Here is a 72,089-nt window from a genome sequence, read left to right as displayed (position 1 = left end):
TGAAATGTATTTCCTTGTCCACTATGTAGAGCAGGGGTATATCACACCCAAAAATTGGTGAATTTTAACCAAAAATGTAACAGACAAATTAGTGAAATTTGTTTACCTGTCTACTAGTTATAGCAGGAGTATATTACAGCAAAAAATTGGTGAATTTCACCTGAAAATGTAACAGACAAATTAGTGAAATGTTTTTACCTTCTTCTAGGTAGAGCAGGGGTATATCACACCCAAAAATTGGTGAATTTCACCCGAATATGTAACAGAAAATTTGTGAAATTTTTTAACCTGTCTACTATGTAGAGCAGGGGTATATCACAGCCAAAAATTGGTGAATTTCACCCAAAAATGTAACGTACAAATTAAAAATAATAATCTTGATTTATGAGGTGGAGGTCCATATGGAGTAGGAGACCCAGAAGGTGAAGGGGGCAGACCCGTCATTCAGTACGTGTAGGTGTGTGCACACATACTGCTCCACCATGTTGTTGCTGGTGGTGCTGTTTATTGTGGCGTGCTGACAAAGCTTTTCCACATTTCTAACCCTGCCTTCTGAGGTGCTGGTGGTGCCCCAGCTGCGTTGGCGACCTCTTCCTCCTCCTCTGCCTTCGACTTGTGCTTCCACTGTGCCCCCGCTGTCAGGTGAGAATGCCACCAGCAGCGTGTCTACCAGCGTGCGCTTGTACTCGCGCATCTTACGATCATGCTCCAGTGAGGGAATTAGGGATGGTATGTTGTCCTTCTAATGGGGATCTAGCAGCGTGGCCACCCAGTAATCAGCACAAGTTAGAATGTGGGCAACTCGGCGGTCATTGCGGAGACACTGCAGCATGTAATTGCTCATGTGTGCCAGGCTGCCCAGAGGCAACAAAAAGCTGTCCTCTGTGGAAGGTGTATCGTCTGTGTCCTCTGTATCCCCCCAGCCACGCACCAGTGATGGCCATGAGCTGGTTTGGATGCCACCCTGCTGTGAACACGGTTCCTCCTCCTCCATCTCCTCCTCCTCATCCTCCACCTCATCATCCTCCAGAACTTTTCCTTGGCTAGACAATTGTGTACCTGGCGTTTGTGGGTGCAGGAACCCACCTTAAGAGCCATTTGTGAATGACTGGCCGGAAACCCTATGAAATGATCCCTCTTCCTCCTCCTGTGCCACATCCTCTTCCATCATCACCAGAAGGAGGCATAGAAGTGGGATAGTAACGCTTATTGGCACTGGCCATGTTGGTGGAGCACTCGAAACAACACAACAGGGAACACAGGTCTCGCATGGAAGCCCAGTCATTGGTGGTGAAGTGGTGCTGTTCCGCAGAGCGACTCACCCGTGCGTGCTGCAGCTGAAACTTCACTATCGCCTGTTGCTGCTCGCACAGTCTGGCCAGCATGTGCAAGGTGGAGTTCGACCCTGTGGGCACGTCGCATATGAGGCGGTGAGCTGGAAGGCCAAAATTACGCTGCAGCGCTGGCAGGCGAGCAGCAGCAGAGTGAGAACGCCGAAAGCGCGCACAAACGGCCCAGACTTTATGCAGCAGCTCTGATATATTGGGATAATTTTTTAGGACCCTCTGCACCACCAATTTCCACACATGCGCCAGGCAAGGGATGTGCGTCAAACTGGCTAGTCCCAGAGCTGCTACGAGATTTCGCCCATTATCGCACACCACCAGTTCAGGCTTGAGGCTCACTGGCACCAACCCCTCATCGGTCTGTTGTTCAATGCCCGTCCACAGCTCCTGCGCGATGTGGGGTTTGTCCCCCAAACAGATACTGTTAGTTTTAAAACTGCCTGCTGTCGTTTACCCCTGGCTGTGCTGAAGTTGGTGGTGAAGGTGTTACGCTGACCGGATGAGGAGTTGGTAGAGGAGGAGGAAGCTGAGTAGGAGGAGGAAGCAACAGGAGGCAAACTGAAGCGCCCTGCAATCCTCGGTGGTGGAAGGACATGCACCAAACTGCTATCCGCCTCAGGCCCAGCAGCCACTGCATTTACCCAGTGTGCTGTTAGGGAGATATAACGTCCCTGACCGTGCTTACTGGTCCACATATCCGTAGTTATCTGGACCTTGCCACAGATGGCGTTGCGCAGTGCACACCTGATTTTTCCCCCCACTTGGTTCTGCAGGGAAGGGATGGCTCGCCTGGAAAAGTAGTGGTGGCTGGGCACGACGTACTGTGGGACAGACACCGCCATAAGGCTTTTAAAACTCTCCGTCTCCACCAGAGGGAATGACAGCATTTCAAAGGCCAGTAATTTTGAAATGCTGGCATTCAGGGCAAGGGATCACGGGTGGGTAGGGGGGTACTTCATCTTTCGCTCCAGTGTTTGGGAGATGGAGTCTAAAATTCACCAGCTGCATCAGCAATGAAGCAGTTAATTTCTTGGACCTCACGGTCTTTTTTGAGGGATGAATTGTGAAAACAAAAACCTCCTTTAAGGAGATAGATGTGAACGGCTATATTGATATTCATAGCTGTCACTATAGCCCCTGGTTGAGGAACATCCCGAAGGGACAAATGAAAAGGATCCACCGCAACTGTACAGATCTTGAAACGTATAGGGAACAGAGCCAGGTTATATTAGAGAGATTTGTTGAAAAGGGTTATGAAAGAGAGGAACTAATTAGGTGTAGTAAGAATATTAAAGAAGGTTGAATTCCAAAAAGAAAAGAAGAGGAAAATAGGATAAAAAACTACTTCCGTTTCACATTCCTTACACAATATAACACGCAGGCCAGTATTATTAGAAAAGCCTTTCGAAAAAATTGGGCGGTGTTAAAAAATGACCTAATAATAGGTAAAGAAATTCCTGACTGCCCGGATATTGTTTTTAAAAAAGCCCCCAACCTTGGAAATCATCTGGTGCGCAGTGCGATTCCCACTGAAAATGTCAGAAAAGGAGGAGATAAATTCTCCTGGTGCGGGTTTTGCCTCCCATGCAGAAATATAGAGAAAAGTAAAAGACAGTGTAGAGTGACTACTGTTCATTCTATGAAAAGGGACAAGGACTTTAAGATCAAGGGGAATATCACATGTGAAAATGCAGGAGTAGTCTACATGCTGGAGTGTCCGTGTGGTCTCCAGTATGTGGGCTGCACCATGCGAAAATTGAAGACACGCATACAAGAGCACATTAGGAACATCAAAAAGGGATTAGAGACGCATGGAGTATCGCTGCACTTTAAAACCGCTCATCAAAAAAATCTGAGGGGACTTACCTTTATGGGGATCGAATTGGTGAAGAAGAATTGGCCGGGGGAGACGTTGTGGCCAAGATTGATTGTAAGGGGTTGAAGTGGATTTATGATCTTGATACGATTCAGCCTCATGGATTAAATGTGGAATTTGACTTAAAACCTTGTCTGACTGGCTAGAAGAGTGTGTCCTTACATTTGAAAATAGAATATACTACTCTTAGTGTACATGATCGGTGGATTAAAACTGGGATTGGCTGGTGCAAAACCATGTGACCAACTACGTGTTGGATCACGTGGTGGAATAGATTTATTAATGGGTCTATAGTAGTAACATGGAACGAGCAGGAATCGTGAACATATGAATACGTATCAGGTTTAGAAGTAGGATGTGCGAGTCTATCTTTGAGGTATGAAAACTCCTCGATGATCTTTCAGTTATGTATAAAAAAAAAGGGGTCTAAGATATATCGATAGTTTTGAATCATCATTGGTGGAGAAATAGTCACGTGACATGTTGTGTGGTGGAGTGATTTTATGAATGGAGCCACATCCGATGCAGATAAAGAAAGGAATATATCCAGTGAGAGTTTATATTATTATAGGTTAACCCTTTTTGGATTTATTTGATTGTTTTTAAAAAAAAAGAAAATGTATGTTTTAATGTGAATTTGAGCAGCATTGTGACGGAGTGTAACTAAGGAGGAGTTTAGGGGTGGATACTTAGTGTTGATGATTGAGGTCAATGCCCCTGACGAAGCTTGAGGCGAAACCCGGGTCGGGCGTGCAAAAGGCTGTTGCTTTTTATCTTTGAAATGCTTATACTTTTTATGGAATTTGTGAGTATAATAAATACTTATTTTATACACATTGGAGACGGTGCTTCACTATTGTAGCGAACTACTTATAGGCTTATCATCGGGAAGGAGGACCTTGATGTACTTGCTTCTATAGCGCTTGTTTGAAGTGCCTGCATACTACTGTGCGCCTGTGAGTATAATATCAGGTGTGCTTGCAATCAATAGCAGCAGTACTTCACTAACAGTGTGATTTTGGTATTCCATAGGAATCAGTGGAGGAAGAAAGATTCCTGTGGAGACTAATGTTTTACCCATACGTGCAGAAGTGGATACTCCGATTTGGAGTAGTTACCTTGAAATACGCGCTGTCACCTAAAATGCATTGAACTGAGTGTGAATTGTACCCACAACACTTTTGGACCTACTGCGGCTATCTATCCAGGCAACGTATCAGAAGAGCTTGTTTTTTGCTTTTACCATTTGGGAGATGGAGAGCTGAACGCTTCCGTGGGACATTGTGGAGATGTTTAGTGACCCAGGTGGTGGTGTTGCTGGCAAATCCTCTGTTTGGGGGGTGGCAGGTGCCACTGTAACTCCAGAGGTGGATGAAGAGGCCGAGACTGCAGCAGAAGAGGAAGCAGGAGGAGCTAGAGCCCTTTCTTGGTTTTTGAGGTGTCTACTCCACTGCAGCTCGTGCTTTGCACTTAGATGCCTGGTCATACAGGTTGTGCTCAGGTTGAGAACGTTTATGCCTCGCTTCAGGCTCTGATTGCACAGCGTGCAAACCACTCGTGTCTTGTCCTCAGCACATTGTCTGAAGAACTGCCACGCCAGGGAACTCCTTGGAGCTGGCTTTGGTGTCCTCGGTCCCTTACTGCGGGTAGCAGTAGCAGGCGCACTGTCTAGGGGACGGCCGCTCCGCTTTTGCACCCTGCTCCTTCTTCTGCTGTGCTGGTGGCTCTGTGCGACCACCGCCTCTTCCTCCGAACTACACAGGTCACTCGCATGACCTTGATTCCATGTGGGGTCGAGGACCTCATCGTCCTCTACATCATCTTCCACCCAGTCTTCACCCTTGCCCTCCTTGTTGGTCTGCACACTTTCGAAAGCCACAGCAGTTGGCACCTGTGTTTCATCATCATCCTAGACGTGCTGCGGTGGTCCTCCCATGTACTTATCTTAAAACATAAGTGGTTGGGCATCGGTGCACTCAATCTCTTCCACTTCTGGGGTGGGGCTAGGTGGATGGCCCTGAGAAACCCTGCTAGCAGAGTCATCAAAAAGCAGAAGAGACTGCTGCATGACTTGGGGCACAGGCTGCTTGGCTGATTTGCAAGGGGGTGAGGTGAAAGACTGATGGATGTCAGCAGTAGGTGCCGACTCTGATCTTTCAGCAGGAGACTGGGTGGGAGACAATGTGAAGGAACTGGATCCACTGTCAGCAACCCAATCTACTATCGCCTGTACTTGTTCTGGGCTCACCATTCGTAGAGCCGCATTAGGCCCGACCAAATACCGCTGAAGGTTCTGACGCCTACTCGCAGGAAGGTTTTTCACTTGTCCGTGTAGCTGGCACAGATTGACCACATCCTCTCCCTGCAACAGGAGCTCCACCAGCAGCACCACGACCGGGGCCACGTCCCTTATTTGACGCTCTCCTCATATTTCTCAAATTTAGGATCTTGCCCAAAATGGGTGTTTTTTTTAATAACAGAATAGAACACCAGTATCTAACCCGTGTATCTCACACTGACAAATGCAGCAAAGGCTGCAATATTAAGTACTTTGCCCAAAATGGGTGTTTTTTTTATGAAGGAATAGAACAGCAGTATCTATCGCGTGCATCTCACACTGACAGATGCAGCAAAGGCTGCAATATAAAGTACTTTGCCCAAAATGGGTGTTTTATTAAACCCAGAATATTATTTCAGTATTTCAAGCTTGTATGTCACACTAACAAATGCAGCATAGGCCCCAGATGTAGGCGATTGACAAAAAATTGGTGTTTTTTTAAACCCAGAATATTATTGCAGTATTTCAAGCTTGTATCTCACACTGACAGATGCAGCATAGCCTGAAAAATTAAGTAATTTGCCCAAAATGGGTGTTTTTTTGATGACAGAATAGAACACCAGTATCTATTGTGTGTATCTCACACTGACAGATGCAGCAAAAGCTGCAAATTTAGTTTTTAGCCCAAAATGGGTGTTTTTTTTTAATAACAGAATAGAACACCAGTATCTAATGCGTGTATAGGCCCCAAATGTAGGGGATTGCCAAAAATGGGTGTTTTATTAAACCCAGAATATTATTGTAGTATTTCAAACTTGTATGTCACACTAACAAATGCAGCATAGGCCCCAGATGTAGGGGATTGCCAAAAATGGGTGTTTTTTTAACCCCAGAATGTTATTTCAGTATTTCAAGCTTGTATCTCACACTGACAGATGCAGCATAGGCTGCAAATTAAGTATTTTGCCCAAAATGGGTGTTTTTTTCATAACAGAATAGAACAGAAGTATCTAATGAGTGTTTCTCACACTGACAGATGCAGCAAAGGCTACAATATTAAGTACTTTGCCCAAAATGGGTGTTTTTTTTAATAACAGAATAGAACACCAGTATCTAACCCGTGTATCTCACACTGACAGATGCAGCAAAGGCCGCAAATTTAGTTTTTTCCCAAAATGGGTGTTTTTTTAATAACAGAATAGAACACCAGTATCTAATGCGTGTATTTCACACTGACAGATGCAGCAAAGGCTGCAAATTTATTTTTTTGCCCAAAATGGGTGTTTTTTTTTAATAACAGAATAGAACACCAGTATCTAATGCGTGTATCTCACACTGACAGATGCAGCATAGGCCCCTGATATAGAGTATTGCCAAAAATAGGTGTTTTATTAAACCCAGAATATTATTGCAGTATTTCAAGCTTTTATTTGACACAAAAAATGCAGCATAGGCCCCAGATGTATTTTTTCTTTTTCCGCTAAAACACCCCACAAAAGCCTTTACTACAGATAACTGCCCCGCTGAGCGGCAAATTTATTTTTTCTTTTTGTGCTAACACACGTCACAAAAAGCTTTAAAAGAAATAACTGCACCGCAGAGCTGCAAATGTATTTTTTCCTTTTCTGCTAATACATGTCAAAAAAGGCTTAACAAGAAATAACTGCACTGCAGAGCGGCAAATGTATTTTTTTCTTTTTGCATTAATACACTTCACAAAAGGCTTAACAAGAAATAACTGCACCGCAGAGCAGCAAATATATTTTTTCTTTTTGCATTAATACACGTCACAAAAGCCTTTACTACAGATGACTGCACCGCAGAGCAGCAAATGTATTTTTCCTTTTTGTGCTAAAACACGTCACAAAAGGCTTAACAAGAAATAACTGCACCGCAAAGCGGCAAATTTATTTTTACTTTTTGCGCTAATACGTGTAACAAAAGGCCTGACAAGAAATAACTGCACCGCTGAGCAGCAAATATATTTTTTTCTTTTTGCGCTAACACACATCACAAAAGCCTTTACTACAAATAAATGCACCACCGAGCGGCAAAAATATATTTTCTTTCCTTTTGCGCTAATACACGTCACAAAAGGCTTTAAAAGAAATAACTGCACAGCCGAGTGGCAAATATATATATTTTTTCTGCTAAAACACCCCACAAAAGCCTTTACTACAGATAACTGCACTGCACAAGGGAAAATAAGACGTAGAAATATTGCCTTTGTAAGAAGGTACCTGGAATCATCGTGGATGAAAGGTATGTATCACCGAGATTCCTGGCCTCGGTGAAGTAAGAGCCGGTATTTTATGTGTTAGCAGCAGCTATTGCTAATTGACACCTTGAGAGTTAGCATGGCTGTCGTAGCTGATCCGGGGCGGCTCTTACTGGGAATAGTCAAAGTGCTGGGTGGGTGACTACTCCCCATGTTCCAAGCCGGGTTTTGCCAGGCATAAAAACCAGCCAGCACTGCCAGGTGTGTGGATTTACCTCCCTCTGACAGTGGAGCTCAGGAGTCTGTGTGCTGTGATTTGTGGTTTGAGCCGGGCTGGAGGACTCAGGCCCCTCTAAAGGCGAACAGGCCGCCTATGGACTTGATGAGGCTGAACGGCTAACAGGTTGTGAATTAACACCCAGGAGAAAAGGTGACTTTTATTGTTTATGGACTTGCCTTGTGTTTTTGATACACTTTATCTGCATTCTCTTATACACCAATGTGTGAATAAACACCACTGTTTGATTCAAGAACTGTATACTTTGCCTCTATACTGCATCCGCTAGTTCTAACTACCAGAACGAATCCCCTCACCTTATAATAAACCCTGTTAATGCCTGTATCAAAAAGCACTTGCACCCTAATAAGAACGGTTTGCTGGAATTGCAGAGCTGTATAATGGCAATTTGGGTGCCCACTCAGTGCAGCAAGGTGTAATAGGAATGTTCCTATTACCCATGCTGTCCCCTCCCCAAATGAACCCTGTTCAACATAAATGCTGTGGATTGATTACTCCCTATCCTTTCCCTACACCTTGAATAATCTTTCAGTGCACTTGTAAATCGTATTTTTTAGCACCATGATGTTTTTTCTGTCCCTAGCGCCTGCAGACATCTCTCCCTGCACAAAGTACACTGGTAAATGGCAGAATCTAAGATGGCTACGCTATTTATAGGGCTGTTACATCACAGGGCTGGCTGGCTGCTGATTGGCTGCATGCATGCCAGTATGGGTGATCCCGCCTTCCTTTCTCCATGTCCTCACACGTGCAGCCGCCATTTTAGGAAAATATTTGATTCGCTACCATGAAGCGCGAGGAAATTCACCTTCGGTGCGAATCAAATTTTTCCTGAAATTCGGAACACATTCCACTTCATCAGCTTCGATTTGCTCATCCCTAACTGCGTCTTTACCCCGCTCATGCCAGGTCTAAATAAGTGGGTGTGGGCAGGGAAGGGGACGGGTGGGCATCCCCATCTCATTAACCATTTTCTATGCCTGTTTTAGGCATACAAAAATGTCTAAATGTAAGACAGCTCAGAAGCGGGCTTATATTTAGAACTAGCTCTGGATCTGCCAAAATTATGTAGAGGTAGGCACTAGTGATGAGCGGCAGGGCCAATATTCGAATTCGTGATATTTCGTGAATATTTGGGTGAATATTCTCCATATATTCGAGAATTCGCGATCTCCGGGCATTATTTTCTTGATAGCGAAAAATTTGCATAAAGTTCGCATAAAATTTTCACATAAAAATTTGCATGAACTGGTATTTAAAAAAAAAATCTAATATTCGCGATTACGAATATATTTTGCGATATTCTAAATATTCGCGAATTCTCGAAGTGCCGATATTCGATCAACACTAGTAGGCACCTCTACATAACTTTGGCGGATCCACCACCAGCTATGGGGCTTTATTAAGCACCCTTCTTAATAAATGTGCCCCAAAGAGTGCAACAAAAATTGTCTGTTGGAATTAACCCCTATAACCAGTTTTTCTGTTTGTTTTGCATCGCCTAATAGATAAAATGGGGGGATTTTCTTGCCCTCCCGACCAGTTCAGGATCGGATGCAATGTGATTCCAATGTTTTCTAATGGCCCTTTTAATATTATCTGCCATAGGGCTATATTGAAATGACAAGATAAACCAAGTTTTTTCTTTTATAGTTTTTTTGTTTTTAGTTATTTTACTCAATAATACCTCCTCTCTATTTTGATTAAGGGCTCTAGGAAAGGCTTCAGATATGATCATTTTTGGGTATCCTCGATCCCAAAGACGACCAGAAAGATCCAGTGCCTGTTCTAGGAATATATCATATTCACCATTATTGTGTCGTAACCTAAGAAATTGACTGTATGGCAAAGATTTTTAAATATGATCAGGGTGATAACGATGATTGTGTAAAAGAGAATTGTGGCCGTGGATTTCCTGAACCCATTCGTCAATAATTCACCTTCTTTAGAATAAATAACAGTATCCAAAAACCTCACATTGTTCCCCCCAAATGTGCTGTAAATCCCATATTTAGTTCATTAACATTTACAAATGAATGGAATTCTTTCTCCATGCCTGACCAAATGACTAACACATTGTCTATGAATCTAGTCCAATATTGGATATGTTTAATAAACAGATTCCTCACATTATAAATATATTTTTCCTGCCATATTGACAATAACAGGTTTGTAAAGGTTGGCGTCACGGGCCTGCCCATCCCCGTACCAGTACGCTAACATACCAGTGGTCGACAATTGAGATGAGCGAATCGAATCCAATGAAGTAAAATCGATCCAAATTTTAGGATAAATTTGATTCGCCGCAAAGCCGAATTTCCTCGTGCTTATGGGTAGTAAATCGATGTAACCTGAAATAGTGTAAACAAATAAATAAAAAATCATACTTACCTCCTACATTTGCTCCTACGCCGAAATCCTGTGTGTGGTGATGTATGGCGTTACCACGCTGGCCAGCCAGCGCTCTTCAAGCAAGATGGCCGCGGCAGGCCCGTTGCAAGCAAATGGAGGCGTTAAGTATGATTTATTTTTTTCTGTTCATTTTAAACTGTATTATTACTCTCAGATGCCGCGATCATGTATGAACGAGGAATCTGTGGGGTACAATGACAGGGAGCGGCGCTATCGCAGCTCCCTGTCATGGCACTTGCTACTTGCAAAAAAATGTGCTTCGTGACAAAGTAATTCGTCACAAAGCCAATTTTGTTTGTAAAAGTCGGCGAAGCAGCCGAATCAAATTTTCCAAAAGTTTGCTCATCTCTAGTTGCCAAACCTGAAAACATTGGACAACACAAAATCCAAAAATTTACTAAGTCAATACATTGTTCATTTTTACCAGACCTCTCTAATAGAGTTTTTACGGACTCAATGCCATCATTGAGCGTATGCGAGTATACAGACCGGCAACATCAATTGCCAGGACACATTATTCAATTGTTGTAACAATGTTTTGGTGTCTAACAAACAAGACGGGACCACTTTAAGAAGAGATCGGAAAAGCCAGTCTACAGACCCCTGCCAGACACAATGGGCCTGCCAGGGAGTCTCTCAGTGTTCTTATGTACAGTCGTGGCCAAAAGTTTTGAGAATGACACAAATATTAGTTTTCACAAAGTTTGCTGCTAAACTGCTTTTAGATCTTTGTTTCAGTTGTTTCTGTGATGTAGTGAAATATAATTACACGCACTTCATACGTTTCAAAGGCTTTTATCGACAATTACATGACATTTATGCAAAGAGTCAGTATTTGCAGTGTTGGCCCTTCTTTTTCAGGACCTCTGCAATTCGACTGGGCATGCTCTCAATCAACTTCTGGGCCAATTCCTGACTGATAGCAACCCATTCTTTCATAATCACTTCTTGGAGTTTGTCAGAATTAGTGGGTTTTTGTTTGTCCACCCGCCTCTTGAGGATTAACCACAAGTTCTCAATGGGATTAAGATCTGGGGAGTTTCCAGGCCATGGACCCAAAATGTCAAAGTTTTGGTCCCCGAGCCACTTAGTTATCACTTTTGCCTTATGGCACGGTGCTCCATCGTGCTGGAAAATGCATTGTTCTTCACCAAACTGTTGTTGGATTGTTGGAAGAAGTTGCTGTTGGAGGGTGTTTTGGTACCATTCTTTATTCATGGCTGTGTTTTTGGGCAAAATTGTGAGTGAGCCCACTCCCTTGGATGAGAAGCAACCCCACACATGAATGGTCTCAGGATGCTTTACTGTTGGCATGACACAGGACTGATGGTAGCGCTCACCTTTTCTTCTCTGGACCAGGGCCGAACTGGCCTACCGGGATACCGGGAAATTTCCTGGTAGGCCGCCGGCCCTGGGGCCGCTTTAAGATATGCCTGCACCTTTTCGGCGGCCGGCGGGCCGAATCCGAAAGCTCTGATGTAGTGGTGGCCGGTGGGTGCAGCTGAGCAGGCCGTCCGGCCTCCATGGGAGCGGCACTGCTCCCTCCGACCACCTGGTGTCGCTGTGAGCGGCACCCCGTGATCCTCCTGGCTGGCTGTCCTGTGTGTGGCCGCCCCTCTCTTCCTGCAAGTGGCCTCAGGCTCCCGTCGCCTCACCTCCAGATTCAATATGCCGGGCCCAGGCCGCAGACCGGAAGCAGAGCCCGACCCGATGTAAACAGCCCTGAGAGGACTTGAGAAGCCGCAAATACTGGGGGTAAGAAGGGGCCAGGCTGTGCCCACATGTGACAGTGCAGGCTGTCAGGGTTATGTAGTGTATATTATTTACATACAGTCTTATAAATTATAAGACTGTATGTACACTAATATACACTACATAACCCTTACAGCCTGCACAGTCACATGTGGGCACAGCCCTGGCATCCAATACATATCACAGAGAGCTATACTGTGCATTATAAGCTATACTGCACAGTATAGTTCTCTGTGATATGTATTGGATGCCAGGGCTGTGCCCACATGTGACTGTGCAGGCTGTCAGGGTTATGTAGTGTATACTATTAGTTTACATACAGTCTCCAGTTTACAGGAATCTCCAGGAGTGACATCAGCTGGGCAGATCAGCTTCTAGGATCTGGGCTCCATGGGCACTCTGTGGCCCTCACATGCTTCTTTATGCATCACAGCAAGGAGATTGGGGCAGTTGACAGCAGGGCTCTGGCTGGAGGTAGCACTTTGTGAAAGGTTGTCACACAGGTTGTCAGGGGCTGGGAGTGGAGAACATCTTGGTGTGTAACCTGGTGTCACTGTGCTGTACCAAGGATCTGCTGGGCATGGTGCCTCCACAGAGGGCAGGGAATCAGATTGACTGAGGAGGGCTTGTACTTTGGAGAAGAATATGTGGCTTCATGTGACAGAGCAGATGAATCGCACAGAAGAGTGTGTGGATGAGGATACATCGTGTCTCCAGGAGCTCTGCCCCTGACATCTCCAAGTGACTGACACTGCTGGACCCCCCTGGCACCCTGCACACAGTGAAGCCTGTGAAGCCATTTTTATGCAATGCAATGATGGCTGCACGCGTTTCTTTGCAGGTCACCATGGTTAACATCCTGGAGTATGTCACTAAACTCTTTCTCCCTTCTACAACATGTCAGGTGCATATGTATTGTCATCTTGTGTAGTCTAACATTGCATTTTCCATTATATATATTTTCTATGCCTGTTTCATATATTATGCTGTAATTTCCATGTGCACCAGCAGGTGGCAGCAATGTGTTTAGTTCAGTTTAGCATAGCTAGACTGGAATAGTTCATTCCAGTGTTTAGCTCCCCCTCTTCTAGGAGCAGAAGTGGGCTGGTCCCACGCCCTGCAGCAAGGGAGGGAAGAAACCAGTTAGATCCAGTGTGTACCAGCCCCCCTCTTGGGGAAGGCCGTGTTAGTAGGAGCTCCCAGAAACAGGGATCCCAAGACAGGATCGAGTCTCGGTTGAGGCCAAGATCACTCTTCCCAGCCTGAGCCATAAGCCTCAGCTGGTTGACAAGAAAAGCAGCCATCACCAGCCTCCAGGAAGAAGCATTCCCTGCTAGCAGAACTGTGAGTGTTTAATCCAAAGTCCAGGAGAAGCCAAATACCTCCTTCAGCTAGTCAGACCCAAACCAAGCAGATTACAGACAGAGCAGAAGATAGATACCTGCCAGATCTACTAGGCATATGACAAGAAGCAGAATAGATATTGATTCCTGCCACATATTGCCAATACCTGCTGGGACCTAAAGGACTATTGCTGTAACTTGTATGGATTTATGCTGTACCCATTAAGTAAAGACGAGTTGGATTATATCTCCTGTCTGGATTGCATTCATTCCTCAATTACTCCTACTGACCACACTCAAATTTATTGCATGTGAGCCAGGATCCAGGAGTCCAGCCGCACCAAGGTAGGAGACACCGTTCCACTACCATACCTACTACACAGAGACATTATCCCCCTCTGGCATTCCTCACCTGGTACGTGAGCTATAACATCTTAAAGGGCCCTGTTACAGTACCTGCGCAAGCTGCAATTGTCGTCACGAACTTTAAACTATTAATATTGCGCCAGTGTACATCTGTCCCAATCCGGCTTACTGCACAAGCATCACCCTCCTTTTAACATGTCAAGTCTGCCAGTTTAACCCAATCAGCCTGACATAATGATCTCCAGCCTTGTGCTCGTCAACATTCTCACCTGAGTTAACAAGACGATTACTGAAATGATCTCAGCAGGTCCTTTAATGACAGCAATGAAATGCAGTGGAAAGGTTTTTTTGGGATTAAGTTAATTTTCATGGCAAAGAAGGACTATGCAATTCATCTGATCACTCTTCATAACATTCTGGAGTATATGCAAATTGCTATTATAAAAACTTAAGCAGCAACTTTTCCAATTTCCAATATTTATGTAATTCTCAAAACTTTTGGCCACGACTGTATCTTGGGAAGAAAATACCAATTCGATTTGGAAGGACTGGGTGGGAATAGACGATTGGCCAATTTCACATATATTGTTTTCCTTTCCACTTTTTTGCATAACAGGGAGCACAATTTTTGTTGTATTTTCATAATGGGGTAATCAGATAATCCTCCTGTCCTTGCTGTAGGTGCACTTTGGAGTGTTAGAGATGAGCAAATCTTCCAAGAGTTTGTTTTGGATACGATGAATTTTTCAAAAAGTTTGATTCGGGCCCACATCTATTCGTTCTGAACCAAAGTTGCTCCAATTGCACTGGAAATTGGTATATAACCCCCTCTAGTACTCTAAAACAGATTTTTTTTTTCCTGAAAAGCTGCTACTGTATGTAATTTCATTCATTTTTTACGAATTTTTTTAATTTCCCCTCGCCTGTCCCCTCGGTCTGATACAGAGTCAGGTGTAACTGTATCTATTTTTATCTTTGCCTCCGCAAATTGCAGTCATTGTTTGGCCGCACCTGACTGCAATTTTTGATTGCTTATGCACTGGGCGCCATTTTACAAGATTCGTCCATATCGAACCTAAATAGATTCGGGTTCAATTCGGTGGCTAAAAAATCAGAGATTCATAACAAATCTCAAAATTTGCAAATAGATTCACTTATCTCTAGTGAGTGCATCTCTAGTGAGTGCCATGCTTTGGATTGAATTAAAACATAGCTCACTTCTGTCTGTACAGTGGCATTGGGTTTTCTGGGCAGCTGGCACCTGAAGATAATGTCAGGAGCTGGTGGTCTATCTAAAGTTAGCTTAAAGGGGTTGTCTGCTTTTTTACTATTGATGACGTATCCTGATGAGGACGGGAGCGCTCATACGAGTGCTGTCTTCTCTGCTTTGTTTACCTGCTCTTCCCAGCAATTGCAGTGGTGAGCAGATTCAGTTACAAGCATGGTCTCCCCATTCACTTCTATGGGATGGTTCCGTATGTTCAAGTGAATCCGCCGATTGCGTACAGTTAACCCGTCAGATGCCATGGTCAAATGTCCAGAATCTGTCACGGTGCGGTCTAGGAGGCGGGCACGTCTCCCGCGCGTCTATGCGCATTCATGCAAATGGTTTTAAGGCTGAGCGCCGAGCTGATCACTCGGCGCTCGGCTGTGTAGTCTGTGTGGAGTCATGTGATGCTGGCCACGTCACATGACCCCTCTGGCTCCCTATTTAAACAGGCAGCCTGCTGGCCACTAGTTTTTTACGTTCCACCTGCGATTTTGTCTATCCTGGTGTACTTACCTCTTGCTGAATTCCTGACGATCCTCTGCCTACTCCTTGTGTACTTTGCTGCTTTCCTGGTATTCTGACCCCGGCCTCCTCCTGACGATCCTCTGCTGACTCCTTTGGTACTTCACGACTCTCCTGGTATTTATGACCCCGGCTTCTCCTGACTATTCTCTGCTTGCTCCATTTGTACTTCGTAGCTCTCCTGGTATAGACTCAGTCCGTTCACGTTCTGTTGTTTGTCTGGTCTGTCCTCCCTGCACTTATTCCAAGCTAGGGATTGCCATCCAGTTGTCCCCTGCCATTAGGACTTGCAAGGCAAGTAGGCAGGGCCAGGGGTGAGGGTGGAGCGCCAGTGGTCACTTCCGTCCCCCCTTGTGTGTGTGTGTGTACGCGACCGTTACAGAATCTTTCCAGGGCAACTGGAACACTTTTAATTTGGGTTGAATTTATGCTGTATTGAATTGCCCCACCATTTCGGTCAAATTAAATTTCAAGAAATTTGGTCATCCCTAGGCCTAAACATTTTCTCTCCTGTTATGATCCACTTCTGATTTGGGATTTAAAAACTGCATAAAATCTACACATGGCCATACCCTAACAGTTTAAAACACTAGCTACACCATGCCATAGCTACGCACCTAGGTTTTTGAGGAGGAAAATAAGAAAAAAAAAATTGAACCAAAAGGTGTGCTTTTGGTGGGTTTTGAACTAATGGTGGTCTTTGGATGACACTAATATGGGGGATCTGTGGATGACACTGTTATGTAGGGGATCTGTGGATGAGGCACTGTTAATGGGGGCATCTGTGGATGATGCATTGTTATGGGGGATCTGTTGATAACACACTGATATGGGGGGAGCTGTGGATGATACTGTTATGGGTTATCTGTGGATGACACGCTGTTATGGGGGATCTGTGGATGACACACTGATATGGGGGGATCTGTGGATGACACACTGATATGGGGGGATCTGTGGATGACACTGTTACGGGACATCTGTGGATGACACATATATAGCATCTTATGCTGGTCCCCTCTGTGTCTTCTCATGTCCCTGTGTGAATAGTGACCCCATTAGACCAGGCCCCGCTCATAACAGTCTTTACATGTAAAGTCTGTTTATTTAATGCTCAAGCAGTGGTTCTGGTTTGTTAAACTAGCGTAATTGTCTGTAGTAGTACTCACTATCAAAGCGGCGGGCAGGCCGGCAGCGTAGCGTCACTCACTCATTCACGCTCCTGGTCCGCCAGCTTCATTAATGAAGTGGGAGGAGCATGACGGAGTGAGTGACGTTACACTGCCGGCCTGCTCTCCGCTTTGATAGTAAGTACTATTACAGACGATTACGCTAGTTTAACAAACCATAGCCACTGCTCAAGCATTAAATCAACAGACTTTACATGTAAAGACTGCTGGGAGCGGGGCGTAATGGAGGTGCTTACACTTACCGTAGCACAACAACAAATTAATTTAAAATGAATAGAGCAAAAAAGAATTATTAGCTTAAATTGTAAATCAATAATAAAATGCTACAGAGCTACATCTATAACCTGAAAATCAATCAGTATAATAAAACAGCATGGCGGAGGAAAATTACCCGAAGTTAAATGGGGTAAATCAGCATTCCAGAGAAGATCATGGTGAAGGGAATGGTTACCAAGGTCTAGCCCCAACTGACAGCTGCTCTATTTAGTAAGAAATCATAAAACATGATGGACTTTATTATTACTCACGGTTCGATTTTGCATTTTATATGTTTTTTTATGGGTTCTTTTTAGTCATTCATTTTCAATAGTAAATCGTTTCTGGGTCCACCAGCCTTTCAGGTCGTAGTGCTGCCATTCTGCCATAAAACCATTGGACTTGTCACACAGTAACTAGAAGGAGCTTCGACCTCTCAAGCCTCTCAAGAGGTGGGAAATTATTGACTAAAAGAAACATGAATCCACACATGAATTGGATTTTATAAGCATCGTGCTTTTTCAGCTCAATTGGAAAGTGGATTTGCTTAGTTGGAGATTAGGTTGCTGGTTTGAGCTGGGACAACATGATGATTGTGATTAGAAATGAGAGAATTTCAAAAAATTTATTTGTGGCGAATCGCGTAAAAAAACAGCTATTTCCTGGCTGTAGAGAGCCTTTATAGTGTGGTGTAGAACATTGTGCCTTTCAGTAACACATATAGGGAGTCTGCTGTGGTAGTGAAATAATACTGTGAGTCAGTATGACCTGCAGATGACAGGCGTCGCTCTTAGAATCACTGCACACTTCACATATTTGGCCAGTCACGGGGCCAAAACTGACCAAATAACTCAAGTATGAACTCAGCCTTACAGGTCAATGTTAGCGCCAAGAAGAAGCACACTCCTTTTACACCGTTGTCAGCTGATTCCAGATAGATGTCTACAGAACCTGTTCTGTTAAACGCTTATACAAGTAGAGCCCCCCGACAAAGTGGAGTTTGTGTCGACGTCCCTGATTATTTTGTCCTTCCTCTGATTCGTCAGAACAATAACCCCAAAAAAACTGACCCTGTCTGTGGAGCATCCGCCTTCACTCTTGTCAGACCCAGTATTACGGTTTGGGTCCCTCTCTTATGTTCGAACCTAGCTTAGTGTGTCGCCGACTTATTGTTGTGTGGCACAATTCTTTAGGTCCTGCACTTGTTCGTCTGTTTATGTTTGTAAGGGGTCCTTTCTCCTGGTCTATGGAAGTTCTTACCTAGTAAAGTTAAGTTTTATAATGTTACTGCTCCCCCTTTTTTTATTTCTTGTAGACCACAGAGTGGCCCAATGACAGAGTCTGGAGGTGGCATCAGCATCAGGAGGAGGCCACAGAGTGGCACAATGACAGTGTGGAGGTTGCAGCAGCATCAGGAGGAGGCCACAGGGTGGCACAATGACAGTGTCGAGGTGGCAGCAGCAGCATCAGGGAGAGGCCACAGGGTGGCACAATGACAGAGTGTGTAGGTGGCATCAGCATCATCAGGAGGCCACAGAGTGGCAAGGTGACATAGTGTTGAGGTAGCAGCAGCATCAGGAGACCACAGAGTAACCCGGTAACAGTGTCGGGAAGTGGGTGGCAATACCAGTACCAGCTGAAGATGGTGGGTGAAAGAAGTAGCACTTGGTATCAGATGTGTGGCATCAGGCGGGTGGCAGCATCAGAATAGTAGCTGATGCAGGTAGCCAGAACAAACCGGTCTCTTTTGTCAAAGTGTTGGTGTGGCACAATGGATTATCTAGTTTGATGCATCAGGCATTGGTGGGTGGAAATCCTGGCTGATCCACTCCTGATTCATCTTGACAAAGGTCAGTCTCCCCACATTTTGGGGTGGCAGTGTGCTGTCCAAGTATGCCACCACCTGCTTGTTCAGGTCCTGCTCCAGGTCTAGCTGCTGCTGCTGCTGCTGGTTAGTAGTTTTTTCAGTAGGTGGGTGAAGAAAGCTGCTCATCAGCTCTTGACTCTAGACTCAAGTTGCTGCTGATGGAGCTGGAACTGCTCCTACCCCCGCACCCTGCCACAGCAGTCATGGCAGAAGAACGTGAGCACAGAGGGCCCCCCCGGTAAGACCTGCCAGAGGATGGACAATGGCACAGATAGTCAGCGGCCAACTGACTACATAGGATGTCTCCATAGTAGTTCAGTTTGTCCTCCCTCTCAGCAGGTGTAAAAAAAAAAAAAGGCCCACATTTTGGACCGGTAGCGAAGGTCCAACAAGGTGGAGAGCCAGAAGTCATCTCTCTGCCGAATGGTGACAATTCGGCTGTCACTACTCAAGCAAGTGAGCATGCATCGGGCAATTTGTGCAAGTGGGGAGGGACTCCCTGCCTCCATCTCCACTGCATACTGCCACGATGTGTCTGGGTCCTCTGCCTCATCTTCCTCATTGCCCTGTAGCTCCTCTCGCTGCTCCTGCTCCTTCTCTCCTGTGTCCTGTGTATAAAAAACACCCATTTCTCTACACATTGCTTGTGCTCCATTGTCCTCCTCCTCCTCCTCCTCCAGTTCAGCCCCCACAGGGCTCATGTGTCCGTGAGATCTAGGCACCATGCCTCCAGTCCCCTGACCAGCATCTGTTCCAGGACATGAAGCAGTGGAATGACATTGTTCATCCCTTTGTCCTGGCGACTGACAAATAACGTGGCCTCCTCAAAGGGCCTGAGCAGACAGCAGGTGTCACACATGAGCTGCCACTGGCTGATAGTGTTGAGCGCGAATATTCGAATTACGAATTTTTATCGCGAATATCGGCACTTCGAGAAGTCGCGAATATTTAGAATATAGTGATATATATTCGTAAAAACTATTATTTGTCTTTATTTATCTGAACCCATTACCTACCTGCTTCTTGCTTGGGGGCCATTGTGAGAAGGCTGCAATATTGTAGTCTGTAGTAAATTAGAATATTCTTCATTATTTCATTTATTTTATCTTATGCAAAAAATCGGCAATGTAATATGCACGTTAATCGAGTAAGGGCGGGTTATAGGCAACTTTCCTATTGGGTTGGCTTGCTAGAATTCTCGAATATGTAGAATATAGTGTGATATCTATTCGTAAAAAACAATATTCCTTATGTTTTTTTTCATCTGAACCCATTACTAAATGTAATTGTAATTGTATTGAATATAGTGCTGTATATAACTTTTTTAGAATATTTGTCATTTTTATCCATCTGAAGTCATGATTGATTCCTCCCTGTTTAAGTTGCTTGTGGGCCAATGACTGTTGACTTCAGATGGAAAAAAACTACGAATGTTCCAAAAAAAAAGAATATATAGCACTATATTGAATATAGTGCTATACATTAGTTTTTTAGAATATTCGTCATTTTTTCCATCTGAAGTCATGATTCCGCCCTGCTTAAGTTGCTTGTGGGCCAAAGACTCATTGGCCCATAAGCAAGAAGCAGGGAGGAATCATGTGTTCTTACGAATTCGCTTTACGCAATTTTTACATTGCCGATTTTTTGTAATGACTAAAATAATCTCGAATACGAATATTTGCGAATATATGACGAATATTCTACCACATATTCGCGAAATATCGCAAATTCGAATATTGCCCCTGCCGCTCATCACTATTGGGTGACATCGAAGTTACACAGGGGAGTACTCTTGTTCGGTCCAACATATGGAGGGTGTAATTCCAACGGGTGGAAACGTTGCATATCAGCCTATGTTGGGGGATGCCGTTCTGCCGCTGCACACCAAGGAGGATGTCCTTTGCGGTGTACGAGTTGCTGAAGTGCATGCAAACTTGGGTGGAAGCCAATTTTTTTTTGTAATTGTTAAAAATTTGTAATTATAAAATATATATATATATATATATATATATATATATATATATATATGCACAGGTTTTTATATATATATATATATATATAAAAGAGAGAAAAGTGGCAGCACCGTCCTGAATGCAAACGGATGAAGGGTGCACCAGCCCAATGTGGATATAAGCCAATCCAGATGAATACAAAAATGTAAAAATGGGCAGCACTCCAACGGATAAAAATAGAAAATAACTTTATTTACCCATAAGGATCATGCAACGTTTCGGCTCTACACAGGAGCCTTCCTCAAGCAGTGTGTACAAACCAAATACTGAGCATATATAGTGTTGTGCCAAATCATAACAATTTACATGTCAGGTGAACACAATTCATTACAATTAATAAATAATCAAAATAAAAGGTGCATTACAAATGTATAAAAAAATCTGACCCAAACAATCAGTGCTGCATAATCGTGATACACATAATTTTATATAAAATACATCCGTGATTATAAAATATAGCAAAATATATGCACAACCATATAATTGATATTATTAACAGTGCCAGCTGTGATCAATTTCATAAAGTGTCAGGTGCTTACTGCGTAGGTGATGCGAACAGAGAATGAAGGAGGGAGACCGGCTGTCATCCATGTTGACATGTGCGGTCCGGCGTGTCTGAATCACCACTGCGCATGTCTATGTGACGTGTAATTCCTGCTTCTGACTTTCGTTTACCTCGTCATCTGGCGCTTGCGCCTTCAAGCCATACAGTCAAGTCGGCCATCTTAGATAAGGGTGAAATCAACTCGTTGCTCGGCGCAGGCGCACAAAATGACAGCCAAGTCTGGTACATTACAGGATCAAGGTGGTAGTGGCATATGAACATGCCCTATAATTACAGGAGCGGCTAAGTGGGCTCGGGTGAAGGTTACCACAACAGAATCGAAGTGGAGCCTCCAGCCGTGACCAAAGAGCGACTGCGCATCTGCATGTGAGTGCAGGGTCGCACCGCTTCAGCGATCAAAACCCACCCATCACCACCCTGTCGAGAGGGTTCTCCTCATAACCACCCGCCATGTATATAACAGACCATAACAGGAGACACAAAATGAAAAAATATTTTGGTGAACCAACAATTTCAGTACATCGTAATCGCACACCCCACGTGAATGCAATGCCAGTTCTCCTCTCCTCAGACTCCGTGGCGTACCATCTACAAAGAAGAAAAATTAGTTTAGAAAAGGAAAAAGAAAGAATGATATAAAAAGAAAATCGGTGGTGTCCCGAATTCGGGACACCACCGATTTCTTGCTTAAATTGCAGGAGATTGACTTGGTGGATGTACAGGGGGTGATACTGGCATCGTTTGATGTCACCTCACTCTACACCTCAATAGACCACCAGAAAGGACTAGCTGCAGTCTCCTCGATGTTGGAGAAATCTTCACTCACTCACTATTCCCAACAGTTTATTGTATCCCTGTTGGAAATTGTGCTTAGGTATAATTATTTCTTATTTCAAGATTCTTACTACATTCAGGAACAGGGCGTGGTGATGGGGTCCAATGTGGCTCCAACCTACGCCAATATCTTCATGCGTCGATTTGAGGAGGATGTCGTCTATGGAAGCCACCACTTCCGATATGTCAGGCCGTGGTGGCGGTACATAGACGACATCTTCCTCATCTGGACTGGCGATGTTGAACAGCGTTTTGATTTCCATAGATTCCTTAATGGAATCGATAATGCACTGCAATTCACCTTGGTGCACTCTTATGCAGAAATGCAGTTTCTGGATACCCGCGTGATCCTGTCGGATGGCAGGTTACAGACGGAACTGTTTACTAAGCCGACCGACAGGAACACGCTATTGACATATAGCAGCAACCACCCTAGGTCTATGGTGAGATCTCTTCCATACTCTCAGTTCCTAAGGGCCAGACATATTGTCTTAGACCCTGTGGTAGCTGATAGTACGTTAGATACATTGATGCACAAATTTGAAAAACGGGGTTATCCAATTAACCTATTACAAGAGAAAAAGGAATTGGTTAAGCAACTCAATAGGGATAGTATCCTAAAAAGAAAAACACAACAAACAAAAATGGTCAGGATCCCCTTTATTTCAACTCATTGTGAACAAAGTACAGATATAGGCAACATTATTCGACGCCACTGGAATATACTGGGCGGTTGCCATAGTGCTATCAAGGAATTTCACTCTCCTCCCATCATGTCCTGCAGCAGGTCTAGGAGCCTCAAAGACCAACTGGTGAGGGTCGATGTGGGGACTTTGAAAACAACAAGGCAGTTGACACTGACAGGCAACAGTGTCGGCTGTTTTCCCTGTTTGTCTTGCGTGAATTGCAAATATATCCTTAAGGGTAGGACCTTCACACACCCTCAGACTGGGGTTATACATCAGATACGGCATTATCTGACTTGTGACTCCAGTTACGTTATTTATGTAATTGTGTGCCCTTGCAATCTGGTGTATGTCGGTGAGACGACCACTGATTTTAAGACACGGTTTAATAACCACCGACTTAGCATTAGGAAAAAACGACTGGATTTACCAGTGTCAAAACATTTTGTCAACTTTAAGCATACAGAGAAAGACTTGAAATGCTGCATCTGTTATATACATGGCGGGTGGTTATGAGGAGAACCCTCTCGACAGGGTGGTGATGGGTGGGTTTTGATTGCTGAAGCGGTGCGACCCTGCACTCACATGCAGATGCGCAGTCGCTCTTTGGTCACGGCTGGAGGCTCCACTTCGATTCTGTTGTAACCTTCACCCGAGCCCACTTAGCCGCTCCTGTAATTATAGGGCATGTTCATATGCCACTACCACCTTGATCCTGTAATGTACCGGACTTGGCTGTCATTTTGTGCGCCTGCGCCGAGCAACGAGTTGATTTCACCCTTATCTAAGATGGCCGACTTGACTGTATGGCTTGAAGGCGCATGCGCCAGATGACGAGGTTAACGAAAGTCAGAAGCATGAATTACACGTCACAAAGACATGCGCAGTGGTGATTCAGGAACGCCGGACCGCACATGTCAACATGGATGACAGCCGGTCTCCCTCCTTCATTCTCCGTTCGCATCACCTACGCAGTAAGCACCTGACACTTTATGAAATTGATCACAGCTGGCACTGTTAATAATATCAATTATATGGTTGTGTATATATTTTGCTATATTTTATAAGCACGAATGTATTTTATATAAAATTATGTGTATCATGATTATGCAGCACTGATTGTTTGGGTCGGATTTTTTTATACATTTGTAATGCACCTTTTATTTTGATTATTTATTAATTGTAATGAATTGTGTTCACCTGACATGTAAATTGTTATGATTTGGCACAACACTATATATGCTCAGTATTTGGTTTGTACACACTGCTTGAGGAAGGCTCCTGTGTAGAGCCGAAACGTCGCATGATCCTTATGGGTAAATAAAGTTATTTTCTATTTTTATCCGTTGGAGTGCTGCCCGTTTTTACATTTTTTTATATATATATATATATATATATATATATATATATATATATATAAAAATAATCATACTTCTGATATATATGAATGCATAATATGTGGGAAACTACTACTGATGTTTTAGCCATAATATATTTACATATATTATAATATATTATATATTGTAAATATATAATAATATATGTAAATATATTATGGCTAAAAACTTATATATGTTTAAATTAAATGTATCCTCTATTTCTGCTGACAGTATTCAAACTCACAACCTTCTACATTTCAGCCCAGAATGTTAACCACTACACTATAGAGCTGCATGGCCAGTTACAAAAAAACAAACAAATATGAGTATTCTGCTGTATACAGCAGAACTTATATATATATATATATATATATATATATATATATAATATATTATATATATATTTTTTTAAAGTAACTGGCCATGCAGCTCTATAGTCTATAGTGTAGTGGTTAAGATTCTTGGCTGTAATGTAGAAGGTTGTGAGTTCAAATCCCAGCAGAAACTTTTCAGTAATAGAGGCTAAATTAGATTAAAATACACTGGGTGGACATATGGACATAGTTATATATGCAGTCAGAGCAGGGACTACTAATCTGAACTAGAGTCCCAAAACCCTCACCACTTCAGAGCAGGGGGTGCCTGGTTTAATGCTCGGGTTCTCCTATTGATTTCTATTGTGCTCTGTAGAGCACCCGAGCATCGGTAAGTATTCAACTCGAGCACCACAGCACACAAGCACTTTGGTGCTCGACCAACACTACTAATAAGCCCTTTTTCTTTTTCCCCACTAATACACGCTAAAAAGGGCTTTAGAACATATAACTGCGGCCATGAACAGCAAATAATGCATTTTTTTTTATATACGCCAATAAAGGGCTGTAATTTTCCCACTTCACCACACAACGGCAAATACCTTTTTTTTGTGCCACTAATGCACGCCAAAAAGGGCTTTAGAACATATAACTGTGCTGCTGAATGGCAAATATATATTTTTTTGCCACTAATACACGCCAAAAAGGGCTGTAATTTTCTGTTGTCACCACACAACAACAAATACAATTTTTTGTGCCACTAATACACGCCAAAATGGGCTTTGGAACATATAACTGCACCTACACTTTATAAGATGCAGGGAGGGAGGGAAAAAGTTAAAAAAAGTGGAGGGAAAAAGTCAGTGCATCTTATAAATTAAAGGTAACCCCAAATGTGCAGGCTGCAGCAGCTCAGGAGCTCTCACTAACGGCTCCTGAGCTGCCATGAAACTGTGGGCGGGCGGGAGTAAGCGCAGACTGGCAGCAGAAGTTAGCCTTCAGTGAAGCCTCCAGCCCACGCATACATCGCGGCACTAAGCAGCACCTGACAGTTGGGCGGGCTGGCGGCTTCACCAAGTGCTAAATGATGCCGGTAGCCCATGCTTCCATTATGCACTACAATATCGTTGGGCGGGCTGGAGGATTCTCTGTATGTGCTAAACTGCCGTCAGCCTGCATGTCCTTCACTCACCACAGCTGGAGCAGCAGGAGGATCCCCTACTCCTCTGTGCTGCCTGGTCATCCAGCTGATTGGTGGTGAGCGCGTCCTGCTCTCCCCCCCCCCCCACCACCTCCACCAAATAGCTCCCTACATGTCTATATTAAATATGACTATAACCCCCCTCATCCATAGGAATGCACCCATGTACTGCAGTATGTGGATGAATTCCTATGGATGAGGGGGGTTATAGTCATATTTAATATAGACACATGCCAATTACAGAACAGTCCCTGGACAGTGTTTATTTTAAATATGACTATAACCCCACTCATCTGTAGGAATCCACCCATATACCACCCAAAACCTAGGTGCGTCTTACCATCAGATGCGTCTTATAAAGCAAAAAATATGGTATATATTTTTTTGCCACTAATACATGCCAAAAAGGGCTGTAATTTTCTCACTTCACCACACAACGGCAAATACTTTTTCTTGTGCCACTAATACACGCCAAAAAGGGCTTTAGATCATATAACTGCACCGCTGAACGGCAAATGGGCCCTTACTTTTTCCACTTATACACTCCACAAAAGGGTTTTAGAACATATAATTGCACCGCTGAACGGCAAATATATATATTTTTTGCCACTAATACACACCATAAAGGGCTGTAATTTTCTCACGTCACCACACAACGGCAAATACTTTTTCTTGTGCCACTAATACACGCCAAAAAGGGCTTTAGATCATATAACTGCACAGTTAAGATCTGTGGAGTTTTGAGCGCTGAGACCTCCACCCATCTCTGGAGCTGCACGAGACAGGCCCATAGACTTTCTATTGAGTCCGCCTCGCTTTCTGTCCTGCAGTGAGGAGAGAAAACATGCTAAGCACACGCATCTTTCCCCTCGTTCTAGAGATTCGTGGAGATCTAAAAACTCAGACCCCCACAGTTCTAAAATGTTAAAATGTCCCTATATGAAAAGATTAAAGAATGTCCAGTGCCACTTTATTGGTTTGTATTACCCTAGCCTATAACATCCAGTGGGAAGTTGTATTCATGTATAATTACTTCCAAATTATACTTACCAGAAGCCTTAAATGGGTTTTCCAGGATTTTAACACTGATGGCCTATCCTCCTGTCTCAAAGCAGCTTTGGCACTAGAACTAGACAGGTTCATCTGTTGTGTAGTAGACAAAGCTGTTAACTGCAACCCTGCTTCCATTCACATCAATAGGAGCGGAGTAGCAGTAACCAGCTTAGTCCACTACATAATGGATGGAGCAGTGTACTGTGGTTCCAGTTACGAAGCTACAAGGTAACATCTGATTGGCAGGGGGGGGGTATTTGACCCTAATGATCAGATATTGATGGTCTATCCTCAGCATAGACCAAGGGTCAGCAACCTCTGGCATTCCAGGTGTTGTGAAACTACATCTCCTATCATGCACACTTACTTGGCTGTTCTCTGAACTCCCACAGAAGTGAAAAGAGCATGCTGGGAGTTGTAGTTTCACAACAGCTGGAGTGCCAAAGGTTGTTGATCCCTGGCATATGCCATAGAAACATAGAAACATAGAATGCGTCGGCAGATAAGAATCATTTGGCCCATCTAGTCTGCCCAATATACTGAATACTATGGATAGCCCCCGGCCCTATCTTATATGAAGGATGGCCTTATGCCTATCCCATGCATGCTTAAACCCCTTCACTGTATTTGCAGCTACCACTTCTGCAGGAAGGCTATTCCATGCATCCACTACTCTCTCAGTAAAGTAATACTTCCTTATATTACTTTTAAACCTTTGCCCCTCTAATTTAAAACTGTGTCCTCTTGTGGTAGTTTTTCTTCTTTTAAATATGCTCTCTTCCTTTACCGAGTTGATTCCCTTTATGTATATTAAAATCCCAGAAAACAAAAAAAAAAAGAAGAAAAAAGGGGTTGTCCTCAGGATAGTTCATCCATATCAGATTTGGCAGGGTCAGACTCCAGCATACCTGCCGATCAGCTGTTTGAAGGACGCCTTGGCCCCTTCCTAAGCCAGTCACGTTCATCTGTCACATGGACTAGGTGCATCTCAGTCCCACTCAAATGAATGAAGCTGGGCTGTGATACCAAGTACAACCACTATCCAGTGGAGGATGTTGTGCTTGGTAAGCTGCAAGAAGTGTCGCAGCCTCCTCAAATAGCTGATCGGTGGTGGTCCAGGGTGTCAGATGATCTGATATTGATGACCTATTCTGAGGATAGGCCATCAATATTAAAATCTCTGAAAACTTCTTTAACTTTAAGTTAACACCCAAAATGAAAATTCATGTTTTCCTTTAAGAAGTTATCCAGAGAGGATGTTTTTTTTAAAGTATTAGAATGGCATAAAAAGTGATTGATACCTCACCGATCAGAATGCTTCCCGAGTCCACGCTAGTCACTACTCACAACATACAAGAAATGACTTCTCAGCCAACCACTGGCCGCACTGGTGACCTACCTCAGCAACTGATTGGCTAACAAGCTATTTCCTGTGTACCTAGAGGGACCAAGAATTACAAACATCGGAACGGGAGCAGCAAGGGATTGGTGAGAAGAGTATGACTTCTATTATTTTCTATGCCATTTTTAACCCTTTTTAATAGTACCAGTAAGACGACCTCTATAATAATTATTCTTCCAAAATTCATGGACCATTGTTATAAAGAGCAAAGATCATAGGAGCATCTCTATTTCTTGGAATCCCCCTCCAAAAAGACACTTTGTCAAACAGAAATGATGGGATATATTCTCCGTCAATGTCATTCAGTTCTTTACAAAATAATGATGCACCCTTCGGCTGCTGATATTTTTAGGCATGAAGTTTTTCGGGAGCAGCAGCATGACAATCCTGTCACTTCTAGTCAGTGGCGTTGCAAGGTTAAAACATTCGGGGCCTGGGCCCCTGATGTTTTGTCCCAGGCCCCGAATGTCCTGCCTGCCAGCTAGATACAACTGTATTGCTGTCCTCAGGATGGCAATACAATTGAATCTAATGCACTGGAAGAGCTGAAGGACCTGTGGTGTAATCACACGTCATGTGACCAGTAAAACAAGCAGTGGTTGAGAAGGACCTGCGATGATGTCACCATCATGTGACCAGTGCAGGAGAGGACGGCAGTGAAGAGGAGAAGTCCTGGGGGCAACTAAAAATCTGGCAACTAAAATTTAATGTTGATAAGTGCAAGATAATGCACCTGGGGCGTAAAAACCCAAGAGCAGAATATAAAATCAGTGATACAGTCCTAACCTCAGTATCTGAGGAAAGGGATTTAGGGATCATTATTTCAGAAGACTTAAAGGTAGGCAGACAATGTCATAGAGCAGCAGGAAATGCTAGCAGAATGCTTGGGTGTATAGCAAGAGGAATTACCAGTAGAAAGAGGGAGGTGCTCATGCCGCTCTACAGAGCACTAGTGAGACCTCATTTGGAGTATTGTGCTCAGTACTGGAGACCATATCTCCAGAAGGATATTGATACTTTGGAGAGAGTTCAGAGAAGAGCTACTAAACTAGTACATGGATTGCAGGATAAAACTTACCAGGAAAGATTAAAGGACCTTAACATGTATAGCTTGGAAGAAAGACGAGACAGAGGGGATATGATAGAAACTTTTAAATACATAAAGGGAATCAACAAGGTAAAAGATGAAAGAATATTTAAAAGAAGAAAAACTGCTACAAGAGGACATAGTTTTAAATTAGAGGGGCAAAGGTTTAAAAGTAATATCAGGAAGTATTACTTTACTGAGAGAGTAGTGGATGCATGGAATAGCCTTCCTGCAGAAGTGGCAGCTGCAAATACAGTGGAGGAGTTTAAGCATGCATGGGATAGGCATAAGGCCATCCTTCATATAAGATAAAGCCAGGGGCTATCCATAGTATTTAGTATATTGGGCAGACTAGATGGGCCAAATGGTTCTTCTGCCGACACATTCTATGTTTCTATGGAAGAAGCTGTGGTGAGGTCTGCTACATGAGGAGAGGTAAGTGAAGGGGGAGGCAGAGGAATGCTGGGAGTTGTGGCTATTTAACTGGGACTGTATGATAGGGCTGAAGTGAGGGATGTTATTTACATGAAATTGAGTGTTGGAGGTGGCTGGGGAGGGGGTGATATTTACATGGGACTGTATGTTGGAGGGGGCTGGGAAGGGAGTGATGTTACATAGGACTGAATGTTGGAAGGGTCTGGGGCAGGGTGATGTTATTTACATGGGACTGTATGTTGAAGGCGGCTCGGGGAGGGAATTATGTTATTTACAAGAAACTGTATGTTGGAGGCAGCTGTGGGTGGGAGTGATGTTATTTACATGGAACTGTATATTGAAGGTGGCTGGTGGGGGGAATGAAGTTATTTACATGGGACTGGATGTTGAGGGGGTGATGCATGGGATTGCATGTTGGAGGCAGCTGGGGAGGGGGCGATATTATTTACTTGGGACTGTATGTTGAAGGCAGCTGGGGAGGAGGTGATGTTATTTACATCGGACTGTATTTTGGAGGAGGCTGTAGATAGAGAGGGATGTTATTTACATAGGACTGTATATTGGAGGGGGCTGGAGAGATGGTGTGATGTTATTTACATGGGACTCTATGGCGGAGGGAGGGAAATAGCGTTATTTAAATGGGACTGTATGTTGGAGGGGCTGAAGGGAGGGGAGTGATGTTATTTACATAGGACTGTATTTTGGAGGGGGCAGGAGAGATGGTGTGATATTATTTACATAGGACTGTATGGTGGAGGGAGGAATATAACTGCAGGGGGCATTATAAATACTGGGGGCACTTCAGGGTGAGCATTATAACAGTAGGGGGCAATATAAATACTGGGGGCACTGTAGGGGTATTATAAATCCAGGGGACATTATAGGCATTCTTATTTGTACTGGGGGCTCTGTAGGAGGGACTTATAAACCTGTCTTATTGCTACTAAGAACACTATGGGGGGCCTGTAGAGAGCTTTATTACCACTAGGGGAAGAATAGGGGGCCTTATTTCTACTGGAAGGCTCTTCTACTAATGGGGGCACTCTTGGGAAGCTTTATCACGGTTGGAGGCACTGTAGGCGGCAGTATTACTAATGGAGGCACTATTGGGGAGCATTATCACTGTTGGGTCCAGTAGGGGGCAGTATTACTAATGAGGGCATTCTAGAAGGGAATTACTGTTGGTGGGACTATTATGAGCACTATACTATACTATATTTTCCTTCAGGATAGTATTTGGGGGTATTGGGGAGCACAGTGAGCACCAGGATAACACTGTGGGGACTCCAGGTTGGGGGATGATACTAGAAATGTGAGGAACTTAAGATGTCTGTGTGTCACACTCTGCAGAGACGAGGAGCAGCTGAAAGAAGTCTGGAACAAATGGAGAAGATGATGACAGAGAAGATCTACAGTACATCGGAGGAGACATCACCTGGGAGGCACTGGATGTGACAGGTATGTGCTGCTGTATAGCAAGTACAGCAAAATTATATGAGGTGTTTGAGGGAGGGGGGGTCGACTTAGAGAACTGGGCCATATGTATTGGGGCTTGGGCCCCTGATATTTTGAGACCCTAGCAACGTCCCTGCTTCTAGTTGATTAAAATGAGTACTGAGTAGAGTTTCGGCACCATCAATTTGTTCAGTCGGAAACGTCTCACAAAGCTTTTGGAGGTGACAGATCACTGATAAATCCTGGCAAGACGTACCGTTCAGTTTTGATTGGAGTCTTCTTTTTTATTAAGGCTCATGCACAAGGTGTGCTGCCATATGGTGCCTCAATGAGGCGGTTATTCCCTAGAAGTAATCTGCAATATGGCATGCAATTAAACATTGTACACATTTTTCTTTTCATAGAGAATCTACGGTAGAACAAAAATACTTCTGTGCCCCTGTACATAAAATGCAAAGCAAATAGAGGTATTGTATGAGCAATGGGCACTATATTAGATATCTGTACAACACATGTACATACTGTATAATAGTCTTATATTTCAGCTCTACGGCCATAAGATAAAATAATTTGCAAATTTTCATGTTTTTGTAACATTGCTATTTTTCACCATCCACATATGGTCTGTTCCCACCATGCAGTTGTATAATGTCACTGGCATGTTCATTGAAAAGGATAAGACACATAAAATTTATTAAAAAATAAATTAAAAAATATAGATTTTACATCAATAATTTACAGTAGCTATACAATAGGGGTATAAAGCTCAATAAACTTATCAAAAGATGTACAATTTTTTTCTAGTCTCTAAGAAACTGATCTTAAAGGGGTTGTTCTTTTGGGCAGACCTCTCAGCTGCATGGCCGGATCTGCAGTAATCATACTTAGGCTACTTTCACACCTGCGTTCAGGTGTCCGCTCGTGAGCTCCGTTTGAAGGGGCTCACAAGCGGTCCTGAACGCAGCCGTTCAGCTCTAATGCATTCTCAGTGGAGGCGGATCCACTGAGAATGCATCCGTCTGGCGGCGTTCAGCCTCCGCTTGCAGCGTTCGGGTGTCCGCCTGGCCGTGCGGAGGCGAGCGGATCCGTCCAGACTTACAATGGAAGTCAATGGGGACGGATCCGCTTGAAGATGACACCATATGGCTCAATCTTCAAGCGGATCCGTACCCCATTGACTTTCAATGTAAAGTCTGAACGGATCCGCTCAGGCTACTTTCAGACTTAGAAAATTTTCTAAGTTATAATGCAGACGGATCCGTTCTGAACGGATGCGAACGTCTGCATTATAGGAGCGGATCCGTCTGATGAAACATCAGACGGACCCGCTCCGAACGCTAGTGTGAAAGTAGCCTTACCTGTTCCCCGCCACTGGGTTCTGGCTCCTTCATTCCCCCTGCACTGCTGCAGCTCTCAGGTCTTCCCGGCTCAACATCCGGTTTGACGCAGGTCACATTGCCACTGCAGCCAATGACTGTTCACAGTGGTGATGTGTCTCACAGGTGTCATGTCACTGGGATACGTGACACATTGGAGACACATCACTTGTGCAGACAGTCAATGGCTGCAGGGACCATGTGACCCAAGTCAAACCTGATATTGACGCAAGGAGATCTGAGAGCTACAGAGGAACGGGAGGGGGAGGGGGGTTGTGAAGCAGCCAGAACCCAATGTCGGGGATCAAGTAAGTATGATTACCTCTGCAGGCCTAGCCATGCTGTGAGGTCTGCCCAAAAGTCCCCCAGAGGTGAACAACCACTTTAGGCATACATGTACTTTGGGAAAACTTTTGATAGAGTCATATCAGAAGTTTTGATCAGTAGGGGTCCAAGTGCTGAGACCCATGCCAATCACTAAAACTCGGAGAGACAAGCGCTCACCTTCTCTCTCCTCGCTGCAGGAGATGGATTCAGGACAGGCCTATAGACTTCATATAAGTAGTTGTCTAAGCTTCTGACTAGTTCAAGTATTAAAGCCTTTTCCATCCAACATCATCTAACTCTTGGATTCCAGTACTTCTCAAGTTGTTTCATCCTCCGCTAGTCAAAAGCCAAATACATTTCCTACTTGTATAATGCATTGCCATATGATAGGAATAACCGGAACAGATGATCTTATTTAGATCTTGTTCACATTGTAACAATGTGTGTGGAATTGTGCTGGAAGGGGTGTATATTTCACCTAGAGAGCTCAACTGGAAGATTAAAAGAATCCAGAAAGCTGCATGTATTTCAGCAAAGTGTAGTTTGCTAGAGCTGTTTGTTCAGACTTTACTGTGGGCTAGATTTTTTTTGGACTGGTAGGAAGGTTTTGAAGTGGAACCCTTAGGGCTCATGCACATGAGTGTCCTTGCTCAGTGCCTGTGCTGCGGACTGTAAATTGTGGTCCATAATGTACAAGCGCTGGCCTTTTGCACTCCGCTTGCGGATGCAGACAGATTAACTTGAATGGGCAATCTGCAACATACAGCCAAAGATAGAACATATTCTTGCAGTTCGGGGCAGGGATCAGAAGCCCACAGAAGCACTTCGTAGTGCTTCTGTGGGCTTCCGATCCATGCCTCTTCATCGCAAAAAGATAGTAACGCTGGTGTTCATTCTTATATGCCATAGATAATAATTAGTATCCTCTTGTTGCCTCTTGTTAATCTTAAAATGTCCTTCCAACCCCTTCTAAGAACATAGAATACGGGGCAGGATAGGGAAGAACAGCGAGACACTAAATATACGAAAATTTTTAATATACTAACAAAATTTTCAGAATAAAAAAGCAATGCCCGACCCAGGTTTCGCGTTAAGCTTCCTCAAGGGCTTCAATATCTTCGGACCCATTCAAGTCAATAGCCATTTACAGTCTGCAATGCGGGCACTGAGCAAGTACTCTCGTGTACATGAGCCTTTACTCCAGGACAGCTATTCCTTCTAGCCTGAGGAGATCCCAGGGGAATGCATAAAGGCCTCAGAGCCTCAGTGTCAGAGCATGGTGGCTGTTTGACTATGTGGCTGTGAAAAGTCAAATCCCCCAACCTGCTTAAAGCATAGGTGAGAGAGCAATGGTCACTGTATAGTTAGCGCCCAGATGGGCAGGTGTTTATTTGATGTTTTCTTGTTATACTTTATGTGCTGTGGGTTCAACCAAGTGATGGTTAACTTGGATGCCCTGTATTGTGTTGTGCTGGATGAAAAATAAAGCACCATTTGGACTTCCCTGAAGTATGAGAGTCTGTCATTGCCGACCCCACCACAAGTACACAAACCAGCAACAACATCCATGATCTGGCTTCTATTTATGACAGAAGCTACAATCCTCTTTTGGATTCATCATATGAAGGACTATACTGACATAATAGGGTCCATTCAGTTTCACCAAAGTGTCCATTGTTTCGACTTAAAGTGGAGCCTCTGACATAGATATGGACATAAAGAAGTGACCTTTGGCTTCCCTTGGCTCGATAGATAAGTGGTATAAGATGACAAACTTTGAAAAAAACTAACATGATTTTGAGATACTTTGTTGTTAGATGTTTATACTATAGGTGTCTATATGTGGATATGTGACCACTCAGTGGTTGTAATTTGAATTTCAGCCTGTTGGGATATTGCTAGCATGTTGCAATAATGTATTACTGTCATCAAGTTACAATATTAATTGGTCCCAGGAAAACCATTGTATGTTGAAACCACTGTAAGTTGAGTAATCGGTACCAAAGCCCCAAAATGTCATCCAAGATAAGAGAAAATGAAGATTTAAGAAAAATAAGCAGATAACTAAGACAGATAAAACAAGTCCTTACATATCACTGTCAGGAATAGCTGCTAACTAGCAACTAATTCAGCTATTTTACCAGAAAAGTGGCCTTGATTGGTTGGATCTGAGTCTGAGACATTGTATGGTCTGGTTTCAACTTACAGTACGATGGGTCAGAAAAGACCATTGTATGTTGAACATATTATTGTATCCTTATCCTGAGGGATCAATGTATTGTCAGAAATTGGAATTTTTTATAAATTCCCTGAAAGGTGGAAAAATCTGTAGCTAACATCTTGGATATTGCATTTATATGTCTAAATATGGATGTGTCTTCTTTCATAGGCAAGAGCAAATCATGGAAAAGAAGAAAAAAATAGCAATATGCCAATGTAACCTAATATGTCCATCACAAGGACTGTTTGAAATATTTATATCATATGGATCCATGAAAATTGAAAATCAAACAAGGATAGAAAATCTGCTTAACATGTCATTATTAACGGAAAGTTATGCAGAACTACTAGGCAGCTTGTGCTTTATTGCGCTATTGCTGCTGGGCTACTCAGCATTGTTATGGCTGAGAAAGCTTGATATTTTTATCGCTTATTGTATGAAGATTTGGCTGCTGTCCCTTAGGAGCATATGGATGTTCCGGTTTTTCTTTCCAAACAGCAGTTGTATTTCCATCTTACTAAGAGGAAGATATTTCCCTTTGCACATAATCGACCTGGATATTGTCTTAAATCTAACCTGAGAGAAATGAAGTTTAATAGCAGGGTAAAATAATCAGTGAGGAAGAGATGGCCAAAAGACAGTTATGAGGAGATATGAGCCAACATAACCCGGCTGACATCTCGGCTGCCAGTTAACGAACACAAAAGAAGTGAAGCTACCAAGGAAATCAATGAGCAATTTTTTTTTTCTAACATAATAGTAGAGTTCATGTAAGTTTACAAACATAAGCTCAGACAACATTTCAGCATGTCTGCATTACATAGGCACCAAGTCCAGACCGAGATTCAACATGGTGGCTTAAAGGGGTTGCCCTTAGGGAAAAAAAATTTTCTAGGAGGGGCAAAATGGGTTAAAAAAATAAGCATTACTCATTTGAACGATAATCATCTCTGCCCTTAATGAGTCCTCACCAGTCTCCATTTCATGGAAATGGGTGGAGATATTTGCTAAACCATCACCAATCTTGTGAAACGTTTCTTATATATTTTTTTTACCAACAGGTTTTCGGTGCTCCGTGGGTGAGGCTCCTCCAATTTGTCTGCACCATTGTTGTGCCATAATGGCACCCAGTCCGATAGTGAGGACACAGGGGAAGTCAGGGGGAACTGAATGGAGCATTAATGCCCATGGGGCACAGAAATACTTATTTGCATTAAAATAAAAAGCACTTCTCAGGATCAGAGGACCAGATTTTCACAAGAAAGGTATGGTTATCTTTTCAGGCATCTACCCTACATGGCAGTATTCTTACTTTGAAACTGATTTTGAAGGTGACAGACTCCCTTTATAGGCTATAGACACCTAGGACATGGCAAATATATGTTTACCTATGTTAGTGGTTATCTTCTATGTAAAAAGGTGCCCTAAGTTTCTGTCTGTAATCTTCTTTCCTTCATTTATTTTCGGATGCCTCTGATATTAAGCTTGCAACCTATTCCTAGTTTTAGACTTTTCTCAAGCAGACATAATCAACCTAGAAATACAAGCTGGATCTGTGTATCTAGGATGCTGCTGTCTTCTCCCTGAAAACTGCTTTGCGTGTCCTTTCCTCTCTATCTACAGCCTGTGTGAGCTGCGTCCCTTGGATGCTTCCCCAACCCCGTCCACACACATCTTCTTGTACAACTGTTTGCTGTTATCTCTGACACTGAGAGGAAAGACGGAGGAACATTAGAAACAGTAACAGAGTAACACCATACTAACACCATAATATTAAAATGGGGTGAATGAGCCAACACCTTAAGTAGAACAGCACAAACAGATGAAAAGGTGTGCCTGTATATTCTTCAAAGAGTAATTACATATTTCATCATTCTGGGTGATTGCAAATCCAGATCTGTGCTGGGTACTTGGTATGCAAATGAGTTCTTACCAAGTTCTGCCTTTGACGCCAGGCAAAGCTTGTTAAGGTTGCTATCCTGTAATTCAGTGTTCAACCATTTAAGAGGCCGTGAGACATGACTTGGATAATAACTAAGCCAGCATCTCACCTGCAGACAGCAGTTTTGAGGTGATTGCCCCTCACCGGCACAGAGCAGAGAGTACTGGCTTAACTGGATGAGAGGCCTAGGTCAGGAATTGGGGAATAAAATATCTCCTTTGGAAATATCGGAATAAGTTATGCAAATAAGCTCTTAAAAAGCTCTGCCTGTAAGGGCCCATTCAAAAGAGCGTATGTTGTTTGCGGTCCACAAAATGTGGATCTGTTGTTCCACAAAAATCTCTAAAGTCTATTCCGTGATACTTCCGTTCCGCATGTCCACAAAGTACAGAAGGTATGGCTCTGGCTCTGTAGAGTGACATCACTACCAGTGGACCAGTTTTGCTGGACCATCTTCCGCGTGAGTAAAGCTGCTGAATGGGGCTTCTTCACTCATTCACCCACGAATTTAGCAGAACATTACATCTGTATCAGCTCATGTCAAGTACCCAACACAAACCAGGACTTGCAATCACCCAGAACTGTGAAATATATCTCCCTGAAGGACCTTTGTGACTACTCTTGAAAGAATACACAGGTACACTTTTTCATCTAGGTGTGCTATTCTACATTCAAGGTGTGGGCTCATTCATCTCATTAGATTAGCGCAAGAGGAAATGTGCTCTATTAGCTGTATATTTAGGTGCCGTGGGTGGTAGGCACCTCGCACTCAACTGCGTTTCTCCTACTTTTATAGTGTAATGGCCAGTAGAGTTTTATCTAAGGAACAGAGTTCTGACAGATTTATGCTAGATTCAGCAACTCCAGCAGCTAAGGGAAGGACTTACACACACTTTTTAGTGAAGACTATATAGAAAGTTGCTTAATTTTACATTTAGAAAGCAAAGAAAAAATAAAAAGCAATTCAGTGCAAAGGTGTGTAAAGTACAGAAAGCATACATGTTAGGCTACTTTTACACTTGCGTTTTTGCCTGATCCGGCAGGGATCAGCAAAAAGGCGTCAGTTTCTGATAATACAACCGGCTGCATCCATTATGAACGGATCTGGTTGTATTATCTTTAAAATAGCAATGACGGATCCAGCATTAACACCATTGTAAGTCAATAAGATGCCGGATCCGTTTTCTATAGTGTCCGCGAAAACGGATCCGGCATCATTGACTTGCATTGTGTGTCTTGCCGGATCTGTTTTGCTCCGCATCCCATGCTCTCCGGGATGGGAACGCAACCAAACATAATGGAATGTATTTTGGAGTATTCCGTTCTGTTCAGTTTTGTTCCCATTGAGAAAATCCTCTGCCAGATCTCAATACCAGAAAAGGTGAATGCAAGTGTGAAAGTAGCCCTAGCGTTCATACACACTGCTTATTACAGGTCCGTGCTGTACAGTGTCAGCCAGAACCTGCCCTTGTAAACAGTGCCTGCCACCATTATAAAGTGTCTACCAGAGAGAGTCCCCATAAATACAGTGCCTATCAGAGAGAGCGACAGAGTTAACTAGAGTGCCCCCATATATGTACAGTGCCTAACACAAAGGCTCCCATGTACAGTGCCACAGACAGAGGGTCCTCTTATAGCAACCAGAGAGTAGACCTGTGAACAGGGCCAAGTGATCCCCTCATGATCCTTACTTTGACGTTACTTGTAATTTCTTCATCATGCAAGACTAGTCTGTGCTGTCATACAACCTCAGGCAGCATTCAAAAAAAATATTGTCCCCAGAAACCTAAGGAAGGGAGAAGAAACCCAGTCCCCAGTGCTTTCAACTTTATTCCACGTTTCTCTGATCTGCTATTTTTCTCTCATTGGTGTGCTTTTATATGATACATATCTATTATATGATTATGTATTTAATAATCTTATTTTATTTCTTTAGGAGGCAGCAAGACATTTTGCAGCCGCCACGGCCAGAGGATTTTTCTTCATTGAACATTCAAACCCAATTCCCACAGTTTCTACTGTGAGATTACTCTGTACTGTACACAGTGATCGGCACACTATAATAAGAGATACAAACACAGCTCATCTTTTCAAGGGTTTGTGCCATGTTTTCAAGTTATTTTCTATGCACAGGATAGGGGATAACTTATCGGTGAGGGTCTCAGCACTCGGCGAGCATGCAGCTTGTTGCTCGATTCATTTTCCATGGGACCGCCCGCCGGAGATGGTGGAACACAGGGCTCGACTATTTCCGGCTGTCCAACAGAGAATGAGTGGAGTGGCAGGGCATATTCTCAACCTGCCATTCTATTAGGAAGGAGGAACTCCTTTAATGTTTCTGCTTGAGTCATGGGATGAACTACCAGGCATATCAGCTACTAAAAAGCACAATTAGAAGGGTTTATTTCCACTCAGACATACAATACATTCAGAAAGTCTTCAGACCCTTTCACTTTTTTCACATTTTATGTAGTGGCCTTGTGCTTAAAATAAAATAAAAGTTTTTCCCGATCATTCTGCACTTAATACCCCATAATGAGAATCCCTGGGAATTAGGAACACCAAAATAATCATAAACTCATGTTCTGGTGAAGGCAGTGGGGTGCCACTCCATTCCAAGTTTTGCTATGGGATACTATTTTTGCTAGTTATCCCTTGGTTGTGGGTCCTAATTAGGTGCGTAGATAAAGGGTCATGGGCCCTGGTGGAAGAGTTCAGCTTGGGCCCCCCTTCCCTAAATGCTTTGTAGCCAGGGGGCAGGGAAGAACATAGCCTTCGTGGTGTCTGAGGCAAAAATTGAAAAGGCACCCCCCACACCACCCCACCCGCCATGCCAAATTCTTGACCTAACCCCTTCCCTCCAGCCAGAGGTGTAACTTGACCAGAATGCACTTTCTTTTTTTTTTTTCTTTTTTTTTTGTTTAATTGTCTTTTTATTGAAGAAAGGTACAATAATAGAAGTATACATGTACAATTTCTCATGTGATCATTTGACAATCAGACATTTTAAATGAAAAAGGTAACAGGATTGACAGTACAAATACAGCATCCAATTGCGGCTCATATCAAACCCGATCATTTGACATCTTATCTTAATAAATCCCGAAAGCCGGGAAAATGATTCACATACTCTATTGTGATATTTTATTCTACAAGGAAACAAATAGGAGACAAGACAAGACACAAGAGGATAGACATAGGAAAAGGGGAAGGGGGTTCTAATCGCTCTCATCAAAGAAAGTATCCCAAGGTTGCCAAACCTTATTAAATTTATCTACCGTATTATTAACTGCTGTCAGGTACTCCATCCTTCTGACCTCCGCGATACTAGTAAACAACTCTAATTTAGTAGGTATGTCTCGCCTCTTCCAAAACTGAGCAATAAGGCGTTTTGCCGCCGACAGGACATGAAGTATTAAGCAAAGCACTGGCTTCTTTAGTATTATTGGAGGCGTGTTCAATAGAAACATGTAGGGGTCCAATGAAAACGCAGAATGCACTTTCTATAATACACGTGTCTTCTTATGCGGCACAAAGGTCTTTGGGCCCCCTCAGGCTCCTGGGCCCAGTAGCGCTGCTACCTCTGCACCCCCTATAGATAGACCCCTGTTCCTATTTAACAAACACTATATAGAGAAAAGCATTGGGACAAAGCTCTTAGTCATTGAATTCTGGTGTTTTATTTAGTCCCCTTGCCCCGGTATATAAACACTAGCCCCTAGCTAAACATTTGAGAAAAAATGGCTCATTCTAAGGAGCTCAGTGAATTCCAGCGTGGTTCTGTCATAGAATGCCCCATCACAAGAAGTCAATTCCTGAAATGTCTTCCTTCCTAGAGATTCCACCAAATGTGAGTTGTATTATTGTAAAGTGGAAGAATTTAGAAAAGGAATCACGGCAACTCAGCCACGAAGTGGAGAGCACATACAGTCAGGGGTGGTCTGGGAACTTAAACTGGCCCTAGAAAAAAAACTAAAAGTGGCCCCATGTTGTAGGCAGGTCAAAATTGACAGAAGGGACAACAGATGTAGACAAGGCCAGTAATGCCATACAGCAGCCCCAGAAGAGCCAAATATCACAGTGCAGCACAAAATACTGCCACACATGCCACAATATGAAACATATCATTGCCCTGAGGAAGGCAATACAGTTGAATACAGAAGGGCACCTGTGGACGCTGGGCAAGTGCCTGATGCTTCGAAATTAATTGATGCTGAGACCATTAGATCTTTATGTACCTGGCTAACGGCTAAGAGTAGGGCTTGAGTGACCCCCTGGGTATCGGCAGACCAGGACATTTCTCTGTGGGTTCTATGTACTGAGGCACACAATGCAAAAAAGTCATCAGTGCCCGGCTCCTTAACTGCAGAGTTACAAACCTCCTCCCGCATTAACATCAGAAAAAAACTGTGCTGTACCGGGAGCTTCATGGCATGGGTTTCCAAGGCCAAGCAGCTGCATGAAACCTTACATCACCAAGCATTGGATGGAGTGGTGTAAAGCACACCGCCAGTGTGGAACAGTGGAAACATGTTCTGTGGAGTGATGAACTGTGATTCTCTACCTGGTAGTCGAATGGACTAGTATGGGTTTGGTGATTGCCAGGAGAATGTTACCTGCCTGACTGCATTGTGCCAATTGTACAGGTTGGGGAGGAGGGATAGCGCAATGGGGTTGTATTTCAGGGTTTGGCCTAGGTCCCTTAGTTCTAAAGAAGGGAAATCTAAATGCAACAGCATACCAAGATATTGTGGATGATTTTATGCTTCCAACTTTGTGGGAATAGTTTAGGAAAGGCATTTTCTGTTCCAGCATGACTGTGTCCCAATGCACAAATCAAGGTCCATAAAGGCATAGTTGGGTGAGTTTAGTCTGGAAGAACTGATCTCACAAAGGCTCTTCTGGATGTGTGGCCAAAAATTCTCACAGATTCTAACAGACACTCTCTCAAATCTTCCTAGAAAAGGGGGAGTTGTCTTCGCTGGAAAGTCAAAACCAATTCTATCTTAATGCATGTGGGTTTAGAACATGAGGTCATAAAAGCTCCTATTGGTGGATTGAGTAGGGTGTCCCAATAATTTTGTCCATGTTAGATATTACTTACAGTGGAATAAAAATAAATAAAACATGGGACACTCACCATTACTGATTCTTCTTCCATTCTGGCTCACACCAGGTCTTTGCTGGTATCTACTTCATAGTTGTTCCACTCTCAACATGCATTATATTCCTGGAAATACCTGCTCAACCAAACACTGGTTAAAGCAAATCACCACTGTGGCCAGTGACTGTCACCGCTGGCCCTGGGAGAGATCTTAGAAGTTCAGATAGATGGAAGACTCAGGAGTCTATCTGACAGATCTCTCTTGTTTTCATTGTTGCTGACAGGTTTCCACCCCTTCGCAGATGCTGCTCATTATCAGTCAGGTGGTTCTTTATATATTCTGCCTCTCACTTGTTTCCCTGCGGCTGATAGTTCTTCTGTGGAGTGCTCTGCTTGTGTGGTGGTTCTCCTATTCCAGTTGCTTCTCAAGCTAAGTACTTTTCCCTTTCCTGTTGTGTCTGCTCTGACTTGGCCTCAGGGAGACACTAGATCCTTCAGTTTTGAAGGAGCCGGTTGCCTCTTTCCCTGTTCCCTACTCTGAGGGTTTGGTGCAGTGTTTCAGCAGTCTCAGGTTTCTGTGCAAGTGCATTTCTACCTTGATATTTTCACATGTTGTTAGTAGCTTAGGGAGAGTATCAGGGATTGCTAGGAGGTGACCTCTTTGTTCCCTAGGTTGGGGCCTTGTCTGCTGTTTTGTTGTGGTTCCCCTTGCTTGTCTTTCTTTCCCCTTACAACCCATGACAGTGACTGGCATTGCTGGCATCTCCAGGCATTTCCTGCATGTTGAGAGTGAACTATTAATTGACCAGTGGGGACCTGGTAAGCACCCCTCATAAATCCCCTTAAAGGGGTTATGGAGGGGTCCAAGTCACAGCAATTCCGCTAATAAGCTGTTTCAGGGAGCTGCGGCACTCACTGTAGCTCTGGTGAGCGCAGCCAGCTCCTAGCAGCACTCCAAGAACAGGGCCGTATATAGTATAATAGCTGTACTTACTATGGCAGTTCAGGCCCATTCACTTCAATGGGGAAGAGCTGTAACTAGGCCATGTGACCAATGTACAGTGACATCACATGACCTAGGAAGAGTACGGGGTGTCAGACCCCCATCGATCTGATAATAATGACCTACCCAGAGGATAGGTCATCAATATTAATTACTGGACAATCCCTTGAAGGAAGAATGAATAAATCAATAACTTTTAGGGAGTTTGTCACCAGGAAATTCATTGATAAACCAGGTACAATGCATTGTAGGGCTAGCTCAGATGAAGGTAATAATACCTTTCAATTAGCGATCCATTGCTTGGTTCTGAAGATGGCAAGGATACTTTTGTATTTATTAATGAAAAATTATTTAACATCACTCCATTCTGGAGAAAAAGTACTTTAAATCTATATGTAAAAGAGTAGATAAGTGCATCGAAGTTGGGCCCAAACCACTCTGTGCACCTTTCCTTCTCCTGCTTCCTCTGCCAGCACCTTCCAATTTTTTTTTCAAATTGATCATTGGAGTGTCCAGAGTTCACTACCCCCTCCAATCTTGAGGGAGAGGAGTCGCTACTTTAAATAGCGAGAGCTGAACATTCCTAAAGGAGATAAAGCCTTTTATTTGCTGATAAAGTCTCGATCAGAAACGACACTGTAACTAAAGACGTGCATATTTCCTTCAAATTACATGAGAGCAGATGGAGAACCCTGGAGCATAAAGAAATTCTTATGTGCAATAATACAATATCAGCTAATTTCATTACAAATATCATCTTTACATTTTTTTCATAATGAGAACTAATGATGTCATGCATTCAAACAGGGAATAGAGCGACAGATAATAATGCAGATGCTACGAGATACGCTAAGCCTCCGTATAATGAAGTCATATTGTTTCTCCACCACTGATTATTCATTGCCCTCCATCTTTCAATTTCTCAGCAATTTTCGGCGTTGTCACTATGTTTGCGACTAGGTGTCTGAGCTCTCGTAGGCAATCAACACAATAAGCTGTAGCAAGCAGACACTGGTCATCGCCAATCAGACTGAAGGACGTTTATTTGAAGATATTTCCCCACGGGCAAACTCTATTATGTGATTAAGGCAGTTATTCATGCTTTATATGGCACTTGCTGAGTGATGTGAAACTGGCCTGGCCTGGTACAGTATCATCTGAGAGGTACTTAAAGGTGTGGAAATAAAACCTTTCTAATTGACTGAAAATTCTGTGTAGTATGGATTTGTTGTGACTGGCCTTCTGTTTAAACTATCATCCTTGTGCTGAAACACATTTGGCAACCTGATGCCTTTTCTCAGCGTGATAATAATCTTCCTTTGCTTATTTTCCAACCGCCACAATCGGGACTGATTTAATTAACTAGAATGGAAGATATGTTTCAATATTAGCTAAACAGTACATCCTATGTTATTGTAGAAGGTAAACAAACGCAAAAAAACAAAAGCACAAAGCTACAGGCGGCATGTACTGTATCTGAGATACATATCAAGCGATGGATGTCCAGTGCACACAATGTTCAGAAGGGTCTTTGTATACTAGGACTGTCTATCCTAGGATGAATCGGTCAAAGGATGCTACTAGACATATTATGAAAGATTTACTAACGGGTCATAGCTAAAGGCTCATGGGCCCTGGTGCAAGAGTTCAGCTTTGCCCTTCCATCAGTGCTTTGTGGCCAGGGGCAGGGAAGCACATAGCCTTCGTGCTGCCTTAGGCAAAAATTGAAACGGCACGCCCTTCCATGCCAAATCCTTGACCTAACCCCTTCCCTCAAGCCAGAGGTGTAACATGATCTGCATGCACTTTCTATAATACCAGTGTTTTCTTATGTGGCACAAGGGTCTTTGGGCCCCCTTAGGCTCCTGGGCCCTTTAGTGACTGCTATCTCTGCATCCCCTATAGCTACGCCCCAGCTGTCTAATATTTACACAGGATTTGCATGGGCTGAGAAACAGGACAATTATTGGGGACAAGTGTTTGTACGAATGCTTATTGCCAGTAATTACCCCATGTAAACTAGCGTTCATCCGGTGATCGCATCTTGACTCAATATACATACAGGAGAATACAGAACCACATATACAGCACCACATAACTATTATATCCAATGACATCTTCTCTGATGTAGACATTCTCTTTCCTCATCGTCTTCATTTGGAGCAGCCAAAACATAATGACTTCTTTCAGCTATGTCTCGTCTCTGCAGAGTTTGTCACCCAGACAATTAGATACCTCACTTATCTATCATCCGCCTCCTCCTGAATGTTATTCTGCTGCTACCCACATTACTGTGTCTGCTGTGCTTACCAACACAATATTTTTCTTCTTCTTAGAGTAGATTAAGAATCCTCTATGTCCACTTATAGTTCTCTACTTTTTTCCTGTGGCCGATGTGTATTTGTCTCCCTGGATAAGTACACCTGGAGACGTAAGTTCCTAAGAACCTAGTAGGTCAAGTTCAAGCAGGAACATGTCAAAGTCATATGACAGACAACACCTGTATCTGGGCTGGGCTATGGATCTGGGAGGAAATATGTGATCATGTGATCTTCCTCAGGATTAAATCTCTAGTGGGTCTTCCTGCCTCTTATTGTCTTTTTCTTGGGCCTTGGCCTCATCATTGGCCTAAAAAAGAAGTGGTCCTGTTAACTGGAATGTAGAGCTGCTGCTCATTGTACCAGAGTGAGAGACGTCCAAGGAAGAGTATCACCCGCAGTAATTGTGATAGTCCCATGAAGAGTTGCTCCATCATCTGTTGGCCTTATAGTGTTTCTTCTTTCATCTTTTTATTCTCTACCTCCTGACAATGGTTTATCAGAGTATTCAAGAGTTTTTCCTTCAGTTGGGAATATCCTGTAGGTTGTAGAGTGGCCTTTAATTGTTGATCAGCTGAGTCAATCTGTCCCTGAAGTCTGCTGATATTCTTCTGTAGGTATGAAATGGTTAGTGTCATTAAGTCAAAAGAGAATTTGCTCAACATCTGTTCAAACTGATTGCAATACTCTGTGCCATCCTTGAAAATGGCAGGCTCGTGGTCATACGAAGCCCTTTAGGGATATGTTGCACTTTTTGGTTTATTAGGTGGCAGGATTCTCTTTCCATGTCTCTTTAATTTCTGTTTAACATATAAAAAACAAACAAAGGACAAACAAACAAATAACGGCACCACTCTCAGCAAAAATGGGTAATATTAATGGCCCATGAACAAGCCTCAGGGTGAATATATATAACACCCAAGTGAATACCAAAAAGACTAGCGTGCTATTTATGCTATGTATTACCAGTATTTTAAGAGAGGAAATAAGCATAACATTACCCACAAAGACACTGAGGAAATCACCTCTGCTGAGGACTGGACAGGCTTCAGAGGAGATCGCCTCTGCGTGGACTCGGCCGGCAGCGTTGGTCGCAACTTGGACAGAAGCGGCAGCTGAAGATCAGAGGAGTCTGGGGTGAAACACAGCGCAGCTGAAGCAGAAGGTGAGCAAGATAGCGGCGGTGTGAATCGCATCCTGCCTGCAGCCTTAATAGATTGCGTTTGTGCCCCGTAGAACAGCCATAAAAGTGTAAACATCGCATAGGCTACTTGGTCCTCATCACCAAAGGGAGAAGACACAGTCCCCTTTTCCGGAATATAAGCAGTCACTGAGATACAGACTGCTGTGCCTGCACGCCTTATTAATTAACCCTTCAAAGAGAGAAGCAGGGAACATTAAGTCGAGACAAATATTAGGGCTACGGGGGGCGGAGCTAGCTGCAGAGCTGAGTGGAAGCAGCTTGGAAGAACTCCATCAAATCGAGACTGCCTAGCCTAAAAACACCATACCCTGACCCAGGGAACTGCCCGGAACCTAAAGATACCAATTTTATTGGGTTCTGTGGTGGCTGGACGCTGCGGCCTACTAAACAGATTAAAGCACTCAGCCATATACTAGGAACTGACCCCCAAAGGCTCCTCGGATCATCGCCGCTCAGGAGAAGTAACGATCAACCTGATCTGCCATATACTACCTGGAATTTGTCGGCGCACAACAGAGATACATTCAGCTGACCCGCTTCGCACCGGACTGACTTCGGCTTCATATAGACCGTACAGCAAGCGAAGGTCGGTGCTCAAAAGCTGCCGCGCTGGTCGCATATTGCCGGACCGCAAAATAATTACACCGCATACACTGAATTTTGTAATAACCCAACTTTCGTTCAGTCTCCACATCTGGTTGTGAAGGAGACTTAATGATGCTGTAAACCATCATCTCAGCCGATAAGGGTCTTAAGCTGAGGGGTCAACAATTTCACCCTTACTCCCATAACTATAAAAAAAAAAAAAGAAGGGGGGTGCTAGTTAAGCATCATATCTCTCTCGCTATGGTTAAAATTGGCCCTGGCAAGTCAAGACCTCCATCTAGCTCGCGTGTTGCAGGCTCCTTAGATTCTTACATACAGAAGAAGCAATCAGCTGTATCAGCCAAACTAAATCAACCACACAAATCTCCACAGACCGAAGAGATAGAAAGAGAATCCTCACTCCACGACTTACCAGAGATGGAGAGTGATCTAGAGGACGCACAGGAGGAACACAACCTCCAAATCTCAAGGGGCTTCCTAGGTAAGGTCCTCTCCAAAGCGCTCAAACCAGTTATTAAAGAGCTACAAGACATCAAACAAGATGTGAGGAATATTGGAGGCAGAATAGAACAGCTTGAAAATGTGCAGACACAACTCGTCTCCTACACAGAAGGCGCATGCTCTACCTTCGCCTCATGCCAAACCCACAAGAATAAGATGGTCAACTGGATGGAAGACCAGGAGAACCAAGCCAGACGAAATAATCTGCGCCTCAAATTCATTCCAGAATCTTTCACTCCTGAAACCCTCCCCGATACAGCTAAACAAATCTTTTCTGCAATCCTTGGAGAAAACTATGACCTTGAGATATCTATTGAAAGAGCTCACAGATCCCTAAGAGCCAAACCTTCACCAAAAGAGCCACCTAGAGACGTCATATGCCGGCTTTTCCATTCAAGGGAGAGAGATGACATCTTACGTCTCGCACGCACAAATCCTCCTGCCAAACTAGAAGGAGCGACGATATCAATATTCCAGGACCTAGCGAGAGTCACCTTATGCAAGAGAAATATCTTGAGACCTCTGACCGAGGGTTTGAGGATAGAAACATCCCATATAAATGGCTTTTCCCATTTGGACTTTCCTTCTCCATAGAAGGGAAAAGATATGTCTTACGTGATCATTCAGAGCTTCTAGATATTTTGGCGTCACTCCAAATCTCAGACTTAGACATCCCTGATTGGTCCCCAATACAAAATCTGACGGGACTGCCTGCGATCCCTCCGCCTACACCATGGGAAACAGTAGGCTCTGAGAAGCGCAGCCGCAACCGAAGACGTCAAGGGAAGATTACTCCTAGAAGAATTGATATGGACCCCACCTGAAGATTGCAGAAATAGGGTGAAATGTAAATTAGCTGAGTTCACTATGTTTAATTGTCTAGATTTTCTCGAGTTTAGTATTGCTTACTGTTAATAGTGATTCACTTGGATGGATGATGGATTTAGTCATGGCGCATAGAGTGTGATTGTTTTCACAAATAGCAGTTTCACCGCTATTTTATTCCCCCCCCCCCCCCTCGTTCTGAGGGGTGGGGCTATGCGCCCCGGGTCTTCCCGTCTTATCTTTCCCAACTCAACAAGGAGTGATTATATTACTCTCTGTTTGATAAACTGAATGAAGTTTCTTCAGTTCTCCCCTCTACTCATATCTCTCAATTTACTGAAAAATGGCCCTTAAGGCTGTCGGTTTATGCTAGTTACATTGTTTTTTTCTGATGTGTTCATTAACTGATGTTTTTTATCAGCCTCCACAATTGTGTAAGGATATATTGTATACCTATCCCCCAGTCCCAATCTCTTCCACCTCTCTCCCCCACCCAGTTTTCACAGGCTCATTACACTCCTTCACTTCAATAGATACAAGGGTACATATAGATTGGACACTGACCTTTCTCCCTTTGCTATGTCCTCCATAAAGCTTGTCTCGTTTAATGTTAGGGGTCTTAATTCCGCAATCAAACGCAGCCAATCACTACATACATTTAAAAAAAGCGCACTCGGACGTTATTTTCCTACAAGAGACCCATTTCCTTGTAGACAAAACCCCGGCCTTACGTAATCACTTTTACGATAAATGGTACCACTCACACAGTCCCACCAAAAACTCCAGAGGGGTAGCCATTGCATTTTCAAAACATGTCTCGTTCGAACTTAGCCATATACAGAAAGATACAGATGGCAGAATACTGATCCTCACGGGTAAACTGAATGGTACCCTAGTCACGCTAGCCAATTTCTATGGCCCCAATACCCAATAAACCCCCTGGATTCGCGACACATTGTCGTTACTAAACGGTATTACACAGAGTGAGTTAATAGTTGGGGGAGATTTTAACGTGGCTTTAGACCCACTCCTTGACACTTCTACCGGCAAATCCGCTCTCTCCTACAGAGCGCTCAGGCATATTAAGGATTCACTACAACTCCTCTCACGAGAGACACTTCGCGCTTCGCACATCCCTCAGAGAAAGATTATACAGTATTCTCAGCCCCACATAACTCCTACCACAGGATTGATTATTTCTTTCTACAACACTCCTCCCTTCACAAAATTCACTCTGTGACAATTGGCCCTAGCATTAACTCAGATCACTTTCCGCTGGAATTAATCTTGCGAGTATCAGATTTTGCCCCAACTAAGCCACCCTGGAGATTAAATGAGACTCTCTTGTCTATTTCAACCGTATGTAACAAAATTTCCACCCGCTTGAAAGAGTACTTTCAACAAAATGCAAATAATGGCGTCTCCGTCCCAACAGTGTGGGAGGCCCATAAAGCTACAATAAGGGGCGAATTTATATCGGCAGGCACATACCACAAAAAAACAAAGGGACTCACAGACACAGTTGTTCTGTGTACAATCTGAGATTTTAAGACTGGAGAAGCTCCACAAGAAATCACTATTCGCATCTCATCTCCAACAACTTACTGAGGCCCGCCTTCAATTAAAAGACATCTTAAACAAATTCTCCGCTAAGATTTTCATGTCGACCAAACATTCATTTTATGCTCATGGCGACAAAGCTTCAAAATTAATGATGTCCCTCATTAAAAAGAAAAAACCCCGAACACACATCGCCGAGATTAGGTCAAGTTCGGGTTCTACCACATCAGTCCCGGCAGAGATTGAAAAGGAATTTATAAAATTTTACTCCTCCCTATATCAATTACATCACTCTGACCGAAATTCTGATTTACCAGAATTTCTCTCGACAATCTCATTTTCTCACACAAGCGAATCTCCCAAAACTACGCCCTGAATCATATTCTTCCATATTGAAGTCTTTTTCACCAGATGAGCTCCGGTCTGCCCTGCGAAGAAGCCCCAAGAGTAAAGCCCCTGGTCCAGACGGCCTTCCATGCTCATGCTATGAGATCTTTTCATCGATTCTCCTCCCTCATTTGACAGACACATATAACGCCTATTTGACTGGCACTGAACCACCACAACAATCACTAGAGGCATATATCACTCTTATTCATAAAGAAGGTAAAGATCCTGCTCAATGTGGCAGTTATAGACCTATTTCATTACTAAACGTGGATTTGAAAATATACGCTAACCTCCTCGCTGATAGACTTAAGCCCCTAATTACCAGTTTAATCTCTTCAGAACAGGTCGGTTTTGTGCCTGGCAGAGAGGGGAAGGACAACACTATGAGGGTCTTGTCTATGATAGAAATTGCATCACGTAACAAATTACCGTTGGTATTGTTGGGGACTGACGCAGAAAAGACCTTCGACAGGGTAGACTGGACCTACATGAAACAGGTTTTACTTCACTTTGGCTTTCCACAAACCTTTATAAACGCCATTTTTATCATGTACTCACGTCCCACGGCAAGACTGCGTATAAATAGATCCCTATCAGCCCCTTTCCAGATAAAAAATGGCACCCGCCAAGGATGCCCCCTATCGCCTATCCTATTTGTTCTTTCATTCGAACCCCTCTTAGCCTCGATCAGAGCTCACCCGGATATTGGTGGGTTTGAAGATGGTAAATTTGTACACAGCTCAGCTGCTTACGCTGATGATATCTTACTGTTTATTACCAACCCATCCTCAGCGTTCCCCGCACTACAGTCTCTCCTCCGAGATTATGGGTCCATCTCTAATTTCAAAATAAATGCCTCTAAATCGGAAGCCTTAGGCTTCAATATATGTAAAGAAGAATTAGACCTCCTATAGACGCATTACCCATATCACTGGCCGAAATCACACATTACATATCTAGGTCTTAAGCTTAGCCATACTTGGAGTGAACTTTACTCCCTTAACTACGCCCCTATCCCACAATTGTTCAAACGAATAACAGATTCATGGTCTCTCCCCTTCCTATCTTGGATGGGACGAAAGAACCTAATAAAAGCAATTTTACTCCCCAAATTACTTTATCTATTTCAAACTCTCCCAATCCCCCTCCTGGCACATTTCTTTACAAGTGTCAGGAAATTAACAAGCAAATTCCTTTGGCGAGATGGGAGACCCAGACAAAGTCACGACCTCTTGGTCCGGTCCAACACAAGCTTAGAGGCGGTATGTCATTGCCTGACTGGAGACAATATTACGAGGCAGTCCACCTATCCAGAGTAATATATTGGCTACTTAAAGACACTAATAAACTATGGATACCACTAAAGGAACACTTAGCGAAACACCCTCTGGGTTCTCTCCTCTGGCAAAAAGACCAAAAAGATCGCAAACCTCCTACCTTTCTCACACAAAATTCTATCACTCAAACCATGTTGAAGATCTGGCATACATATGCAGACAAAATTAGCCCTATCCTCTCTCCTCTAATTTCTGTAGCTGATATACCAGAGTTACACCAGGGGAAATCACCAGAGGTTGGTCTCAACATCAAAGATATGAAAGCCATCTCACTCTACTCCTTCCTAAGTCCTGACACATTAGACGATCCTCTAACACATTCCTCCTTCCGCTTTTTACAAAAAGCACACATACGCTCACTAGTTAGGCCTTATTTAATTCAAGGAAGTGTCCCTAGGGATCCCTTAGCCTATGAAAAAATGATATATTCAAATAAAGTCCCAAAACACTTACTCTCCTTCAGATAGGTGATATATTGCAGAATGGGGTAGAGACTTCGGTACTACATGGTCACCATCAGAAATTAAGCAAATATAAAGCAGATCCCACGGCATCTCCCGCTGTACTCGCCTCCAAGAAAACGCATTTAAACTAACCTCTAGATGGTACCGCACACCAATCAGGCTAAAGCAGATGAAATGTCTCAGCTCTGATATATGCTGGAAGTGCCACCTCTTACAAGGCTCCTACCTCCACATGTGGTGGTCATGCCCTGTGCTGACACCTTTCTGGTCGGAAGTGACAAAACTAATTAAGAGTATATGTTCCTTGGTCAATGACCCCTCTCCCATTTCCATTTTACTTAACATAAAATTGGATGATATATCGATCACGAAACGGATACTATTCCAACATTTACCGGCTGCTGCAAAATCTTTAGATCCGTTACGTTGGAATAAACAGAGCCCTCCCAGCATATCTCAATGGCTGCAAAAAGTCAATTATATATTCCTCATGGAGGAACTTTCAGTCTGGGAATTACGCACACACACAAAGTTCCAATCAATATGGAAAGACTGGGTCACTTTCCGCTCGACCTCATTCACCCTCCAACACTGCAAAAGAGCCTCAGGATACAAATGACTAACAACTATAGGACTGCCACTCTCGACGAGCCCTCCCTCCCACCCCCCCGTACTTCCCTTCTCCCTTTTCTCCCATCCCCCTTCTTGTATACCATCTACTCCCTCCTTTTCCTGGTACTCTATGTCTATTGTACTTGTTTGTAATGATATTCATATTCAGACGAATGTTCTCTCATGCATTTATGTCATTATGGTTTCTCGACAATATTGTACCACTTGTTCATTGCTCAATTTTTAATTTGCTTTAAAAAATCAATCAAAAGAGAATTGAAAAAAATAAATAAAAAAATGGTCAATTATACACTGAACACGTGTTAAATTAAAATCAAATCAGGGAGACACCCTGATGCACTCACTTCACAGGTGGTGTGCCACCAGGATAAAGCTCAAGACACCTGGAGCACAACCACCCAGCCAGGATCGCCTGTAGTATGTAGAAGATTAGACATCAGCGCTCTGGTCATACCAGGATGGAGATGTACGGCACGTGGGACAGCGACTCTTCATCAATATTTTTTATTAAATTATAAAATGGCTCAACGCGTACTACAGGCGATCCTGGCTGGGGGGTTGTGCTCCAGGTGTCTTGAGCTTTATCCGTGTGGCACACCCCCTGTGAAGTGAGTGCATCAGGGTGTCTCCCTGGTTTGATTTTAATTTAACACGTATGCAGTGTATAATTGACCATTTTATGCTTATTTCCTTTCTTAAAATACCGGTAATACATAGCATAAATAGCACGCTAGTCTTTTTGGTATTCACTTGGGTGTTATATATATTCACCCTGAGGCTTGTTCATGGGCCATTAATATTACCCATTTTTGCTGAGAGTGGTGCTGTTATTTGTTTGTTTGTCCTTTGTTTGTTTTTTATATGTTAAACAGGGTAGTCTTGAGACGTCCTCTTTGACGATTCAGCTGTTCACGGCCCAACTTTTATCTTTCACCTGTTCATTAAGTGTGTAGCTCTGCTAACACTGGTTCCAGCTGCCTTCTCTATTATTTTCTACACAGTCACCATCATCTTCTTTTTCCATCACCTTTGGCGCCTCTGGTTCATTTCTACCTTTTGTGTACCCTGTACCTAGGTAGTTTCTGGTAACCGCATCCTCCTTTTATTTTCCCTTTTATACATATCCACTCTTTAATTTCTGATGGTGCTGTCCATAGAAAATCTCAAGAAACCGTAACCTGGGGCCAGGGCCGGCGTCATAACCCGGCATCCCCGGGCAAGTGCCAGGGCCCAATGCTCCTGGGGGGGCCCACTGAGCTGCTATGAGCACTTCCATCAATACAGATGGAAGCTCTAACTGCTGTCATTTCACTTACGCAGTACCCCTTTGGTGGGCCCTCTGAGTCACATGAGGCCGGCTGCTGCAGAGACTCAGAACACGCCCCTTCTACACAGGATGGTATAGTAAGGACCAGCACTCGCTTCAGTAATAATTTCAAATAGATTTAATGGTCACATACAAATGATAAGTGACGCGTGCGTTTCGGCTACTGTGAGCCTTTGTCAAAACATGGACACGCTGCCTGAGGAGAGAGACCTGCAGGGCTGGAGCAGAGAAGTGTGAAGACAGTCTGTGAGTAAGTCTGCACTATGACTTTCTCTTCTCTGTGGAACAGGAGGGAGGGAACTATTCGTGCTGCTGCTGGATGCTGCTTCATTCTATTTAGTTGTTTTACTGCTTCATTAAGCAGTTTGCCTCCATGACACCTGCCCCCCCATATTCTGTCCTATCTCATGCTCATGGAGCCCATGCTGTCTCCTTTCCTCCCTCATGTATCCAGAGCTCTTGTTCCAACCTCCTATCTCCTATTGCTGCCCTGCACAGACCTCCTGCCACTACTTCTTGTATGAATTCCCCTCAGAGTCCTTTCCACCTACTTGCTGTGTCCACCCCTCCTGTCCATCCAGGGCCCCGGGCCCCGGTCTCACTCCTCTGCCTCTCATTATGGTGGCATCTGAGCCGCATTCACTATAAGGACCTTCTAACATGACAGGGTCATGTGACTGTGCCTCCCACCCTGTACTGTGCCCCCCACCCAGTACTGTGCCCCTTTATACCCTGCATTGTGCCCTCTTACCACACCCTGTGCAGTGCCCCCAGTCATTACCCGTACTGTGCCCTTTTATACCCTTTTATCCGGTCACTGTATGGTGGTTTTATCATTGTAAGGCGGTGTTATCACTATATGGCAGTGGTATCCAATAACTGTATCTCCTTCCCTGCCCACGCCACTTTTTTTAGACCTGGCATGTGCAGGAAAAAAAAATAAGATTGCGGCGCTAAGGACCTTTGCGCCACAATCTGTGTCAGAAATATGCCTAATATAGACGTATTTCTATATAATAAATGACACCCTAATTTTAATATTATTCGGGGGTAGGACTAATATCTTTATATTATATAGATTCTAGTGTATTATACTGTGCCCTGTATTTCGCAGTAGAAAATGATCCTCGGGAAACACAGTCCTCATCCCTGACCACCAGGACCAGTTAGCGCTCTGTCAGTACATGGCAGTCTCCCCTCTCCGCCACGCTGCTCCGATGTGTACTGGTGCTTATTCTGACACTAGAGCTGGTTTCACATCCTATTTTTGCCATTCATTTAATGCATACCAAAAATGATGCCGTACAGTGGCGTCCGTTCACCATACAGTTCCATTGTAAAAAACATATACGTTAACGTATGCATTTTTAACTGGACTCTGCATGATACAAAAACGTGGAGTGCTGCACATTTGTATACATCAAACCGATAGGAAAAATGTGATGTGAACTCACTGGGAAGGGGGGGCATATGGGTCCATTCACACGTCAGTATTTTTCTATATCCCGAATTTCGGTCCGTTTTTTGCGGATCCGTTGTTCCTGAAAATGTTTCCGTATGTCATCCGTATGTCATCCGTTTTTTGCGGATCCATTGACTTTGTATTGTACCAGGATCCGATTTTGCGGATAATAATAGGACAAGTTTTATATTTTTTCGGACATGCGGAACGGAACAACGGAAACGGACACATTGTGCTGTCCGATTTTTTTCAGGACCCATTGAAAATGAATGGGTACGCAACTGGTCCGGATCTGTTCCGCAAAAAACGGAACAGATCCGGAAAGAAACAACGGACGTGTGAATGGACCCTAAAATTGGCTGTGGGGCCCAGTCAGTTCTAGCTACATCACTGCACATCTCCTTCTCTCCTCCAGGCCCGGCCCAGGGGTGACGTCATGACGTGTGTCTCACTGCTGCAGCGGGCCTGAGGAGAGAAGGAGCGCAGGGAGCTGCGGTTAGTGAATGACCGGACCGCGGGCTCCCCTGCTCTCCAGTACTGATAGATAGGTATGTGAGGGGGCCACTGGGGGGTCATTACATTGTGAGGGCCCCTTACACAGTATAATGACCCCCAGTGCCCCCCATTTAGTATAATGATCCCCATTGACAGTCCATTTAGTATAGTGACCACCAGAGCCCCCATTCAATATAATGACCCCCAGTACCCCTCCATACAGTATAATCCCCAGTGTGGGGGCGACTGGGGGTCATTATTCTGAATGTAGGGCCACTGTGGGGTCATTATACTGTGGGGGCCCTATAATGATCCCCAATGACCCTCCATTCAGTATAATGACCCCCAGAGCCCCCTCCATACAGTATTCCCCCAGTGTGGGGGCTACTGGTGGTCATTATTCTGAATGGGGGAGACTGGGGGTTATTATTCTGAATGGAGGGCCACTGGGGATCATTATACAGTGGGGGGGCATTGGGGGGTCATTATACTGTGTGTAGGGCCACTAGTGGTCATTATACAGTATAGGGGCCACTGGGGGTCATTATACCGTGTGGGAGCCACAGGGGGACATGTAAATGTAAAAAAATGCCTCAAGGGGGCCCACTGGGATTTATCGCCCAAGGGCCCACATGAACCTGGAGCCGGTCCTGCCTGGGGCAATATTCCCTCCCTTGTTGAAAAGGTAGAAACCGACATCATGGACGGGTGCTCATAAAAAAGAAAGACAATTTGAAATCTGTTCAAAGGCCCACCATCATCACCGGGTGCAGGAGATGGGTCCCAAACCTGTCAGTAATGTAGTAAGACGACTCTGAACTCCAAAATTAGTTGCAAAAGACACACAGGGTTTATTAAGGCAATTCCTAGCACAGTGAACATTTTTGGTAGCAATGACCTTCATCAGCTACTGGAAAAAAATAATTAAGTGATTCGGGAAGATTGTCCTTATTTACAAAACAATAGAAAATATCAGCATCAGAGAATCATGCAGGGTTACAAAACATCACATATCATAGGTGTATTACTGCTTGGGCACCAAGGATCCTGTCGTGACTATGCTCAAGTCACATCAGTAGAATAAAGAAGTAAACTATGTAAATCCCACTAGAGGGTCATAAAATATACATTGGAGAGCGAAGTGGGTCACCTAAGGAGACAACAATAAACCTTGCATCAAAAGGCTATACATGAAAGGCAATAAGATCTAGGAACAAGGTCTTAAAGTGCAAATAAAAACGTTATGCAAAGTATTGGGGCAGTAGTGTTGACTCATAAACAGTATAAGGGCTAACTTGCCTACTTACTGTAGGTGAAAAATAGCGCAGAATGAAAAGAGACCTGGGCTCCATGGTATAGCATTAATTGCTCTAGGAATTGTCTTAAAGGAGTTTTGTCATGAAAAATATACTACATTTTTCAGACCACCACCTGGATCTGAATATTTTTTGTAATTGCATACAATTAAATTTTTATTACAGCAACTGAGTTATTCAATGGAATCTATCTGTATAGCACCACCTGCTGTTTGCTCTCCTAATTTCTCTGTCCTTCTCACAGAAACAGAAGCACATGCTCAGTTCCATCCTTCAACTGCCCCCTAAGCTTCCAGCTTGATATAAATTGAGCAGAACGATTGGAATAATGAATGTGGAGATCTCTGGATCCATGTAAGGTACAGGGCTGGTTCTAGCTTTGTTACAAAGAGGTTGTACAAGATTATGTCAGATATTCTTTTTTTTTTTACATTATTCACGGGGCAACTCCTTTAATAAACAATATCTTCTTACTACATTACTGATTGGTTTGTGACCCATCTCTTGCAAACAATGATGATGGCAGTGTGCCATTGAACAGATTTCATATTAGAGAATAAACATCAAAAGAACAGTGAACAATGACAGCATTTCTGGTCTCTGACCACAGGATCTGGTTTCAATAATGGACCTAATTTTGATTGTCATAGGCAGTAATTGAACTAGGAGCATTGGAGAGAACTGGGCAAGAAGACTCCACGCATTATTCAGATGTCTCCCGTCCAACCAAATTCTATGGACGCATATTTGAGAGAATTAGAAATGCACAGTTTTCATGGATAAAACAGCACGCAACAAAAAAATAACTTTTCGTCTGCTACTGGGCAAAAACTATTTGTCCTATACTAAATCGAACCTATTACAAATCCGAAGTCAGAATTGTTGTAATACTTCACGAAATGTTGCTATGCATAAGTATGCCTAAATGAATTAAGCACTTGGAAAGCATTGAATAATTTTGAACAGAACACGTTTTACTCCAACAATTTCCTGATCTACATCAAAGTTTGCGTAGTAAACAGTGTATGAAAATGTAATGGAATAACAAAATTTCAAAAAGTCTTCTTTTTCAGTTTAGAAGTCTTACTTGAGCAAGGCCCAGTACTGTTAAAAGTGCTTCAGGCATCTGCTTTTGAATTTGTGAACGGTCATATTTTCCCGTTGCAAAAACCAGCTGTAGTCCCCCATCATGTTGGGATTCCAGCGGCCTTGATACCTGTTCTCCATTGTAGAAATATCTTTATGGAACCGCTCTCCATGTTCGTCACTTACGTGTTCCAAATTGGGTGGGAAAAAGTCAAGATGGGAATGTAAGAAATGCACTTTCAATGACATTCGGCAGCCAAGTTGTTTGTATGCTGTAAGCATGTTGTCTACTAAGGCTACTTTCACACTTGCGTTTGGTGCCGATCCGTCATGGATCTGCACAGACGGATCCGTTCAGATAATACAAACGTCTGCATCCATTCAGAACTGATCCGTTTGTATTATCTTTAACATAACGTCTTGAACACCACTGAAAGTCAATGGAGGACGGATCCGTCCCCTGAGCTCCCGGTGTCATTTAGCGGTCGTGTCTTGACCAGCAACCCAGCGGTTCTTGAATGGTTGACTCTGTAATCCACTTCGTCCCAAGTGACATCAGACACCCCCAGCCAAGAGTCGGGGGTTCGTCAGACACAACCCTTAGTTGGCATGGCCCGGGAGCAGGCCCTGTGCTCTCACCTGTCCTCAACATTCCTCTGTCCTTTTATGTTTCCTCAGCTCCACTATACAGTGAGGACAAGCTACTAGAGGACAGTCAGCAGCTACTGCCCAGCCAAGATCTGGAGGAGACATCCGCTGCTTCCTCCGGGGAGCTGGTGTTGCGAGCGGTCAGGCTCCTGGCTCAGAGACTGTTGAGCAGGGCATCAGTGACGCAATTGGGAGCCGGGTGACAAAGGGGCTTCATCATCATCGGGAAAAGAGGGTGGCAGCTTGCGTGTGAGGCAGTGACAGAGCCAGCAAGTCAGTAGCGTGGCCGGGAGTCAGCAGGGTGGCAGCAGTGGAAGGTTGGGAGCCAAACATGCCCGGGGTAGACCTACCGCTTCACAGGAGCCTACCTGTCCAAAAAGTAGTAGTGCAGGGGTTCATGGAGGCAGCGGCGGTAGCAGTCAATCAGTAAAATCACCTACTTGGCGGTGTGTCAGTTTTTTGTTAAGCCGCCGGAGGAGGTGAATATGGCCATTTGTCGAATCTGTGGGCAGAAGGTGAAGCGTGGCCAGGGTGCCAATGCTGGCACCACGGCTATGCGTCACCATAAAGTGGCCTGGGAGAACCGTGTCTCCAATGTGGTGGTCCAGCCTGCCGCAGCAACCGCTGCATCACCCAGTGGCACGCACCCCATTTCAGGAAGTCACCACCTCAGCCAAAGGGAGCTTCCCATCATCTACTGGTCCTGATGATCCTGCTCCTTGCCCTTCTACTTCTCATCAGTCATTCTGTCAGCAATCGATCACCGAAGTGATTGCCAAGAAACAACAGTATGCGTGCACTCATCCAACGGCGCAGAAGCTGAACGAGTTCCTGACCAAGTTGCTGGTGCTGCAGTCCATCCCTTTGCAAGTGGTGGACTCTGAACTTTTCAGAGAACTGATGGCTTGTGTCGAGCCGAGGTAGGGAGTCCTAATGTCACGGCGGGGAATGAGGGAAACCCCCCACCGTGCGGTGTCAAAGGAAAAAGGGGATGAGCCTGGCCAAAAGGAGTATTAAGGGAGCAGGTCACCTCCTACAACATCCCTAATCCTCTCCCTGACCCCTCACTGTATGAGCCGACCCCGATGGTAGGACGACTCATACTCCGGATACCTAAAGACACTAAGTCGCCCTGGTAATCCCTCACCAAGGAGCAGGGAAGAGACGACCTGTTCATCCCAGTAATGGAGGAACAGGAGTCTCTATCTGAGGCCAGGCTGCAAGGAGAGGGGAACACATACAGCTATAGAGAGATAGCAGGTAAGTGAGACTAGTAACACGCTTACCTGCCACAGACTTACTGACTGGAACCCGTGCACAAGTGCTGGTGTCCACACCAACATAAAAAGGACACAGCACACACCACAACCACACAGGGACCCAGGACAGCCAAAGCTGCAATAAACGTGAGACACCATAAAAACATCTATGACCACAAGGGTGGCCCTCACTGGACAGATGGAATATGAATATCCCTGGACAAATATGTAGAACAGAAGGTGGGTCAGTCCTTGAGTCTGTCGGTGTCTACCAAAGTATACGGCAGCGCCGACGTGTGGAGCTGTAGCTATGGTCAAGGACAATATATATCTTTACGGCCAACTGGGTAAATGTGGTTCCTGCCCAGCCAAAACAGCAACTTGGCCAGGTGACGCCGCTTTTGCCTCCACGTTCTCACACCATTGGTCCTGTGAGAATGTCCACCTCTGCCTCATCCTCCACTGTGTCCTCAGCCTCCACTGCAGGGACAATTCACAGTGCTCCCCCAGCATACCACATGTGAAGGGCAGCGCGGTGTCACGTTGTCCTACACCTCGTTTGCCTGGGCAAACGGAGTCACACAAGGGGGGAACTGCTTTTTTTTCTTCATCAAGAAATCGAATCCTGACTTTCTCCGCGACAACTGAAAATCGGAACCATGGTGACTGACAACAGGAAGAACATGGTGTCAGCGCTGCGTCAAGGAGGGCTAAGCCATGTGCACTGCATGGCGCATGAGTTCAATCTGGTTCTCAAGCGGTTCCTGAAGTCTTCCACCCATCTGCAAGACATCCTTAAAATGGCCAGGAAACTTTGCATGCACTTCAGCCACTTTTACATTCCCAAGCACACCCTCCTTGAGCTCCAGCGGCAGAACGGCATCCCCCAACCTAGGCTGATATGCGACATTTCCAACTATAGGAATTCCACCCTCCAAATGTTGGACCGACTTTACGAACAGAGAAAGGCCATAAACGATTTCTTGATGATCCAAGCGGACAGGAGTACTCCCCTGTGTAACTTAAATGTCAGCCAGTGGCAGCTCATGCGTGACACCTGTTCAGGCCCTTTGAGGATGCCACGTTATTTGTCAGTCGCCAGGACTACAGGATGGACAACGTCATTCCACTGCTTCATATCCTGGAACAGATGCTGTGTGTAGAGAAATGGGTGGTTTTACTACACAGGTGACAGGAGAGGAGGAGCAGGAGCAGTCGGTTGAGCAAGAGCGAGATCAGGAAGATGAGGCAGATGACCCAGGCACACCGTGGCAGAATGCAGTGGAGATGGAAGCAGGGAGTCCCTCCGAGTCACTTGCACAAATGGCCCACTGCATGCTCAGTTGCTTGGGTAGTGATAGCCAAATTGTCACCATTTGGCAGAGGGATGACTTCTGGCTCTCCACCTTGTTGGACCCTCGCTACTGGTCCAAAATAGGGGCCTTTTTTTTACACCCGCTGAGAAGGAGGACAAACTGAACTACTATAGAGACATCCTGTGTAGTCAATTAGCCGCTGCCTGTCTGCACCATTGTCCATACTCTCGCAGGTCTGACTGGGGGGGCCCTCTGTGCACTCGTTCCACTACCATGGATGTCGTAGCGGGGGGGGGGGGTAGGATTAGCACCAGCTCCATCAGCAGCAGCTTAAGTCTAGAGTCAATGATGAGCAGCTTTCTTAACCCGCCTAGTGAAGAAACTACTCACCAGCAGCAGCAGCTAGACCTGGAGTAGGACCTGAACCAGCAGGTGGTGGTATACTTGGACAGCACACTGCCACCCCACATTGAAGATCCGCTGGACTACTGGGCAGCCAAACTGGATTTGTGGCCGCAACTGCCAGAGTTTGCCCTGGAAAAGCTTTCCTGCCCGGCCAATAGTGTGGCATCAGAGCCGGTGGTTTGTGCGGCGGGGGCCATAGTTACCCCAAGGAGAACTCGCCTGTCCACCCAAAATGTGGAGAGACTGACCTTTGTCAACATGAATCAGGCATGGATCAGCCAGGATTTCCACCCACCAATGCTTGATACATCAGATTAGATCATCCATGCTGCCTCACCCAAACCTTGACAAAAGAGACCGGTTTCTTCTGGCTACCTGCCTCAGCTACTATTCTGATGCTGCCACCCGCCTGATGCCACACATCTGATGCCAAGTGCTCCTTCTTAGGGTAATTTGACAGTATCGTTATTAGAATCCGGCAGGCAGTTCTGGCAATGGAACTGCCTGCCAGATCCGGCAAGCCGTATACAAACAGATAGCCTTTTTTTCCGGATCCGTTAGACGGATCCGATGATATACCGGATCCGTCTCATCGGGTATCATCCGGAATAACAAATCCGGTATTTAAATGTTTTCAAAGCTCAAAAGAGAAAGTAACTCCTCCTCTGCATGCGCAGACCAGAAAACCAGATCCGGCGAAGCAGCAATTTTCGGAACACTTGGTACCGGATCCGGCATTAATACATATCGGATCCGGCAAGTGCAGTCTTGTTCTGGGATTTTGTCCTCATGCTGCTACTGCAACCTCCACACTCAGTCATTGTGCCACTCTGTGGTCTCCTTATGCTTCTGCCACCTCTACACTCTGTTATTGTGGCACTCTGTGGCCTCCTAATTCTGCTTCTGCCACCTCCACACTCTGTCACCTTGCCAGTCTGTGGCCTCCTCATGCTGCTGCTGCCACCTCCACACTCTGGCATTGTGCCATTCTGTGGTCTCCTCATGCTGCTGCTACCTCCACACTATGTCACCTTGCCAGTCTGTGGCCCCCTAATGCTGTTGATGCTTCTACCTCCACACTATGTCACTTGGCCACTCTGTGGTCTCCTCATGCTGCCGCTAACTCAACATTATGTTACTGGGCCACTCTGTGACTTCCTCATGCTGCTGCCACCTCAACACTATGTAAATGGGCCACTCTGTGGCCTCCTCATGCTACTGTTAACTCAACACTATGTCACTGGGCCACTCGGTGGCCTCTTCATGCTGCTGCTAACTTAAAACAATGTCACTGGGCCACTCTGTGGCTTCCTCATGCTGCTGCCACCTCAACACTATGAAAATGGGCCATTCTATGGTCTTCTCATGCTGCTGCTGCCACCTCCCCACTATGTCACTGGGCCACTCTGTGGTCTCCTCATGCTGCTGCTACCTCAACAATATGTCATTGGGCCACTCTGTGGACTTTTCAAGCTGTTCTTCCACCATCCCCACTCTATGACTGAGCCACTATCTTTGCCTTTATATTTTGGCCTGGTTGACATCATCATTTATTTGACCCTTCTTCTGATCTGTCAGAAGGAAGGAAAAATGAGACACACAACGGATCCTGTCTGTGTAGCTGCTGTAAGGCCCATCAGAATTGGCTGATGATTTGGTAGACAAAAGCAGGAGTGGGTACAAAACACAGAAGACATGCAAATATTGCATTCACGTGTCATCTCTGATTTGGATTCACTCCTGCTTTCTTTGGCTTTAGCAATACTGATTGATTATTGACCAAATGCTGATCGAATGAAGGCGGATGCTCAACAGACAGGATCCGTTTTTTGGGGGGTTATTGTCCTGACGGATCAGAGGAAGGGCAAAATAATGAGTGATGTCAACACAAACTTACTGCTGACGCCCTCTCCACTCTGTCAGGGGTCTCTACTTGTATAAGCGTTTAATGGAACAGGTTCTGTTGACATCTATGTGGAATCAGCTGGATGACGGTGTAAAAGGAGTGCGCTCTTTCACTCTACAGTAGGATCTTGGGCCTTTGCATGGTTCTTTATACCTGGCGCTAACATCACACTTGAGTTATTTGGTCAGTTTTGGACCCGTAACTGCACAAATAAGTGAAGTGTGCAGTGAATCTAAGAGCGACGCCTGTCATGTGCGTGTCATACTGACTCACATTATTGTTTCACTACCAAAGCAGACTCCCTATGCGTGTTACTGTAAGGCACATTGTTCTACACCACTATAAGGGCTCTCTGCAGCCAGTAAATAGCAGTTTTTTGTAATTTGCTGCAAATAAATTCAGATTGAATCGAATCCTTTTCGGAAAATTCGGTGAACCGGCCGAATCGAATTTTTGAGAAATTTGCTCATCTCTAATTACTATATATTGGATTACCCCCTTAACAGTTTTGCCTGATGGCATTAAGAAAAGCCAGCAAGGGGAGGGGGCGGCCTGCTCTAACCCCTCATATGTCAGGTTTGGTAACAACTAGAGAAATCAGTGGGGAGTAATAGCAACTTAGTGAAAGCAGATTTTAGAAGATTTCTAACAGCTATATCTCCTTACTTAATGAAGATAATGCTGTTGTCTTATTTTAAAGCCTAGACTGTCAGATTTCAAACATGACCACTCCCACATCTCTGGCTGTTACCAAGCACACAATTTGAAGAGTTAAAGCAGCCCATTCCCCTTCAGCTGGCTGTGATCTCAGCCAGCCTGGAGAAGTAGAGTGAAACAGTGGAGGAGCTGATAGGTTGCACGGAGGAGAGAAAAAATATTTAGAAAAATCATAATCATACTGACATACAGAATAAAGTTATCATTTTATTTATACCACACATTAAACACTGTAAAAATAAATCCCATAAAAAAATGTTAAAATTACAGTTTTTTATCTTCCTACTAATAAAAGTAAAATAATAGAATTAATTAATACACTATATCAGTGGTGGCGAACCTATGGCACGGGTGCCAGAGGCGGCACTCAGAGCCCTCTCTGTGGGCACCCGCACCCTGGAAAATGTCTACGGTGTACCAATATGCCTTAGACTTCTCCTGCCATTCATTAGTGCAGGGCGCACTATGAACAGCGCAGGCAGCGCACTTCGAACAGCGCAGGCAGCGCACTGTAGGTAGGCAGCTATTATAGCTAAGTGATAAAGTACATGGAAGATATACTATACTGGACTGTAGTATTCAGGGTAAATTGCTGTGTTGGCACTTTGCGAGAAATAAGTGGGTTTTGGGCTACAGTTTGGGCACTTGGTCTGTAAAAGGTTCACTATCACTGCACTATATGAACCCCCAAATTTTTCCTAAAAAAATGTTATGGACTGGAACACAGAGGGAGAAAATGTTACTTTTCCTTAAGGCTAAAATTAGTCAGGTCACTAAAGGGTTAAAATGTGTACTCCAGTTTTATTTACTTCGGACATAAATTCAAAATCTACAATAAAAGAAGTGGCAGTTTAAGAAAGCTGTTTTCCAATTTTAATGTGACTGTTGAGGGGTTAATTTACATTCAAGATTTTGATTTCTGGATGTTTTATGGTATTGAACGCCAATGCTGTATCTGCATGAAGCAGTAGGTTATTCGTTGCGCTCACACGTCTCTGTATGATATAGTGAGGCATATATATCTCTGACAGACTTTGTTAAGTGTACCTTGGCAAAGGTTCAGGTGAAATGAAGGAGAAAGGCATTATTTGCTTACCCTATAAATATCAGCAAATCCTTTAAAATATGACTGGGTGACATGTATTTTGTTACTTACTGGTGTATCTGCAGCTTCCTTACACCCCACACTGTCAGCTCTGGATAAGTTATTGTCTGCCTGCCATCTTATCCGCATTTCCCAATTATTCCTTCTGCTTTCTCCTTTCCTTCATTTCTTTGGGTGATTTAGGACCATTGTGCTCAGTTGAGCATTGTGAAAAGAGTGGAAAACATAGTCTGAAGAATTAGGATAAAGTGAAAAAGGATCAGAACAGAGGGAACCTTCATATTGTGATTTATATCTTCCCATAATGGCTCGGTAGTGGAGACATCGAGCAGGATGCACATGAATCACAGAATGCAGACGATAAAGCCACAAATTGCAGGCTCCTTCCCCGTCCCTCCTTTTCTTCTAGTTAAATGGGACTGTGCTCTTACACTTTCTTTTATGCTTTCACGCTTTCCTTCGGGTCTGAGGCTGATATAATGGTGGTAATTTATTGGTAGTGTACATTGAGCTGAATGGCCCTTCTGCGTCACCTCTGTTGCTCAGCTACAGATATCGAAATGGATGTCAACTAGGCTAGCCAATCGATTCTACACAAGTCAAATTCGTTATGAATTTCCCAAAATATGTGAACTTCGTCAAATTCAAAACTTTTGCAAATCATCCCACACATTCTTCTCTCTTTAAATTGAAGCCACCTTTGTATAGATGAGAAGACAGAGAAGAATACATCTGCTACCAAAAAGGGGAGATCATTTTTGGAGTCTTTTTAATTTAAAGAGGACATATCACTAGAGATGGCCTTGCGGTTCGCCCGGCGGTCGTTTCGCGGCGAACTTTGCTCGTTCGCGGTTCGCCAAACGGGCGAGCATATGGCGATGTCCACCGGAGCCATATTCTTTTACATTGTGAAGAACTTTGACCCATGACACATCCCTCAGGTGGTACAGGACAGCCAATTGAGACGTTTCAGTACATGGACATACCCCCTGCCTTATAAATAAACCTGATCTGGCCGCCATTTTACATTCAGTCTTTTGCCAGTGTAGGGAGAGGTTGCTGTGTGGAGCAGGGACAGAATGTTAGGGACACTAAACGCTAGCTAATACGGCCACAAAAGTCCTTTTAAGGACTGGTATAGGTGTGCTATCGATAGGTGTGACATACTGAGGGGTGTAATATACTTATAATATACTTTCTAACATAGAAAGTATATTATAGTGCATCTGTATTGTGCAGCAGTTGTGTGCGTTTCTGCAGCCACCCAGAGTGCCAAACGCTATTGGAACAAATAATTTCTACTGGTGTGATAAACCAGTTGACCCCCAAAAAAACTGATTGAAGCAGTGGTGTTATATACCAATAATATACTTTCTATATAGTGCATTTAGGTAGTGCTGCATTTGTTTGCGGTTTTGCTGCATTACCGTAGCTACAGATAGTGACAAACGCCATTGGAACAAATAATTTCTACTGGTGTGATCTACCAGTTGCCCCCCAAAAAAACTGATTGAAGCAGGGGTGCTATATACCAATAATATACTTTCCATATAGTGCATTTAGGTAGTGCAGCATTTGTTTGCGGTTTTGCTGCATTACCTCAGCTACAGATAGTGACAAACGACAATGGAACAAATAATGTCTACTGGTATGATATACCAGTTGCACCCCAAAAAAAGTGATTGAAGCAGGGGTGTGATATACCAATTGTATACTTTCTTTATAGTGCATTTGGATAGTGCAGCATTGGGTTTATTGGAGACCTGAGAGGGTATAAATACAGTTGCAAGCAAAAGTATGTGAACCCTTTGGAATGATATGGATTTTTGCACAAATTAGTCATAAAATGTGATCTGATCTTCATCTAAGTCACAACAATAAACAATCACAGTCTGCTTAAACTAATAACACACAAAGAATTAAATGTTACCATGTTTTTATTGAACACACCATGTAAACATTCACAGTGCAGGTGGAAAAAGTATGTGAACCTTTAGACTAATGACATCTCCAAGAGCTAATTGGAGTGAGGTGTCAGCCAACAGGAGTCCAATCAATGAGATGAGATTGGAGGTGTTGGTTACAGCTGCCCTGACCTATAAAAAACACACACCAGTTCTGGGTTTGCTTTTCACAAGAAGCATTGCCTGATGTGAATGATGTCTCGCACAAAAGAGCTCTCAGAAGACCTACGATTAAGAATTGTTGACTTGCAGAAAGCTGGAAAGGGTTAAAAAAATTATCTCCAAAAGCCTTGTTGTTCATCAGTCCACGGTAAGACAAATTGTCTATAAATGGAGAAAGTTCAGCACTGCTGCTACTCTCCCTAGGAGTGGCGTCCTGTAAAGATGACTGCAAGAGCACAGTGCAGACTGCTCAATGAGGTGAAGAAGAATCCTAGAGTGTCAAGCTAAAGACTTACAAAAGTCTCTGGCATATGCTAGCATCCCTGTTAGCGAATATACAATACGTAAAACACTAAACAAGAATGGATTTCATGGAAGGATACCACAGAAGAAGCCACTGCTGACCAAAAAAAACATTTCTGCATGTTTACAGTTTGCACAAGAGCACCTGGATGTCCACAGCAGTACTGGAAAAATATTCTGTGGACAGATGAAGCCAAAGTTGAGTTGTTTGGAAGAAACACACAACACTATGTGTAGAGAAAAAGAGGCACAGCACACCAACATCAAAACCTCATCCCAACTGTGAAGTATGGTGGTGGGGGCATCATGGTTTGGGGCTGCTTTGCTGCGACAGGGTCTGCATGGATTGCTATCATCGAAGGAAAAATGAATTCCCAAGTTTATCAAGACATTTTGCAGGAGAACTTAAGGCCATCTGTCCACCAGCTGAAGCTCAACAGAAGATGGGTGTTGCAACAGGACAACGACCCAAAGCATAGAAGTAAATCAACAACAGAATGGCTTAGGTTACTTTCACACTAGCGTTCAGAGAGGATCCGTCTGGTGTCTGCACAGACGGATCCGCCCCTATAATGCAGACGTTTGGATCCGTTCAGAACGGATCCGATTACATTATAGTTTAGAAAAAATTCTAAGTGTGAAAGTTGTTCAGACGGATCCGTCCAGACTTTACATTGAAAGTCAATGGGGGACGGATCCGTTTGAAAATTGCACCATATTGTGTCAACTTCAAACGGATCCATCCCCATTGACTTACATTGTAACTCTGGACGGATCCGTTTGCCTCCGCACGGCCAGGCGGACACCCGCCTGCTGAGCGGAAGCTGAACGCTGCCAGACTGATGCATTCTGAGCGGATCCGCATCCACTCAGAATGCATTGGGGCAGTACGGATGCGTTCGGGGCCGCTTGTGAGAGCCTTCAAACGGAGCTCACAAGCGGAACCCCGAACGCTAGTGTGAAAGTAGCCTTAAACAGAAGAAAATACACCTTCTGGAGTGGTCCAGTCGGAGTCCTGACCTCAACCCAATTGAGATGCTGTGGCATGACCTCAAGAAAGCGATTCACACCAGACATCCAAAGAATATTGCTGAACTGAAACTGTTCTGTAAAGAGGAATGGTCAAGAATTACTCCTGACCGTTGTGCACGTCTGATCTGCAACTACAGGAAACGTTTGGTTGAAGTTATTGCTGCCAAAGGAGATTCAACCAGTTATTAAATCCGAGGGTTCACATACATTTTCCATCTGCACTGTGAATGTTTACATTGTGTGTTCAATAAAAGCATGGTAACATTTAATTCTTTGTGTGTTATTAGTTTAAGCAGACTGTGATTGTCTATTGTTGTGACTTAGATGAAGATCAGATCACATTTTATGACCAATTTGTGAAGAAATCCATATCATTCCAAAGGGTTCACATACTTTTTCTTGCAACTGTATAATGAAGGTCCCAAATGAAAAAACATACTATGTGCCACTGAGAAAGGAAAGTTTTCCGAAACGTGTCTGGCGTGGACATTTACAGTGATCTGTATTCTGGAAAAACACACTTGATATTTTCCTAATAGTAAAGGTGAAGCGCTATTCCATTTGGAAGTCCGGCGTGGCCAAGTATACAGAGCGCATGCGTGAAGAACTTACAGCCGGCACACTGAAGGTTGCAAATGCCGAGACACAGTGGGGAAGCGCGGTAAGATAATATCAACTCCAGCCCTCGGCTACCTCTTTCAGCAGAGACGTGGTAAGAGGAAATTAATTATGCAACAGCATTACAACATGAATGAATAACCCTGAGACTTAAATAGCGCAATTGGGGTGATTGACTATACAAACTGAATGGCAAGTGATATATCTAAGCCTTCTGGTATCCTGTATCTAAGCTAACCAGCATACCTGTGTCTACAACGCTCCTCCATTGACAGGAGATATTTAAACTAACCTTTACAACCTTTCCAATATATATCTATCTAAAAAGGGGCCACAGACACATAGTGACACAAAGGGCAATAATATATCAAGAGTGAAACAACATCTAAAAAAGAGATACAGATCATTCATTTAATGTTACATGCATGAGTTACGCAAATTTAGGGGGCATTATTGCTACTGGTAGTACATTGGGGGCATAATTATTGGGCACAATATGAAGGGCGCTACTACTAACAGAGGCACTCTCAGGGAGCTTTACCACTGTAGGGGACATTATTAGTCATGCTTGCAGTCTAGTAGACAATTATAATTGGTGGGACTTTTGGGAGCACTATTAGTTAGGGGAAGGCTATCTGTATGACTCCGATATTTCTGCAGTATAGTGTCTTTGGGTATTGGGGAGTACAGCAGTCACAGCATTGGAGGTATCAGCCGGATAACACTGTTGAGGCCCCAGAAGAGAAAAGATGTTGAAAAAGGGAGGAAACTTAGATGTCTATGTGGAAAAGTCTGCAGAGTTGAGATGCAGCTGAAAGATGTCGTCATTATAGTTTGCTCCCAATAAGGAAGATTAGAAAGAGAACATCCACATTAGAGAAGACAACACTGGAAGTGATATGGTATGTGGTACTTTGTTCCCCTGAATATTTAGTAGTGATGAATGTAATGTCTATCCAAATAAACCATTAGCACTGGGGTGGGGGGGCACAAACATATTTCACACTCACCACAAAAGTGTCTGTTTTAAAATGCTAGAGGAAATGCCTAGCCGTGTCAATCAAAGGGGAGGGGCGAGTGCACAGAGCACAGGGGCATTGCGTTAGCGGTGCTCAAGGGTTTAGGCCAGCCCCTTGGTGCTTGAAATCGCTAATTTGCATAAATATAAAAAGTGCTACAGTTCACTCTAGAAACAAAATAAAGGTATTATTGTACTCAGCATAATCATCTTACCAGGAATTATGCCTGGTTTAATATGGTTGATCATAATGACAGATATCCTTTAAGAGTCTAATAGATGGGCCTATTAGTGATTGACTGTTATGTCTGTATAGACAGATATTCAGGGAAGGATGTAATTTATTGGCTAAGACGACTTAATGAAATCTTAAAGGGTTTCTACCACCAGATTTTCACCTATTTAGCTGTCTGACTAGTAATCTGCTAGTGTCTGCTGTACCTAACCATGTTAATGTATTACCTTTGTCTGGAGCGGTTAAGCTTAAAAACGTAATTTAATTGATATGCAAATGAGTCTCTAGGTGCTATGGGGGCGTCTTTTCAGCACCTAGAGGCTCCGTCTACTCACTATTTCTGCCGCTCAGCGCGCTCCAGCCCGCCCCTCTCCTCTAGATTGACAGCCTACTTCTCCCCATCTCAGCCGAATTCTCACGCCTGCGCCGTGTGCTTCTGTATTCGGCGCAGGCGCAGTGACTGTCGGACCGCTCCCTGCGCCGGCATCTTC

Source organism: Bufo bufo, chromosome 1, assembly GCF_905171765.1.
Source record: "Bufo bufo chromosome 1, aBufBuf1.1, whole genome shotgun sequence".
Lineage (NCBI taxonomy): Eukaryota > Metazoa > Chordata > Amphibia > Anura > Bufonidae > Bufo > Bufo bufo.
Note: the sequence above shows the minus strand (reverse complement) of the source record.